Source organism: Macrosteles quadrilineatus, unplaced genomic scaffold (assembly GCF_028750875.1).
Source record: "Macrosteles quadrilineatus isolate MER2022 unplaced genomic scaffold, UCM_ALF_1.0 Scaffold_9__3_contigs__length_116548681, whole genome shotgun sequence".
NCBI classification, from domain to species: Eukaryota; Metazoa; Arthropoda; class Insecta; order Hemiptera; family Cicadellidae; genus Macrosteles; species Macrosteles quadrilineatus.
In genome coordinates this window covers 63,003,019-63,075,107 of record NW_026542602.1, presented here as the reverse complement: position 1 = coordinate 63,075,107, position 72,089 = coordinate 63,003,019, and the positions used below count along the sequence as shown (strand labels likewise).

At 34.4% G+C, this 72,089-nt stretch overlaps 1 protein-coding gene across 1 annotated transcript; it reads right to left on the bottom strand.

Annotated features, from left to right (window-relative positions):
* Positions 1-17,093: 17,093 nt before the first annotated feature.
* On the bottom strand, positions 17,094-43,418 carry LOC129004391 (uncharacterized). Its single transcript, XM_054432962.1, has 13 exons — positions 43,329-43,418; positions 41,178-41,216; positions 40,643-40,675; positions 37,783-37,821; positions 34,640-34,666; positions 31,638-31,667; positions 31,229-31,255; positions 30,250-30,336; positions 24,973-25,116; positions 23,292-23,318; positions 21,915-22,031; positions 18,138-18,293; positions 17,094-17,253 (listed from the first exon to the last, which is right to left on the bottom strand). The coding sequence occupies exons 1-13, from the start codon at positions 43,365-43,367 to the stop codon at positions 17,179-17,181; spliced, it is 840 nt and encodes a 279-aa protein (XP_054288937.1). The 5' UTR covers positions 43,368-43,418; the 3' UTR covers positions 17,094-17,178.
* Positions 43,419-72,089: the final 28,671 nt, after the last annotated feature.

Here is a 72,089-nt window from a genome sequence, read left to right as displayed (position 1 = left end):
TCAAAAATACTGTATGTTAAAAAATCTTTTTCAGGAAAAGGACAAAGAGCAATTGTTGGTGAGTCTAATCATTGCATCATTTAGTCTTAAGTTTACACATTTCTTTATAAACATGGGCTCTTTACAAACTTAAGTCTTAATTCTACACATTTCTTCATAAACAGGAACCTCTTACATCCTTAAGTCTACACATTTCTTCGTAAACATGGACTCCTTACATCCTTTAGTCTTAAGTCTACACACCTCTTCATAAACATGGACTCCTTACATCTTTTAGTCTTAAGTCTAAACACCTCTTCGTAAACATGGACTCCTTACATCCTTTAGTCTTACGTCTACACACCTCTTCATAAACATGGACTCCTTACATCTTTTAGTCTTAAGTCTACACACCTCTTCGTAAACATGGACTCCTTACATCCTTTAGTCTTACGTCTACACACCTCTTCATAAACATGGACTCCTTACATCCTTTAGTCTTAAGTCTACACACCTCTTCGTAAACATTGACTCCTTACATCCTTTAGTCTTACGTCTACACACCTCTTCATAAACATGGACTCCTTACATCCTTTAGTCTTAAGTCAACACACCTCTTCATAAACATGGACTCCTTACATCCTTTAGTCTTACGTCTACACACCTCTTCATAAACATGGACTCCTTACATCCTTTAGTCTTAAGTCTACACACCTCTTCATAAACATGGACTCCTTACAACTTTTATTCAATTTAAATATGTAAAGAGATATAGTGAGCTATACTACTGGTTACAATTTTGTTTTGTAAAGATTTAATGAAATGAGCATAATTATGTAAACATCTTTTTTCAGAAAGATCTCGGAGGCAATAGATATTGGAAAGTGAGTTAAATATTTATTTTTTATACATTACTTACATCTTTCTATTCATACATTAACCTCACTCAACCAATTTCTAATAATTAACTTTATTCGATAGTTATATGGATGTAACCTCTCACCATTGTGGTCTTTATCACCACGCAAAATTTGAATGTGACTGCTTTTTTATGTACTACTAGCCGCTATACCCGTTCCTTGCAACGGGGTCAAGATGCGGAAGAGACAAAATTTTTGGTTCCTTGAAAATAATGGCAAGCAGCTTGAGAACGCTAAATAGAACAGTTCTTATGTACCCTAGATCTGCTTTATGTAGATAGACTTATATTAATTTACTATTAGAATTAACTGGCTACACAAACATAACTGTAAAAAGTCCATCCATTGCATGTAGCAGAGCTTTTTGTTTCTGTTAAATACAAATTAGCTGTTGCCATAAATTTAAAAAATAATAGTGCAGCACCCTGTTGGTAAACCTATTAACTTCTTAATGCTATTGAACATCACAGAATGAAATTTTTTAGTTGAAACAGCTGTTAAGATTCTTTAATTCCATTAAAATATAAGTACTCATAAGGTTAACATGAGGAAACCCCAGAGCCACTGGGGCAGAGCCGATTGGACGGATAACGAAATTGATGGTGTATAAACCTATTCCATGAAATTCTACACTTACGTACCAAGTTTCGTGGCAATTGGTCCAACGGTGTCCGAGATCATAACGTTCAAACATAAAAACTTCCTTTTTAGCGAATTTCCCATATAGGGAATAGGCTATTACCGTAGGTCTCATGGTAAGACCTAGACCCGGGACCGATTTACTTTTTCGTTTTGAGGTCCCCAGAGGCCAAAACACCATCCGTTCAAATTCATATATATATATATATATATATATTTATTCAATTTATTTTATTTTATTTATTTATTATTATTATTATTTATTTATTTATTTATTTTATATATATATTTATTTATATATGTGTCCGTTAGCGCGATAACTCGAGCAAAATTGATCTGATTTTTTAGAAATTTTGTACAAACGTGTAAACCTACATTTATTCGAACGAGTTCGATCATGATCGGACCATGGGATCAGTGGTTTATTGGGGGTTCTAAGGGGTAAAAATGGGGTTTTCTCATTTTTGACCCTAAAAACTTAAAATTTCTAAATTTCTCTCTAGACCATTTTGAAGAGCTTAAAAAAACAAATAATTTAGTATATTGAGGTCTTTTTAAATGTTCATTGACTACGGAGAAAATTAAAAAAATTGTAAATTTAAAATTCCCATGTTATTCTTATGGAGAATAAATAAACTGTTCTAGTTTGCTTGTTTATGGATGTATTTTAATAAAATTTGGCAATTTGGTTTACTTCATACTAAGCTATCAATATTTCAATTGAAAAAACACACCTCAACATCTTCCCCGTAGCAGCAAACCTAACTACTCACTAAAATTAATGTTATTTAAATAGGAAATAAATCTGAAAATTTATAGGGAATATTTTAGTAAAAATCTAGCCGGGTAAATGGAAATTCGCTTAGTCTGCAGGTTTGCTGCGACGGGGGTATTAATAAATATAGATTAACATAATTTATAATGTTTTGGCGAAAAGGTGTGCAGTTCTCAGTAACTGTAAATATTGCGTAACCTCAGAACGTAGTGATGGACCTGATAAGTTAATGGAACTATTGGTTTTTTTCTTTATTTATGTTGCAATGTTTATTTTCAGATTCAAACGGAAAATGTGGCGTCAGAAGTGAGTACTGGTTAACTCTTTGGTTACTAAAACTTTAGGGGACAGTTTGTAATAGAATCAGAATAAGAATTATTTATTTGACATTGGACATTACAAAAAAATGCATTGACAATTGTCATGTATAAAGCATGGCTACGGTCAGGCTGAACATTACGAATAACATGTCTAATATGTTATTTTTTTTACGTGTCAGCTCTGTGGATTACCAACAGTATGGAATGAGATTTAACAATAAATACATTTTATAAATGAATATGATAATGTTAGTTCAATTTTAAGACCATTGCATGTTTTTTTTCTCTCTCTTGTATGCCGATGTTGTATGTTCATAGAATATATATTTGTTTTTCATTTTTCATTACTCAGTTGCGAATCATTAGTGTTAGTGGTGTTAGCATGTACTCATAAAGCACAACCAAATAGCAAGATGTAAATCTTATAGCATGTTAATAGTATTTATTGATCCACAAATTGTTATTGCATGTAATTGATTGTACAAATGGCGATTTTTGCCGTAAATAAATAAATAAAAAATAAATAAATAAGTAACAAAGAATAAATTATATGAACCAACAACAATATACTGATAACAGAAATTAAGATAAAAATCTATAAACATTAAAAATTGCAACGAATGTTGATGGACAATTAAAATATAAACAACAGTAGACAAGGCCCTGCTAACAAGTGATAGAAACAGTTATAACAAACGTTGATAAACAATTCAACAACACAAACTAGGCACTGATAATGAGTCTAAAACTGAACTTCCTTTACGGCCATGAAGTCGTCAATCGAAAAAAAGGGTTTCTTAAGAGCCAGTCATAAAATTTACTTAAGAATAAAGAATGTCTACTTAGATAAAATTGAACAGTCTGACTCAATTTATTCAATACCTTATCGACATAACAACATGACTTTTCAATGTTTACTCACCCTATTAAATGTTCTGTTTATCTGATAATTACTTCTTGTATTGTATGTAAGGACTTGATTGTTAAAAATTGAAGTTGGTATAGTAATAATAATAATCTTTATTGTCATTCAGCAACATAAAATTGCAATAGACAACGTCAGAAGTCAGGACACAAATATGACATCATGCTTAAATCTAAATATCATCTTATGAAACATTGAACATTTTGTTGCATAAACTGTACATACAGGCCTAAGATTTAAATTTAAAATTCTAAGATTGAATGCTCTTACACAAGTTTATAAAAAACTTAAGTAAATAATACTTCAAAACCAAACAATTTGTAAATATTCAGGAAATGTTTAAAAAGATTTTTGGTCATGCAGGCTGCCTCCAACAACAACAATATTAGTGGCTCTATTAGTGGCTAATAGTGTTAAGAGTTCAAAGTAATTATTTGTGTTTAAAAAATCGTCCACAGAAAAAAGTGCTTCGTTAATTAGCCATCTTGATAATGTTGATTTGAAAAGGTTTATGTTATCAATTTCTCTAAATTGAATGGGAAGTTTATTGAAAAGTTGTAATTGTAAATATTTATGGCTTTTTGTGAATTTTGAAAGTATAACTGGTGGAATGTACAGGTTGTTTGATTGTCTAGTTGAGTGGTTATGTATCGAGTGACATTTAGTACAATTTGTAATGTTTTGTTTTACATATACTAAATTATTAAAAATATAAATACTTAAAAGTGTTATTATATTATTATTTATAAAGAAAGGTTTGCAGTTAACTTTATTTGGTATATCAAACATGATATACCAAATATATATCTACCAATATATACCAAATATACCAAACATGATATACCTGCCGCCAAACACACAACCCAAAATATGTAAATAGTGTAGAGTTTTTAAATAATTTATATTTGTTGTACAGTCCTAAATATTAGTTTTAAAAGTATTACTTACTCCATCTATCCAGTGTCACTGGTCAAAGATGAAGGGAAGAAGTATGAAGTAAAGTAAGTGTGTCAATTGATACACGTTTTTTAGTTTTCGCAATAAAAACCAAAATCGTGACAACTTAGATATTTGATGTATACTGTATGTGTATGTATGTTTATCAATAAATAACGTTAGAAAACCATTAGAACTACAGCATGGTTGGTCAAGCCAGTTAGTTGTTTAAAGAATAGGCACTGTTTTCCAAATATATTACATAAAACTGACAAACTATATAGGTGACCATGATCCAGTTTAAGCTGCAATATTTAAATAATTTCAAAATTATGTTTCAGTCGGATTTCGACAAAAGGTTTGAAAGACATAAGGACAAAACCATTGCAGTTTACTTTGGGAATCGTCCTGCTACGTTGGACAATGACCGACTAAATATTGTAAGTAACATGCTTTTTTGCAATTTATAAAAATTTATTTAGAACTATATTGAATTTTACAAGTCTCTCTATATACTTTTTGGCTTAAAATAGTTGTTTAAATCTTCCAGCTAATAATTTATTACCAAGTTATTCACGTATAATTTAATAATCACAAATAAGATAAAATATGTTAAAGAGTTATTGTTGAATTTTATCACATGTTTAACATAATCGACCAATCACGATTGTATACAATAAACTATAAACAATTTAGATCGAGTACCAACTTACTTGAATAATGAACTAGGAGCTTCTAAAGCACGGCTTCATGGATGTGATAACGCAACTATTGTGTGATTCAAATGTTGACAAATCTATATTTGTAAGTAGCAAATGTATCACTTCTTCCCATTATCTAGATCTAAATAAAAACACATATACATTTTCAGGTAAGAGCTGCGAGAATGTTTGCAAAACACAACATTCGAAATGGCATTTTCTTATATGTCGACTGGGCAAAACTCAGTGACAGATATCGAGAGAAAAATAAAATAACTCGAGGTACACTTTCGTTTGATTTTGATGATAAGGTAAGCTTAGTTTATGATCTATTTTAGTAACTTGTCTGTTTTAATAACAAAATTAGAACTGCTATAAAATTTAATGAATTGAGTTTTAAGTTATGCGTATAGTGAGTGATTGCAGTCTTGGAATCAATTCAAACCACAAATACTGGTCGTCTTCGAGTCTTGGAATCAATTTAAACCACAAATACTGGTCGTCTTCGAGTCTTGGAATCAATTTAAACCACAAATAATGGTCGTCTTCGAGTCTTGGAATCAATTCAAACCACAAATACTGGGCGTGTTCCGGTCTTGGAATCAATTTAAACCACAAATTCTGGCGCGTTCCAACCTCGGACTCAATTTAAACCACAAATAAAATGTTAGATCTGGATTCTTTACGATTGAGACTTACCTTTGCGAACAACTGATATTTTTTCAGTTGATCACTAAACTGTATGTTTAACGTACTTACCCCTAATAATGATTGAAACTTATTTTACAGTTCCAGCGTATCACCATTACAAGCAAAGTAAGTAGATACTTACTATTATTGATTTTACTTATCTAATGGCTCCCTTAACTATGAAATGATTGATATTAACTAGGCCAAGTGTATTTCTTGCCAATCTGAATATTTCTTGTTAATTTACTGCCAATAATATTACGTGTTTTGCAACGGGGTCAAAATGCGGCAGACAAATTCCGTGAAATGGGTTTTACATCTAGGATTTAATTCAGAAACAGAATACAACTTTACCACCTATATTGATAAAAGTCTTTTTAGGTTAACTCAGGTCCTGAACAACTATTTAGGCTATATGGGATTAGGTAAAATTGTTGTTTATGCACCAATGAAAATATTGTATGTAGACCAATATATATTTTTTGTTTTAAACGTGCTCTTAGTTATTAGTGCGTATTTTTGTATCAGTATTCTAAGTCAATTTCATCTTACAGTGTAGTGTATAAAAGAAACATTTTTAATTACGCCTAAAAGAGATACACATAGCCTAATTAGTACGATTTTAGTAAGGCCTCTTTACCTATTCTACAATGAGCCTAAAGAACAGAATACTCTTAAGAATGTTTAATTCCTATCTTTAGTTTATGATACACATAGCCATAATCATGAATTAAATATTTTATTGACAAATCACATACAAACAGCTGGTTTAATTCTGTAACTCTTATACACTCTTACAGCTGATTATACAAAAAACATCAACCCTCTTACCAATGGTATGGAAAAAAGAGTTACCTGCAAACGCCTATTTCAAAAATATTACTTTTCGTTAAATTTTAACAACGAGATAGCAAAACACAACCATTTAATCCCAACGTATAAAAAATTATGTCATGCCCCAGTGAGGTTAAAATAGGAGTAAATAATTTTCCAACATGAAAGCATGCAAGGAAACCAAAGATTAAAGAAACGTAGGTTATAAAACACAGGTTATGAACGGCTTTAGTTGTAATAGGTTGCAAAATGTAGACTTCTGCTTGTTTCAGTCCAAAATCAATGATAGATTCAGGTCTAATCGAACCACATGGTGAATACATTTTTACAGTTGATTATAAGCTTATCACAATAGTTCCAATCCTGACTTAATTGTAATTTTACTACTGTTTCCACAAAAATGTATTTCAATAAAATTAGCATAAGCTTAAGTTCAAATTGTAAAATAAGAGGAACGGTTATAGAACGGTTACTTCCTATTTCAATGAATATTTTCTGTTATCTATATATCTAATTCCGTAAGCCCAAAATTTTACAATGAAATTGTGAGCGAACGGGAGGGCATAGAAGGCTGGGAGAGGTCTCATTTTAAATGTCTAGGCATGAAGTTTTGGGGAAAATTATTCATTTTTCTTGATTGTGCACCAAAAGGTTGTTACGTAATAAAATAATTCACATTTAAATAGCATGGTAATCTAGGTCATGTCTGCTTTGTTTACCTACTTTAAAACATGTGGTTTAACTTTATTTAAAGCATATGGTAATATGTACTGTACTGTAATATGTATAGACCTTTTCCCAATTTTAAGGGTCTGGATTAGTCAATGGAGTACGATTGGTTGTGTTAGGTATGTCTGAAAAAAGTGTAAAGTTTGAAGTAATTTCTGGAGTAGGCAAAGGGAACATATTTTTCATGCCAAAAATAAAACTAATATCTACAGATCATAATATGCTGTTTAAGTTTACAAGGATTCAATTTCCATTATAAATGAAGTGCAAGGCCAAACCTTCGAAAAAGTTGGCATTTATAATAAAAACCATTGTTTACCCATGGTCATTTTTGTTGTTTTTAGCCGAGTAAAGTGACCAGATGATGTTATACTACTGATGATGTTACATCATCAGTATTTACTACTGATGATGTTAAAGTACTACTGTAGAACCAAATAAAGACCAATGAATCGACCAAAATGGATACTATAGGTACAACAAATGTTTCCAGAGAGATTTTGTTATAGAATAGCATTTTAGAATTTGGAGGACGACATTATCTCTATGTGTTTTATCTAAGTGGATTTGTTTATATTCAAAGAAATTATATATATTTAATGAATAGTCATGAAGATTATTATTAAACATGTTCCTTAGTTGTAATATGATTTAGTTTGTATTATAAACACACTGCATGAACAGTCCTTTGCAATTTTTATTTTAATCAGAGCAGACATCAAAATGCATTGCAGGTATGTAATGCTTAACGATAATTAAAGGTAGGGTAACCCATGAGACTAATCATTTGTACAAAATAATTACTAGAACATATAGTATATAGGGGCTATTGCCCCTACAAGCCACTAGTATGAACTATTCCCCATGAAATAGTTTTACAGTATATAAATGAGGATATGTTTGAATCAGCTGCGTATGATTGTGAAATCTAATTCATTTGACAGTTCTGCTTGTTTAAATTTTGTTCACACGTTTTTCTATTGAGTGGCCATTTTGTAACAGGTGTTGTTCGACAAAAATGGAGGATAGCCTATTTATTTAAAAGAATTAATTGTAAGAAAGGGCATATAATGAATACTTGGGAAGAATTGTAGTTTATAAGTAAAAAATAAAAAATATAAATAAACTGATAAATGAGCAAATAAATTTTGACTCCAGTTGTACAGTACTTATAAAAATGTATTGGCCGATGCTTCTTGTAGCCAATATGAAATAAGTATGGAGGCCATTCAATATTCGTGTCATTCGCCTATTGCGTCCGATGATGATTGGAGTGTCCAATCGAAATCGATCACCACTCATCTTTTATGTATATTTATTTACCGTCCTGTGAGTAACATTATAAGCATAAATATATATTTTAAGTGTTATAAGACGTTTCTTTTGTTTACTTTCCGTAACTAAATGTACACAATTACCAACTTCACACACGTTGAATAGAGTGTAATACTAAACTGTTATTTGGGATTTCTAGGAGGAATATGATAAAAGACATGACACCTACAAAGGCAAGGAAATTTATATCATTTTCGATAGTCCCACGATAAAAACTAAAGAGATCTGTGTGAAAAATCGAATGAAAAATGAAGTTGTAAGTTACAATCATAAATACTTAAAATTTTCAGAAGACTGTACCATAATGTTGGACTCCTGTTTGTTGCAAGCTGTTTTTATGATTAACCTACATTGATTAGGAACCCAGTAATATTAAAATTGAATCGTTATGATCACTTTATATTAGATGTTATTTATATGATTTGTGGTCATTTAATAATAATTGTAAACTCATATCTTTTTTAATAGAAAATATTTATCTGGAAGTTTATTTCTTTAGTTAAAAATAATGGAATTCATTAAAAAATTCCATACGCACATTTCCGATTGTGTAATTACCTAAGCTTTGGGTAGTAATTTAAATTTCCTAGTGTATAGTATACAGTTTCACATTCTTATGATTATGCGACATTCTATTCATTTTATTTTGAATGTTTAAAATTATTCTGTATGACCAAATTGCCCATAAAATATTGGAACAAGCTGATGAAAAGTTGTTAATATCAGTCACTCTCATACTTACATCAAAATTTTTTTCCATGGTCACATTTTTCTACAAAACTCCAAACTCTAATTACTATAGTATTTAGAATGTATATTATTTTATAGGATTTGGTGCGCTCCTGGTATACGGACCAATACACTAAGGTCGTCTGGCTCGATGTAGATGTGGAACTCTTAGGTGAGGACTATGTAGCAGGTCTCTGTCCGAACAGAAAAACTCCATATTGCTACCCTATGATGTACCAGGAAGTATCTGGAAAGGTGGGTGTAAAAACATCTACTGGATCATCAATTATGGAGCTGTCAAATCGGTTTTGTTTTTTCTATTAAAAACTTGAACTAATTTTGTTCTAACCTCCATACAACTTTAGGCGAGCATTCCAAATATGTGTCTAAAATTCATTGATTCGATTCATTCAGTTGATTTTATCACTACCAATGTTATCATTTAGCAATATTTTGTCAAATATTACCTTTAACTACCTCCATGAATATTTTCTTTGTTGATCGGATAAAGTAGCGAAAGATTTTTAATCTTCAGCAATATTGGAAAAGAAATGATAAATTCAGCTTCAACATGGAATAATAATCTTAAAAATGGCCTCCGAACACGAAAACACCAAAATTAAAATAATATATAAACGCTGAAATGTCAAGTTCTAGGATATTTGTTCTGAAATACAGTATACCGTTTTTCTCATTTGGGGAGATTTCCATAGCCTCTGGTTTGTGACCGAATTGAAAACCCCCTACCTCTTCAACAGAAATAACCCATAACCCGGTCGATGATTATAAATGTTTTATTGTAGAATTTGATTATCCAGGAAATAATTCCGTTGAGTGGGATATGATGGAACATTTACCTTTATAAACACTCACAACTACTACCCGGATTTCCTCTTCTCCCAAGCGCCCCTAGATACAAAGTACACAATGTTCAAATATTTGTAGACCTGTTAAGACTCGTCAATCTTCCTAGTGTCCGTAATTCATGATTGCCACGATAAAACAGGTTTTATTTTTCCTGCATATCCATGGACTTATTTATTTTATTTTTTTTGTACTTAAGTAATAGGTGCAATTGAGTATTATAGAAAATAAACAATTGGACTGTAATCCGTTTAGGGGAGGATAGCGTTTAGCACGTATTACCAAGTTAGTGGTTTGACATTAACAAATTCGTTCATTAATTTTCAGGTGACGGGAGTTATGGGTGGGCGTCAGTCCTTTAACAAATTTTGGCCGTGTGAAAAAAACTAAACAAAATTACCTAAGAAGTTGGCATGAAGACCTGTCTGAACCGTACAAGCATCTAAATAAAAACACATATTCGTATATTTTACATTTCTCTTATTTACAGTTCCAGAACACACCTAAAAGTTTCGCAATAAAGCGAATTGGATTGAACAAACCTAGATGTACTCATGAATAATGGTTTATAATACATTAAGCCTTTATTTATACTTTTACATAGTCAATCCATTTGAAGCAATCACACTGTATTCTTTGCTCTAACCGTATGGTTCGTCTTTTTATAGTTATGCAAGAATCTTAATATAAATCTTATCTGATTGTATTTTGCAAATGGCATTGCCGTGGAAAATAAAAAATGAAAAATACAAAATGAAAGTGAAGATGTATTGCAAATAATTACAAAATTTACATTTTGTATAGTGGTCATCAACACATGGATAGGATTAAGAGTTTTATTGATCCACAGCAATAAAATGTCCAGTGCATATCATATTATCAATCAATTATTGATGTGGGAACGCAACATACGTGCGAATTTTGACCCAAATAAATGTATGAGTTGATCTGTGTAGCTGGTATAATTACTAATAGCAGCTAAATCAGGCTAGTCAGGGTCATAAAAATCCAATGATCAGGATCAACTGGGTCCAGTTTCGAACCATAAAAAGCTACCAGGACCTACGAGATATAATTAAAACAGGGAGGACATCCAGTCAGAACACTAAAAACAAATAACAATTTCAGAAATTAGAAATTCACTAACCAATAAAAATAGTGATCTAATAACCAACAAAAAGTTTTCTATTAGTATCTGTAAATCAACAGAGTGTACTTTAGCTGGCAAACGATTAAAAATGTTTATCCCAACAAATGTAAAACGTTTTTGGGGCTTACTTGGCCTGACTTGGAGTAAATTTAAATAAACAAAATAATTTATTATCCACAAAACATATATATATAATGTATAGAGAGAATTCAAATTAAAATAAAAACAAGAGTACAATCTAGAGACTTAGAAGAGGTAAAACATAGAAAGCTAGGCCCAGAATAGACAATATGGAAACTTTTAGCTATCATCTCTTGATGCACTCAACTGTGATCAACTTAATTCCCCCTAAAAAGTTTTTCTTTCAAATTTAACAAGTGGGTTCACTTCCGGAACTTCTGCTAAATAAGGTAGTTTCTTAACCAGCCAATCCTTCAAAGCAATTTAGAATTTCGTGCCCTTAAAATCCTCAATTTTGTTGTTGTTGAAATTAATTGACTTTGTCAACAATGCCTTTTTCAATTTCCCTCACTAGGTTAAAGTGATTCTTGCGTTTCGTGTTGTACCTGTATCTTACTGTTTTTACTCGCGTGCTTTACATAATAATAAGTTGGTAAATGTATAGTTTTAGTCCATAAAAAAAGATATCCAATCCAACAAAAATATCTTTACAATACTTTTCATACCAGATCTTGGCTAAAAGATCGATTTCTCTTTTCTTGAGAACATAAGTGTTATGTTACATTCGAGAGGTGTGTCTATTCCATGGAAGCCCCTGGTCTTACAAACATACCACACGTACATCTGCATCCCTAGTCTAATAACATGTCGGACAACAGGTGGCTGTGTGTCTAATCAATGCTTGTCAGTGTGCGTGTGAGAGTCGGGGCAACAACACAACCCTGGTTGACAATGGACAGGTGATCGAAGCGATCAGCTGATGCGATGAGTTTCACCGCGTGATTGATTGCTATTCTGCAATCAGCTGATTTAACAACAATCGTCCCTGTCTCTGTCTGTTCTTCGCCGCCCGCTAGGTCGCGTCCCCGTCGCACTTGTTCTCTTTCTCCGTACCTCATTCTCCTCTCTCTGATCTTTATACATTTTCTCTTTCTTGTATTTAAATGTATAAAAATTGTTTTTCCTACAGCCACCAGACAAAGTCGGCTTCCATGTACCGGTTATAGTACATAAAGCTGCTAATTGCTGCATATTTATACTTTGTCGTACGGTTTATACTTTGGCGCACATCAGGATTCCAACGAAACAACACAAAACAGCGTGGTTCTATTATGCACGTAATCCGTGTACGCTTGGAAATAGGTTGGCAACACTTAAAGATAATAATATTATGAGCAGCTGATTGACTATTATAACTACTATTTAACCTGTCATTTCGTGTTTATAGTTTCGGTATTTCTAAGCTTTCTGGAATTTTCTTTTAAACGTTTTTAAAACATTCCTACGATCTTAATAAACAAGAAAATGCCTCTAAAGCATTTTTTTAGGCGCTGAACCACTTCAAATTACAAAAACACACGGAACTATTTTCTCAAGTCGTGGAGCACATTTCTTGCCGAGGAAAAAATAGCGGAGTGATACGGACCGGATACTACTTTCTCTAGGGCACCTATTGTGTTGCCAGCTGAACTTAAAAACGTGTTGAATAGTGTTTGAAAGACTAATTATTTATATGCTTTTTAGTGGCTGTAGGAAAAATATAATGTGTAACTCGAGTGCAAAAGGCCTTTGCTGCACTCGAGATCATTCCGTAAACATTGCTCTCGTGTGCAGCAAAGTGCCACTTATATGTTTTTAATCGATTATCCGGCATAAATTAAATTAAACGAGAGCTAGAGCCCCGTGTTTGAAAACTCGACCGAAAGTTTGTAGCGTGCTTTGTTGTGTGTTTGTAGTGTTGTTTTATTATAAATCTTTTTGGAAAATTGTATATTGGGAAATAATAAACTTTTTTTATGTTTAAATGTATTCTGGAATATCATTCGCCTTCCCATTTATGTTAGCCTATATATAGTATACTTATAGAAAATACAAACTGAATTTCGACATATTATTATTTCCATTATGATTGTGACAGAATTATTCACTTCAAAAATCATAATTTAAATTTTAATGTTACTCAAGTTTTTATTTCATAAAGTAGATTGAGTATTGTAGTAATAAGTTTCAGCACAAAATACAGTAGGTATTATGATTGTATAAGTCACAGAGTGTTTATAAATAAGTTTGATTTGATTAACACACTGAATTTAGGTAGACGGTATAACACTGAATGAACTCTCAGACTCATTATTACGACAGTTTCTCTCAGAACTATTATTACAAAGAAAACACCACTCTGGCGCAGTACAGTTCTGATTTTAGAGGGTAGATTTAAGTGCTGGCGCAGTGAGGGCCTTCTACCTAGACCCTCTGGCGCAGTAAGGGCGCCCCGGCGGTGACAGTAGTGCACCTCGATGGCTCATTCGTAACCTCTGCTTAACGAATTGTCAGCGTCTTTTTCTTGATTTAACGACCCCCTATCCCTCCCTTTTGAAACATCACAGCTCCTTTGATGAAAATGAAAAGGAAACAACGCCTGCGCCAACAATCGTCTGCTTAGTCTGCTGTGCGCTATGATACAACAGATTTCAGATACAACAGCTGGGAATCAAGGCTCTGGTTGGGCAACGAGTAGGCTTAAATATGGCGACTTGTTGAATTTGCGTATGAATTGAATAGAAACCTAATAAATGACAGAAGAACAAAGAAAAAGAATAACAAGATTGTTCTCGTTACATTTTTTAAAGAGTATTTTTACTATCTCTAAATATAATTTTACACTTTTTTAATACTTATCTATCAATTCCTATGTTGTGATACAGCCCCTACCGGTAGAATATCCGTCTATCATGAGCAGTAGCTTATAACACTTTCTAAGGTTTAATGTTTACGTTATTTATAGCAATTCAGTGTTTGGCTAGTTATTAGTTGAGTTTGAGTTACCTATAATTTTAAACGTTGCCGTTTGTACAACTGAACAAAAAAAATAATTTGAAATGTCATAATTGCACAATAAAAATGATTGTGTAATATTGAATTTCGTTTATAAAAATGCAAATCATGACGTTAATGGCTTTTTACAGAGTTTTTAATTTTGTTTGGTTTGTCATCTGTTATTATACTGTATGCGATTAACCACATTTTTCATTACCTCCCCCCATCCTACTAGCTCAGGTAATCGAGTATCTACACAATAGTGTAAAGTATTGTAGCCTATGCTACTTGATTGTATTTTAATGAGCTTTTATGTCAAAAAAGCGTTCTGTGCTGAGTCGCGGTGTAACTGGACGTGTATGTACCACGCGTTATCTTTATCTATCTCAGCAGTTGAGCTATTTCGTACCCTTCCTCTTAGATCTCACGTCTGTCCAATCTTGAATAGTAACTTCCTACACGAATCCTAAACTATCCTAAAATTCTATTTTAACTAATTGAATTCAATAGTATAACTATTGACGTCAGTTAATCCACTTTCTATCTGGCGACTTGTAAAATATTGTTGATTGTCGTCACGTTGAACCCTGTTGCAATCAACTTTAGCCACCACCCCCCCCCCCCCCCAAATTTCAATGACGCAGTGTGCGTCACAGCCCTCCCTCTTGTGGGCACCCTGAATAAAATAATTTTAAGACGTTGCTTAGCAATAACAGAAAATACTTCATTTGCTATGCATTCTTGACTGGGACGGGTGGCGTCGTCCTGTAATCCAGCTACTAGGGGGTCACGAACTGTGGATGCGATGCTCCCTAGTGTGAATTAACGTCCGCACTAGTGAGTACTAAGACTATCCGCAGTACTATCCTGATAATTAGACAAATTCGTAAATTTACAAAGAAAAATATGGTTCGGATTCCACTATAAACTGTAGGTCCCTTAGTTGCCATTAGCTGTATGGGCTATTTATTAACAGCTGTGTCTAAGGAACATGTCGGCCTTAGTCACTAACAAGACTACAAGATCGCGCCACTCATCCTACACTCATCTCCATTAAAAACATTACTTGGCTTAAAATACCTACTTTGTATGGTCACCATTTCATTGAAAAGTATTAAAATATTAAGAAATGAACCCCTATCCTGTTTCTTTACATTTTCTAACACTTCAACAAGGATATAGGGACCGACACTCATCCTTCACTCATATTTGGGTTAAAATACGCACACCTTAAATAATTGATATTGATAATTGATTGATATTGATATTGATTCTGGTCCAACAGGTGCGTTAGATAAGATGAAGGTATGATTTGAGACTCACCGTTTAAGTCAATATTGCTCAAACACGTTACATTATATATGGCAATGAAGCGGAATTTAAAGCTCTACAAGATTGACCAAGGATAAAATCTGCATTTCCTCAATAATAATGGCTAAAATCCAAAAATAGTGAGAACATCTCTAAATTTTTAACAACAATTTTATTTTAATTTGTTATTTTACTATTAAAATTATATAACTAATTTAATATGGGTTTTCCTTGTAGATAACATAATGACAAAGAATCTAAGACTAATTGGAATTTTCTAGATAGATTGGTTTGGGAAAAATACGTTTTTAAGTGGAACCTTGCAGTGTTTTATTGATTCTCCGCCATTTTACAAGATGGCGGATTTTGCTACAGTGGGAAAAATTGGGAATTTTCACAAAACGTTACGGAATGCATGCCTAACACATTCCAGTTGGTTTTGCTTTGTTATTGATATTGCCCAGATAGAAGTTTCAATGAATGTTCTAGAACCCAGATACTTCCACCAAAGTTAGTTTCCCTTTCCGGCAGCATGACGTCACCACTCGATCGTCGTTGATCCATCAGCTGATCAGCTCCAGCTGTCAGAGAAGCTATTGTAAACTAATAAACAAACATTCAATTCCATCTCATATTCATTTGGTAATAAGATATGTCTTAATGATTTGGTTTCATGATCGTTGTGTTATATTTACAAGTTTATTGTTTATAAAATCAAACAGTAATGGAACTTTATAACTGTTATTGTGTCCCTAAAATACGTACAATGAATAACCTAACCTAAATACTAGGGTAAGTGGATAGACCTATTCTTAGTTACCATTATTTACCAAACAAACTATTTAAAACCCTTTATCACATCAATAGTAAAAGCATAATATGTTATATTAAAGTACGTAATTACTTTCCGTATATTAAAGTATGAAAAAGTTAAATTAGGCATACTTTTATTACAATTAATCCATCAAACTTATAGCCCAATCCTAACATAGCCTATTATAACTGAGACTAAGTGGTAACAAATTAGTAGAACAAACAAAAAATGCTTTCTAACAAAATAAATAACTACGAGCTCTTGGCCTTCTATAAATTGAACGTTAAATACTCAAGAATAATGTTTTACTAGTGGCATGTAGGGACCCTATGTAAGTCCCTAAAAAGCTAGAATGGTTTGTTTGTTTAATCCAAATCGCTTCATTTTGACACTTGAAAGTTGTTCTGGAACGTGAAAACGGGAACTGAAAAAAATTGAGTAGTGAAATATTTTTTTTATTTAAATGCTTGTACCGTACGTTTCAGAAATTGGTCTTCCTAAGTATTGATAGTACCTTATTGGTATTTTTTTTACTTCTTTTGACATGGCCAATTGAATATTCCTCTCATATTATTCATCGGTGTTCCATTATACACTTCTGTCACCTGAAAATCAACGGTAAAATTAGTTAATGTGAAGCCACTAAAACATGGTATAATGACTGTTAATACATTTACCAATTAAACTCTGTGCACTTAATTAAAATGCCAAAAATACTTTTACATAGAATTTTAGGCTTTCTAACAAATGACTTTAAGTTCAAAAAGATTGAATAAAAATAACTGAAATATCATGATTTTATTTGTAAAATAAGTCATACCTAGCTTAGCCTAATTCTACTCCATTTTACAATTTTATTCGATCTTTTTGAACTGACGTCGTTTGAAATTTGTAATGCTCAATACAAGTTTCTTTATATATTTCTTTATAAAATCAGCCATAGTACTTTAAATGTATAAACTTAAAATAACCGCCATTTCAAAATGTAATTAAGGTTACCTTAACATGTCAAGCTTTATAAAGATCGTTTGAAACAATCTAAAGATAAAAAATGATTATGTAAAAACATACAAAATGGCAAAATGGAATGGATAAAGAAGCAATTTTGGAGAAGGTTTTGTTCTTGATCTACTCTTTACTTTGACTCTAGGAAACACTACAAAGATTATGTCCTCACCTTTTTTGAACACCCTGTATACATTGTAATCAAGTAAAATGACGAACAATATGCATCTGACAAAATATGGCTAAACGTTCATTTTAATGTGACAACAAAAACTAACTGTTTTGAAAAATGTTACAAATACCGAGCATACATAAACATATTGTGTTCTTTAGAGACACATTTTTTATATGTTTAAACTTGATTTTGTATGGAAAATATAATCAAAATTAGTTCAAATTTGTAATCTAAAAAACCAGTATTGAGATCTCAATAAGTGATGATCCACTAGATATTTTTACAATAAAAATAATGGTTTAGACCTACCTTTCCAGGTACTTCGCGATACATCATGGGGTAGCAAAGTGGCTTTCTTCGGTTCGGGCAGATGCTTTCCACATAATTCTCGCCGAGGACATCCACATTTACTGTGAGCCAGACGACATAAACGAATCGACTTAAATCATCGCGCTTAATCGAATCCTGGTAAACAACAACATACAACCTCAATACTCTAGTCAATTCTTGGTGGGAATTTTATAGCAAAAAATTAATTTTGATCATGAGTAAACAATAATTTATGAGGTCACAAGGTGTCCCATGAGTAAGTAACAAGAATTTTAGAATATAAGTAGTGTAGTGAGGGTGCATTTGGGACTATAGGTGTCTACCCCCCGCGAAGCTACCTTGTTTATTGTTTACAATCCTTGACCCCTGACCTCCAGTAATCAGCCGATAGCGCCAATCAAACATTATAAGTGTGGCATTTAAACTAGCCAATCTAAATAAGATGATTAGTCCACTGGGTGGACACTGGTCCACTCAGCTCCATTTCAGGTCCACTCTTGGTTTTTTAGTGGGATTGCAAAAAGCAAATTTCGTGTTATAGTTGATAAGTGATATTAACATCTTAAAGGGTATAAGAGAATAACTTAAAAAACAATATAATCGGTTTTATACATTTTATTATTCAAATTTACAATCAGGTGAAACCTTCTGGTGTTCTTCTGCAGGCTTGTCATCAAGACCCAAATGATCTAAGACAACACCACACTTGATGCATGAAACTGGATACAGTTTTAATCATATCTTCAATACTCGGATATAATTTTGGCCATATAATAAACTTTTCTGTCATTATATTTTCAGTATTTTCAATAGACTTTTTGTGGTTAAAATAGTTTATATAGTCATCTTCAGCATATTCACTCATTTTACACTTGGGATTTAATACTTTATGAAGAAAGTTCAAGTATCGTAATGATAATCTTTCACTGCCCGACTGCCAACCACACTCACAACATATTACTTGTTCATAACATTTTGTCCTGTAGAATCCTGATTTTACAAGATCCTCGTTCCGCACATTAAAAGTATCAATAGAAGATTTCTGGGGTGATGGTGGAGTTATAGATGTGACTAATGAGGCATCCATTGATGCTGGCTGGTGATTGAACCTTCTGTAAAACTCTTGGTCCACATCACTGATTGATTTCTTAAATTCCGTCCACTTGTCAACATCCAGCGAAACGCTCTCTCTCCCATTTGGTGTGTATACAATAATGATAATTTTTGTTTCCAATTGGTCATTTTTGAATTGAATTTTCATATGATTTGTTATAATAAATTCTTCGTGAAATTCCATATTTACTGCTATAGACATTTCCACACAGTCGGATATCAAAGTAGACTGAAACCATACAAGCTTGAAACATGACTTTTATACCAAAAATTCTGTCTAGCCAAACAAAATCCTCAATTGGTTTTCAACTATATCACTCTGGCTGTTAGTCACTTTTGAAACTTGGATTGGACGATTAACAACGTTTGGGCTAGCATCGCTAGATTGAGCTTTGTACCACCTGTCATCTCCAGTCGTCCAAGTAGATGATGACACGAACCCACTCTGTTGACGATTCATATCTCCAGCCATGCGTTCATAATTGCGTTGATGTGGTCTGGAAAAATCCAAAGTAAGGTTGGCTCTGTTGGCATTTGAAGAGCCAAGAGATGAATTTGGCCGTTCTTGATTAGGTCCAGACATTGTACTAGATCGATGGACACACTAAGACTGAATTCATTAGGTTGGATATATGACATAAAATACAAGGCAGTCTGTAGAAGTCATGCTGGCTCAGTGGTAACGTCTTAGCTTTGTAAATAGTGAGTGTTAGGGAAACTAAAAAAATCCCATTGAGGCAGCATGACTTCTTTTTGCCACACTTTTAAAACACTAATTATGAAAATCTAGTATTTCATCTAGTTCACTGTTTTACCAACAGATAGAGCGCGAATAGCTGTTAGCACACATCGACAGACTTGATCACGCGCGCAAAAGGAGATAAAGAAGTGTAAACAACAATGGCGGACGATGTAAACAGACGCGGCGACCCGCGGGTCGGGGAATACCCGATAACGGATAACGCCGGAATGCGATATCTTTTATCTAATTGTTTTTTAATTGGGGTCAATTGGGGTTAAATGTTTGATTGGCGCTATCGGCTGATTACTGGAGGTCAGGGGTCAAGGATTGTAAACAATAAACAAGGTATGGCTTTGCGGGGGGTAGACACCTATAGTCCCAAATGCACCCTCACTACACTACTAATATACGTAATGGGTCATAATAACAAAAATATAAGAGTAGCCTACCCTAAAAAATGCCTTGTTAGTGAGATATTCAACATTTCGTTTAAGTTTATGTGTGTTAAAAATGTATATCTTTAAATCTATTCAAGATATTTTCATGGAATTTGGTAATAAATCTAGTGTGGCACCTTTAAGGGAAAATATTTTCATAAAAAATATTGATTGATAACAAATGGTGGTGATTTCAGTTTTAAAACTTAAATTACCCAAAATAGCTAATTTCGGTATACCAATTTCACTTAGTTTACTGCTACACCAAATATCTTAAAGATAATATCTCGAATAGTTTTTAAGATATGAATTTGTATTTTAAAACACGAAAAATGGTGGGTATTTTACTTTTTACTAAACACGCGTAAAAAAGGGTACTTTATCTTCTGATTTGTGGATTCAATGGGCATCTATAGTGTGACCTAATTACTCAATTTGTTTGAGTAGAAACTTGCATTTATCTCTGTTCAACCTTAGTCCGTTCATTTTTATTCTTTGAGGTACCATTTCCAACCGAGTGAGCAACTCTTCTGATTTTCCTTGAATGATTATGTCATCGTAGAAGCATTGAGTGCCTTCTGTACCTGATAAGACTTGTCCATGATTCTTTGCCAAATTCGAGGATCTACTTTAACGCCGAATATGAGTCTATTAACTCTGAACTGTCCCTTATGTGTACGAATGGTGTTTTTGGCCTCTGGGGACATCAAAATGAAAAAGTAAATCGGTCCCGGGCCTAGGTCTTGCCATTAGACCTACGGTAATAGCTACTTCCCTATAGGGAAATTTGATAATACCAGACACAAAAGCTGCCTTTTATTTTCTAAACACAAATCTTCAACTTTTGAATCTTCTCCCTACTATTCTGGTGTTAATAACTTTCCTGACCCGATTAAATCTGCAGCTTCATTCGATTCTGTTATAAGATAAATGATCTTTTCTTTGATTCTTGTACAGTATTACTGAGATATTTAATTTATTATTATTATTGTATTGACACTATCTATGTATATTGTCTACAGAACGAGTAAAGGATAATTCGATAATATTGACGACTACTACTGTACTGTAATTTTAATATATTGTCGCATTAACAAGAAATTTAAAGTGTATACTGTAATAGTAAATTGAAATTACTATCAAATGCTTAGATGAATTGGAACCTATATACAACCGGAAATGTTCTTGATGTATTCCATCATTTTTAATCAAAGAAATCAATTTGCACAGCAGTATTTCGATCTAATCTTTTACAAATAATTATTTGTTTATGTAATTATGAAATGATCACAAATAATATATATTATTTATGATGAAAGTGATCTTAACAATTTAATTTTAACATTTCTGGTCTTTTAATCAAGGTAAGCTATTCCATCTATACTGCTCGCACCAAAAAAGGATCCCAACATTTTGGTTCAGTATAACGTTAAAATTTTAATTATTTTTTGAATTGTAACTTACCATTTTTTCTTCAAACATTTCTTGTGTCAGGCAAAAACCAACCTGCTTCTCATTCCGGATGAAAATAGTATTAATCTCTCTGCCTTTATAGGTTTCATGTCTCTTTTCATATTCATCCTAGTATCCACAAAAAAATATGTAAGTAAGGTAAATATTAAAGTCTGGTTTCTAGGAGTGTGAAGCTGCTATATTTGTGCATTTAGTTATACGTTATATTGTTGGCACTACATTAACCGGAGTAGATGTTTCTACATTCAAATTTACGCAAGATATTATTACATTTTACTCTTTGACCTTTTGTCGCTTCCCCATACACCATGTATACTGTGATTGAATTTGATGGTTTTAGCTTCAGTGGATGGATTATCCTGTCACACCCGAAACTCTAATACGAGCAAAATCTGTTTGTCTGTCTGTAATACATACATATATATACATCGATATGCAGCGGAAGGTTTTTGACTACATTTTGGAATTAGAGACTTATATCCCTAAAAAAAGACATGGAAAATAATATCCATAATATAATATATTTATATAATATATAAATAATAACTTATATCGCTAAAACCTGAATTTGTGACAGCCACTACCTCAGAAAAATTCATATTTCATTACACAGCTCATTTAAAATTTAAAAAAAATTAACATTGGCCGTATGGGTTGCCAAGTAACTATGTTGGTTGAACAAAATAACAAGTAAAAAGTAAACAAAAGACTTGTAGCATGTGTTTATAACAAGTCATTCACAGTATACTATAAAGATACTAGCAAATTATAAAATACAGTACTAAGTGATAAACATCAGTTGTAACTATTGAGTAAAGATATGATACACAGAAGATTATTCGATATAGGAAAAACTAGAGTAAGTCAGTGTTGATGAGTGATGAGTGTTTCGTGTTGGTGCCGTTTGAGTGCACTGGCGTCAACAATTTGACGACTAGATTTTAAAATTGTTTATACTCCTTTTATAGTTTACATAATTTGGACAGCTGTCATTCATAATAAATTGAAACTCCACTGGAACCTTAATAATAAAAACCAAAATTAGTTGAAAAAACGTGAGTTCCCTTTATATTGCTTTTACAATCAAAATAAACTATACCGTGCCATGGCTCGGTTCCCCGGTATTGAAGAAGGTTACAGACATATAAGACTGAAGGTTATATGTTTTAAAGGATTGTATAACATTTTATATGGAGAAACGTAATGGTTTTTGGTTATGTAGGTATGATAAAATCGTTTTAACCTCTTGCAGCTCAAGACTCGAGACGATTAACTAGCAAACACTTTGTCTTGTTGTTATCATAGTTCACTAGTTGAGGAAACCCTTAGATAAGTAATATCAATAATAGTAAGTAAGTATCTACTTACTTTGGTAGTAATGGTGACTTCTAGGACCTGTAAAATAAGTTTCAATCATTAGTAAAGGTAAAGGTGTGTTATACAGACAGTTCAATGCTCAGCTCAAAAGAACAACAGCAGTTGTTCTTAAGAGTCGGCAGGAGTCAAATTTGCTTTGTTGTTAACCGCCAGATACCAGGCTAAACAGCGGTTGTCTGATCAGCAAAAACATGCGCTCACGTTGAAGCATATTAATCATGCACCGTAAGCTTTATTACCGAGCAGAAAATGTTATGTGATTCTTAAATATATTTTGCGTGCAAATTGCTTTTTGTATTTTTAGAACTTTTGATTTAGAGGTTGAAGAAAATCACAGTTTAATTCAATATATTTATGTAGTTTGACAAAATAATAACAATTAAATTAAAAAGTAGTAAGCAAATCACATCTGTGGTTTCAATGGCTTTAAAATGAGATATTTTGCAACTTTCTATCCTAATAAACAATGCTGTAATATGCTTCAACCACTCGCATTGACGTTATGGGCAGAAAATTCATGATGGCCGGCGGTCCTGCCGACTCTTAATTGTTTCTACTGTAGGGGTTTTTCTCCAAGTGATTTTAAATACATAAAATATATATAGTAAATGTTGTTAGTAATTCATGTAAAAATCAAAGTATGGCTGTCAATCATAGTTTATTGTACTAATAAAGGATGTTCAAAAGGTTGTAAGTATTGTCTAATGTACAGTTAAAAAAATATTCATCGAGAAAAAAACTCTGGAAAATATTAGCTACAAAGGTTAGTAGAGTTCTGAAATAGAAACAAATCAAAGTGTGCTGGTGAGCAAGGAACAACAAAGTAAGGAAATCGCTCTAATAAGTCGTCTATTTACTCTCACTTCCTTTAATCAAATATCTCACAGCCAATTTGATGTTATTTCCGGTAAACGTCGCTTAAAAACTTAACACCACATGTTTCATGTTAGATAATACCATGTAATACCATACAGAAACCGATCTTCAAAGGGTTCAAACCATACATATAGAACAAAACGATTTATAACGGGCCGGAGCTCGTTTGACTGTTACTTATTCAAACTCGGTCCAGAAAATATGTAACAAACCAAATTCAATTTGTCAATAAATTGAAGCACATGTTGACATTTTGGGATTTTACTTTGACAAATCGGCGAGGCGATTCAGCCAGTAAGGGGTTTGGTTTTAGCATAACTATTCACAAATGTTATAAACTCTTTATTTAAACAGATTTAAAAGACAAAATTTTCTCTTGTGTTCTTTTTGCGAAGCACGGGTTCAGCTATAGTTAAACATAATTCAGAAATTACAAGAAGTAACACGAAAACAAATTCTTGGTCTAAATTGTCTGCAAGATTGATGGTTTTAATTGAATACGAGACTGGAAAAAAAATTGTAGTTTAATGTACAAACCATGTGCTCATTCAGTAAAGGCGGATGCAGGCTAGTAAAAATTGCTTGGGTGAAAACTAATTTAAATTGCAAGGGAGTGATTTATCTTAAGCAGCTTTAAAAAAAATCTAGGTTTCATTATAGCCCTTGTCAAATAGAGCAAGTTTACGTACTTGAGTGTTTGAAAAACCATGTGCATCTCTATCAATGAATTTTGATGCAGTTCTATTTTTTTTTCATTACAGTAGACCAATTATAGTAGACCAGAAAGTAGGCTCACCTTATCTTTCAGGTCCAACCAAAGTTCATCGACAGGGTTGACAAATTCGTTATCAAAATAACGAGCAGGGAAATCGTTGTAGTGCACAATGAAGAAAAGGCCATTTTGAACGTTGTACTTTGCAAAATCCGTCGCAGCTGCAAGCTGAAAATCCATTATACATCTTTATTTAGATCCAGAGATCCTTAGCGATGGAGGGTGGAAAGCAGTGATACTTTTGCTACTTGCTGAAACGTAAGTAAGCACAACCTAAGGATGCCCTTACGACCGACACGTCTCCGAATTTTCTGAAATTTTCAGTAAACGACATTGAAATACTCATTTGTAACACTTTTTACAGGTGTGACTACCAGCCAAAATCCCGGACGCTGTAGTAAACTTTATTGAAGAGCAGTCTTCACTGCCCTCTTAAAAGTCTGGTGATAATGCTCGGTCTTAAACACTCGTAGCTTTTAGCTTTGTAGCATTGTACTAAGTATGATGTTGAAAAATGAAGTGGAGTGTTTGGGGACGGGAATGGTGTTAGTGTGTTGGAGAGTACTTATGTCAAGAAGAAACATCAAACATTTCTAGATTTTTGTTCACAAACGACAGCGTCTCCAACTCGTCCAAAGAAGGAAAGGTCAACATTTTTAAATGTATAAAGATTTCTCTAGAAGATTATTTTTTTTGAGGGAGAAGATTACTCTTAGTGCCTCCTTTTGGAGATGAACCCATAGCAGAGTCCTTTGGTTTTCACTTCCCCTGACAGATACAGCTTATGATAGATATGGGAATGCTATAACATAGTATACCGACAGAAGCACCCACCTTTGTTTCACCTTTGACTTGACTTTCACTTTCACTTTTCACTTTTTTTTGTTAGACCTTTGTTTCTGAGTTCGAAGAGCAAAAACCCCAGTGAAGACTTTACGGGGGAATTTCAGTGTGATGGTGAAATTTCATATTTTTGTCAAGGATCAAACCTTAACTTAAAGTTTTGGGATGAGGACACAGCCTAGTTTTTATTTCTAGAAGAACATAAAGGCCACAGCTGTTTGCTGACGGTGACCTATTAGACACGTGAAAGCTCAACATTTGAGTTTTCTCTGCATTTAAAACCAGCTGATTGATAAACAATTGTAGAAGACTGTTCGATTCGAGGAATGCCATTAGCTCCTGTGCCGTGAGCATCACCGATATTAAAGCAGCACTTGCACCGAGCATATATATATATATATATATATACTCGGCTAGCAAGCAGAACGTACTGGCAGAAATCACTCACTCTGACCCAGTGCCAAACCCAACAGAATGACAGCGAAATGTCTAAAAACATCTCTCGTCCCCTCTCAGTTCTCAGCCGTGTAAGATCGACAATCCGGACGACTTCCGTCCACATAATTAAGTCGATAAGTATTAAAATATAAGTAGTAATTATAAAGTTGTCAGAATTAGCAACATGATATGATATAGTTAATTAATTTTTAGTTAGGGGTTGCCGGTGAGAAACCAGTGATTTAGGATGTATTTTTACAACTTAATATGTCGGTTTCTCCTTAAGAGGAACCGGCATTCAGCTTGTTGAAACAGAGTCACAAATTCACATGGTTGAACAATTATTCTCTTCTGTCAATCCGAGTAATTTATTACTAAATTACATTAATTCAATCAATGTTTCATATTCCACAGTTAGTTCGTGATTTTTTTTAGTTCATGTCAACGCAATTCTTAAGTTTTCAGGTAGTGGTTTAGTTATAAGGTTTCCATATTATAAATTAGTTAATCACAACTCATCAAAAGCTGGCTTACGGTGTTTACGGCAATGGGCATGATCAACCTCAGGGTAAAACCTTTCCTGTAAAATAGACAATTACAACCCTTCCTAAATCCTCAATCATACAATTATTTCATTAAATATTTCCATGTCTTAACCCTCATCTATCCACCCAACCTATCCATTATTCCACAGACACACCCCACTAGTTTCAATCAGTAACAACCAGTCACAAATTCCCATCAATCGTTTCAAACTGGTAGAAATCGCTACAAATTGGTAGCAGAGCGTGGTTTTCGGTGATTTTGGTTGATTTTTGAAAGTTCGGGATCTTCGTGCTGATGTGCGGCTATTTCCTTGAAAATTTCCGGAATGCCAAAAAGTGACAAGTTACTGGTGGAGGGAATTCCTTAGGGGCTTCGGCGGTGTCGGAGTTTTCAAAATAGTGAAAAAAATTAACAAAGTGTGACACAGGACTGTTGGAAAAACATTTTGTCTCAGGTAACCATCCCCATCAACATTAGATATGTAACCAAACTGCTACCTTCCCGCCAAATAGGAAGCAAAACTCGCATGATGCTTAAGTCGCAAATTTTTGTCATCTTGTCAAAAGTAGGTAAAAAAGCCTAGGTAAAAAATATGCCTGTTACATACTGACTGCTGTCTAAGTCTTTCACTATCTTGTTTTTTTAAAGAGGGTCAGGCTTATAAGTACACCATGGGATTGTATCACAGCTGAAACAGCTTATTGTGCACCCTTATTCACAGGTCCTCATTCTCCGTAAAATCCCAGGTTCTTAGTGAACCATGAGAACCTTTTGACTATGGTTTCCTGTTCTTCCCTTTGATATACTACAGTATATAGGCAAAGGGAACTCACACGCATACCTCGTACGGCTGGGCACATTAATATCTCGTGGAAGGCTGTCTCCTCCTCCTCTCCACATTTTCTACATAAGAGACTTTCAACTTGAATTCCAATCTTGTGTAGATGTCCGCGGAATACCCAGTAGCCGCTGATGAAGCCAACCACTTTCCACAGGGACAGGGTCTTCCTATTCAGCCCAAGGGCATCTGCTGCTATCGCACCGGTAGGTGTCTGCAGTATTCTCTTTGACTGTGTACATCTGCCTTCTGTTCTTTCCCAGCTCCTTCGATGTTCTTTGCCCATTTAATGGTGAACAGCTCTCCGTGCTGTGTTGTAAGCAATACCACACATCGGCTCTGGACCCACGAGCGGGTTTTCAGCTCCTTTATTTTCCCACTTGTCAGCAACTCATTGCCAGCAATTCCTTTGTGCCCTGGAACCCAACTAAATATAACATGGTTTTTCTCACCTGATGACATTCCTTTCATGGCCTGATGACAGTCCCATACTGCCTTAGAGTTAAATTCTAAACTTTCAAGTGCCATTAGCGCTGCTTTGCTGTCTGAGTTCATGTGGCCATTCTGACCACGCTCCAAACACACTCTGGCACACTCGGACAGGGCAGCAACTTCATCCTGGAATACAGTAGCCAGTTTCCCCAGGCTTACGCATATCTGCGCATTGGGTCTGACTCCATATATTACCGCCCCAGTGCCTGTTGGCTTTTTTGAGCCCTCCATATACCAAGTGATCCTTATTTTCACGTATTTAGGTAACCATTTTGTTTACTAAGCTAAGGATGGCCCTTCTAGTTCATTCATTTCTTAAATCCATGTTGGTTGGGGAAAAGTAGTTGTTTTCATGTGTTTTAAGGAAGTCAGAGAGTCAATCCAAAACAACTTATTCGAAAATTTTGGACATTGTCGAAAGCAGGCTGATAGATATCGCGAAGTGTTTCATCTTCTTTCTTAAAAACCGGGATAACCACTGCCACTTTCTGGGTTGATGGAAATATTCCCTCAACAAAGAAGTGCTTTAATAGGTAGCACAACGGTCTAGCTACGTATTCGCCAATAATCTTCAGGAGACATTTTATAAATTCCTGCTGACGTTTTACTTTTCATTGAGTTTATAATGCTTTAAATTTAACTTTCTGTGACGGGAACAAGAGCCAATTATTGATATTTGTGTCTGTCACTTTTTATTGCATCACTTTTTACTTCTGTGACTGTGCACAAGACAACTTTGGGTTTACCATGGATGATTTTCCTATGAGTGAGGATCGGAGGGTGGTTTAAGTGGTAGTGTGACAACAGGTTGAATTTGATCTGGTCCGGCCTGGGTCCGCAGGGGCAGCCATGCGGACAATTTCGGGGGTGCGACAGTAGGACAGAGGGAAATCTCCCTCGCCGGGTCGGTTTCTTCCTACCTACACACACAGGCAAAAGAACGGGCCACCTAGTGGAATCGTTCATCGAATTGCTGCGTCATGTTTTCGAAGAGATATAACTTAACTGTGCGGCATACTTTTTCAGATCAAGACAGGAATGTCAATTATCAATGATATCAAATATTTGAGATGGGGACGCCACTATGTGCGTATTTTAACCCAAATATGAGTGAAGGATCAGTAGGATGAGTGGCGCGATCTTATAGTCTTGTTAGTGACTAATTCCGATATATTCCTTAGACATAGCTGTTAATTAATAGCCCATACAGCTAATGGCAACTAAGGGACCTACAGTTTATAGTGGAATCCGAACCACATTTTTGCTTTGGTATTAACAAATTGGTCTAATTATCAGGATAGTACAGGATAGTCATAGTACTCACTCGTGCGGAAGTTTATCCACTCCAGGGAGTATCACATCCACAGTGCATGCCTATAAATATCCACAATTCCTAGCCTAACCTAACTTCAGACCTTAACTATACTATTTACTAATTATTATTTTAATAAAGACAGGTGTGTAATAAAAACAAGTGCTGACAAATTAATACGAAGTAAATATATCCGTGAACGATTCCATGAAACCACTTGAGTCCGGGGAAGGGAGATCGGACTTAGGAAGGGAGAACGGTTAAATTCCACTCAGTCCTACTGTCGAAAATGCCGCATTACTGCCACAGGGGGCCCAGGCTGGCCCAGGTCAGATTCAGCCCTTATCATTTCGCTTTACCGGTTTAAGCTACGGTTTGCTTTTGAATTAGTGAAGGTTGGGAGTGGACTGAAGTATGACGTCACTGTAAATGGGATTTCTAGAGTAGCAATATGAATCAAGTCACCTGTTTTAATAAATTGTTTTAGTTTATTTCTCATTTGTTTCTCTACATCTAATCACCACTTGTTTTTTAAATGTGAAAATAGCTTTTCCTAATTTACATTGTCATTACGTACACAATGACTGGTAGTCTTGCCTAGGTCTCTCACATTTCCTCTAAAACTAGGCTTAGTTGTGTTTGGCCTAACATTTGACAAACTTCAAATCAAACATTGAACTTTAATGAGTTCGGACACTTAGCAAAACTAAACTAAGATCACTTTTGCGTTGACGAGGACGTTTATATTTCAAGCCACAAAGTGAAAGAGACATCTAAAATTCAAAGAATACAAATAAATCCTTACATATTGCAGAACAAGCAGATTACGTACCTGATGAGCGTACCAATCTCCTTTATCTTTAACGAAAACCGCAAGTGTGAAATCCTTGTATGTTTCATGTCTTGCTTCATAAGCGCTCTGAAACATAATTGTAAAATGATTTCATTATTGAAATTTCAACTAAATTACATTCATAGTTTTCGCAAATCTTTTTTTGGAACATTTAATTAATTTCTATATGCCCACCATTGAGTGTTCTGCAGACAATCCATGGTCAATTTCAGCTCATTCGCTGTGCAACATGAATCTGGTTACCGATGATATTGCTTAATAAATCTATATCACGAATCTTCATAGAGCAAACGATGTTTTTATCGTATCCCCATAAAAAAATAATCAGAAATCTGGTCTTCTATAGATTGTCTTACTTTTTCAATTGTTACCGCTGATACAGGCAGTCTCCCTAAAGCCTTCCGTTGTTGTGCTGATCCCGTTTCTACGAACCGCTTACTCAAACGTATGATGTTATTTTTGTGAGGAGCAGTTTTGATAAATTATCTAAAAGTTCATTTCAATACAACTGACTTAAGCTGACTTTAATTCACATAATAATACCACGCACTTTTCTTTCTCTTGATCAGGAAACATGGTTTTAAATCCAAATTAAATATTTTAAGTAGCCGCAAACGTCAACAACAATGAAACATCTGTTTTCCAAGACAGAGTAACAAAATTATTTGAAAAAATTTCAATGATACCAACCTCATTTTCCCACCTCACCTGGTTAGTTTTATATAACCATTCGAAACTATACCGTTCACTTTGGAAAGTACTGTAATTCTGTTTCCTTTGTTATTTAATAACTAGCTGAACCCGGCAGACGTTGTCTTGCCTTTGACTATTTATAATCCCGCGGGCTTTGCCCCGTTTAACTCCTTAATTTTCAAGATGATCTCGTTCGCATGGCTCAATCACATCCTGGTTGAAGTTCTCCAAAGTTTTAGTAACCAAAGAGTTGTCTAATACTCACTTTTCCACTCGCAGTCTCCTGTGACATCTGAAAATAAACATTATAACATAAATAAGAAACAAAGGAATGAGTCCATCAACTCATCAGGCCCATTGCCACGAAGGGCAACGCAATGTTAACAGTTGATGTCGACTTGTACACATTTTCGCCAAAGCACTGTAAATTACTTCAATAAAAAGCTGAAGCAATTACTTTCAAATTTTGCATGGCGATAAAGACCTTATTGGTGAGTGCCATCATCTTTATTTCTTTAAAAAGTTCTCCCAGAAATCCGCCCAACGGGGTCACAAACTGTTAACGTTATCCCTATAGATGCAGTGCTTGACACCTAAACTAAGCGTAAGATCAGCTGTTGTCTAAATTTAGTACTTTAGGTGAATAATCTACAGAATATAAATATTCAACTCACTATCGCAGTTCTTATTCCACCGGTGTATTCCTGAAAAAGATTATGTTAAATTAAGCCCATTTCATTCAATGTTTACAAAAACACTTGTATCTGTGATGGAGTAACTTGTCCAACCCACTTGTTGTGTACTTGTAACTTGTATAATGTCTTTAAATATACAGGGGGTTTTCAAATTGCCTGGCCATGTTTTGTGGACTTGTTTCTTTGGGCTAAGACAAACATAAAATGCCATATAATAAGTATAGATCTAAAATGCATATATTTCTGTCTGTCGGTCTGTTTGTGATTTGTTTAACTATTAGATATCTTGGGCATTTTTTAAGATATACATTTTTAAATTGATATAAATGTGTACTTTAAAAGGTAAAAACAATATATTTAGATTAAGATTGAAAAATTTCGTTTCAAAATATCTAAGCCATTTAAATATGGCGGCCATTTAAAATCTTTTATGTCAAATTTCATGAAAACCATAAATATTAAGAACATTGTTTTCACAATCAAAAAGATATAAAATTTAAATCCAAATCAAATGAGACCTTGTTTGTTAAAATCGGATGACAACCAACAGAGTTATCAGGTTCTTTCTACATTCGGTTACGCAATTTAAAAGGACTACCATACTGCTTAATCAGTAAACTTCAATATTCTATATTAGATTCTCTTTGCTCTTTGTTTTACTTACAACTCTTTTCCCAGCAACATGTGCTGTAATTCTATTTATTTATTTTATTGTTATATCATATTTCAAAATGTAAAAAAAAAAAACAGTATCTTGTTCTCTTACTACTATTAAAGTGTGTTAATTTTTTCTCTCTCTCATTTTCATCAATATTTCCAATATTTATCAACATTACCCTCTGGTCCTACGAATATTTCTGATTACCCTTTCTCATTTATTCTCTCTATCTCAATTATTCTCTTTTCCTATCATTCTTTAAATAATATTTTATTTCCATACTAACAGCATTCTTTTCTGAATCATTCACTGCTCTTAAGATAGTTCCAATTAAATTACGTAACCGAATGTGGAAACAAACTGATAACTCTGTTGTTTGTCATCCGATTTTATTAAACAAGATCTCATTTTATTTGAATTTAAATTCTTTATCTTTTTTATTAGAATATAATTTCTATAATATATATGGTTTTCAATAAATTTGGTATTAAAGATTTTAAATGGTCGCCATATTGAAATGGCTTAAGATATTAGTACGAAGTTTTAAATCTCTTTTTACCTACTAAACTACACATTTACACCAATTTTGAAATTTCTATCTTAAAAAATGCACACGATAGTTAAAAAAAATAACAAACGAACGGTTAGAAATCTAGGCATTTTAGACTTATACTTACTTATGAGGCATTTTAGACTTATACTTATTTATGAGGCATTTTAGACTTATACCACAGCCACCTCTAATACAAGGCCGCGACGTTCGAACTGGCAACGCCGCAATCACACCCCCTCTGCGTCCGTCTTCACACGCGCTAGACTATATCTATAAATGAGAGTATTGCTGTTTTCGTTGCTCTATAGAACGAAAGAAAGATCTATCATTTCAGCCTCTGGATTGCTTATATAATCAAATAAATAAATAGTAAAGTCTTACCTTAGCAATCCTTGTTATGGTGGTCCGATATTAATTTCAAACCCGTAGGTTCATCATCAGTCGGAAGTTTAGGTAGACCAAATTTTTGTTATAAAATCCACCCGATGGGTTTCGTAGAAATGTTGACATTTAACACAAAGACACACATTACAGTTGACATAAATAATATACGTAGTTTAGGGATAAAAACCATGGTTTTATAAAACAGTGGGATAACCTCACTTCAGTCAGGGAACACGCTGCCGGCAGAACTGTCAGAACTGCACCCAGGCACAACACATCTATCTGGCATGATTCACTAGCAAGTTCAATGCCATAACTTAACGATTAAGGGTAGTAGAACGTGAATAAGTGTGTCGGTACGCGACTCCTCCATTTACTGTAATGGTAAGACGGCCGCGCGTCAAGACACCAATGCGACGTTGCCACGTTTCGCTCGCCGCGGCCTTGTATTAGAGGTGGCTGTGCTTATACTTATTAGGCATTTTATGTTTGTCTTCGCCATAGGAACAAGTTTAAAAAATTTGTCCAAATAATTTGGAAACATCCTGTATAAAAAAAATAATATTAGCTTATTATAGAAGACTAGAAAACCTTGGAGGCTCAATGAGCCGCATAACAAGACACATCGTTGAAGAAAACTTGGTGATACAAACATATATTATGTTCGGTCGCACCGCTCCTGTCGCCCAGCTAGGACGGGGCCTAAAGACTAGAGAATGTAAGGATTAGACATTAAACTCATCTTCACAGAGCCTCTGTTTAGACTCATATTCACAGAGCCTCTGTTTAGACTCATCTTCACAGAGCCTCTGTTTAGACTCATCTTCACAGAGCCTCTGTTTAGACTCATATTCACAGAGCCTCTGTTTAGACTCATCTTCACAGAGCCTCTGTTTAGACTCATCTGCAATGCTTCCCTGTTACAGGTATCAATTTCTTCAACTCGCTACCAGATCAAGTGAAATCCTTTCCAAATTCCAAATTTAAAATTATTCTGAAGAAGTGGCTATTGGCAAACCCTTTATATAAAAATAGAAGATTTTTATGTTGCAATGAAGCATGGCCCACTTATTGTACCTTAGAATATGAATCTGGAAGGTATACTATTTATTTGCTTGCTTGTGCACCTGCATGGTTTTGCTGATTTATTTTTTAGTCTTTAGTTTTTATTGCAGCTTTATGTACTGTTTATTTTGTCTTTTTTTGACAATGCCTATTGTATTTATTGTATAACGAATGGCTAATTAAATCATTTATTCATTTATTTACAGAGCCTCTGTTTAGACTCATCTTCACAGAGCCTCTGTTTAGACTCATATTCACAGAGCCTCTGTATTTAAAGAGGCGTGTAGACTAAAGACTAGAAAATGAAAGGATTAGACTCACCAATATTATTCGTTGTATGGTGCGTGTCTGAAAAAGATTAAAAAAAATATATATTTTTTTTATTTCATGTAGCAATTTTAGAGCAATTCAAAACATATTATCTATGAATTGTTACTTAATTATAATTGTATATTAGTACAAGCTTTAATTACACATTTATTAAAACCACTGATGACAGTTGGTGCCACCTTGGCAGTAAGGCCAGACAGTGGTGTACCTTGTTTGTTCGTAAAGTAAAAATGCATAAATACACATGACTTTACAATTTTTTAAATGTTTGGATTTAACTTTTTCACTTTGCATATAAAATGAGGAAATTACAAAATATTTTTTTAATTACATATTTTATACACTTCGGTATAATCCATCCCAAGACAATACAAAGTGTCACCATATCCCCTTAATAAGTTCATGATGGTATTAGTAGTTTCAATTTGTAGTGCACAGACTTTAAAATTAACTGAATAAAATAATTACACTGGTTTAAAAGTATTTCATCGAGCAATTGACTCTTGCTACGGTCTTTTTGCTGTCTTTAAATAAAATTAAAATTTAGCTCTAATTATTTGTCTTCCAATAAGTTAAGCTAACTCATTTTTTATTTCTGTCCCTGGATTATGTCTGTCCCTTATAAGTGATTTACGGAGTATTGTTGTTCGATTGGCAATGACCTTCTAACTTTATCGGCCCCCACACGCTGCCTCTCACTAATATACTTCAACACAGTAGTCGTATGTTGGAGTCTGGAATATCATACACCACAGGCTGTTACATACACGGAGTCCACTGAAGTACCTCTCTTCACATAGCCCTACCGTGATCCGCTCCGGCTGACCGACATAACACAATATATTGACTTGATACACATACGTCTCTTCATATGATCCGCTACTCTTCTACTTAATCAACACACTTCTCTCACTGAGTCAATACTAATTTTATTTTATTTTATTTTATTTCAACGGACATTCTATTTTGTTTGATGTGGTGCTATTTGTTTCCAAACTTATCTATATCAATATAATAGTAGTGCAATGTACGATTCAAGATGGCTAATATTAAATAACAACTACAGTATAACATTTGACACTTAGACATAGGCAACAAAAACAAATAACAATAATCTAGTAATAAACAACAATAACCAATATTGATAATGGGTGTTATCAAGCTGTACTCCGACTTTACTAAACACTTCTACATACGGAGCCGAAAGAAATTGTAACAGTCATACAAACAGATATTATTTTCTCAAGGCCAATAGTTAGTTGTTTTGGCTGGCCACCGGACAACTTAATCCTTATCTATTGTTGGAAGCGCGCTCCAACCTTTATCAGCTGGACCTTGACTCATACCTGTCTGGGATTGTTTCAATACCCTATTGATTTCTCTGTCCACGTACTTGGTTAGAAGGAAGTTGACCACAGAAGAATGTACTACACTTCAATAACCCATCCTTCTTCGAGCAACGGATTTTAGGAGGCATGGTAAGCTGTGTGATGGATTATTAGTTAATTTTATAGTAAACCTAGTTTTTCAAAATTATTTCCTCTTTTAACAGAAATGAATAAATACAAATTTTATCCTTCACTTTTATTCAAATGGTCAAGAACAGCTTATCAACATTCATGAATAGTAGCTAGTAATTTTGTCATGGAAAATAATTATTGTTTGTAGGATTAAATTTCCCTTTGCAAAATATTTTAAAAATCATATCTTAAATTGATTTTATAGATTGGTTAAAGGTAAAATTGTGTAGATTTTCTTTATTGTCTGAATTTAACTGTGTTAGTTCATGTTGGAACAGTGACCCTAAAATTTGTGTTAAAACTTGTTCAGCTACCATGTGACTACTAAATTTAACTCTGTCTGATTTTTAACTTTGAAGTAAAATTGTAAAATATTATTTGTTGAGATAATATAAAGTCAACCAGATGTTTCATTGTCATTGATAATTAATTATTGAATTTTGTGTAAAGCTCAACTTTATATCAGTACTGCCTATTTGACTAAACAATTTCAATTTGGGAAAATATACCTTGGCTAGGCTTTGTCAGACAAATTTTATCATGAGTAAGTTGCCAAAAAGAGTATATTTTGATCTAAAAAAAAGAAATATTTAGTGTTGAGTAGAAATCAGATGTGCAAATCAGTGTATTTTATGTTAAATTCAAAACCGTGTTATTTTTCAACTACAGTATGTCCTGAAAGATTGTAAAATATTGTGTGAGATTTATTGTACAAATATTAATGTAGAATGTTGATTATTCTGAGATCAGTAACCATTTTGAGTTATGGAAGAAAAAGTATAAACATTGATTGATTACACTGTATTTATGTAAATTTATGTATAACATATTTTGGGACGAATTCTAGTATGTATTGGAATATTCAGGGTTTCCGGTCTTGGTTGCCACATCTGTGTCATCGCCCAACACCCTGCCCCACTAAGACTGTCTGTGGTCCAACTGCGGCTCAACTCCACCAGGGATGCTGCGACTGGTAGTTCAGACCTAACGTTAGCTACGGATCTGCCCACCAACAAAATTGTCAGCTGAGTGCTAGTTATTAAGCTTTGCTGAGAACTTTGAGAACTAACACTTGAGAAGTTAACTGAGATTATTATTTACTTAAGCAGAAGGAAGTGTTACATACTCTGGATTATCAACAGATATTTCTCTCTGAATTAATTTGATTGAATTTTGAGAGCCATTTGGAATCAATTAATGAGAGTCAATTTAGCCTATGAGAGTTGAGAGTAAATTTTGATTAAATCTTCGGCAGTGGGACTTAAATGAATTTAGCGGAATATTTTTTTATTCAGAACTTTTGAACTGACTAGGACTTTTGTGTTGTGAGTGAAGGATCAAGCTAGCGGACAACTGGGTAGATTTAAGATTATTATAAGTGTTTTGTCTAGGTGTCATCTGTCTATTTTTGTATTTATTTTATGTGTAAAAAGAGATATAACATTTCAAAGTAACTTTGTGTTCTGCTGAGTTTGGAATAATAAAAAAAATAAATAAAAAGGAAGGAAAATTGTATGCACTCTTAAACTGCATTTTGTCACGTAGGCCAAGTATTTTAATTTATTTATTTTTATATTAAATATTATCAAAGTACCCTTCACCGATAACACTTACCTGTATAAACTCGAATAAGTCAAATTGAAGCACCTCTGGCTGGAAAACAAAGAATTAATAAGATAATTATTTACTTCGATATCTTAAATAAGTGTAAAAGTTTAAGCTGGTAAAAAACTCTTTTAAATTCAGGCATAGAAAATCGTAGATTTCTAAATTAAAAAAATGAATTTCATTAGGAATTGATTATAAGCATTTCCATTGTCTGATCTAATTTAATCATATGATGAATATAATTTGTATTGAAGTTTCAAAGATTTTCCAGCATGACAAATGTTTATTTGTGTACAGCATTTTGAAATTGATATGTTAAAAACTAACCTAACCTTACTAACCAAACTTGGTGTAACATTTACAAAATTTTGTTTGATAACAGAAAAGGCATGTGGGAAATATCAAACGGAATTTTGAAAATGTTTAGGTACAGCATTTAGAAATGAAAATGTTCTAAACTAACCTACACTTACAAACCAAACTTGCTGTAACATTTTCCAAACTCCGTTTGATAACAGATAAGGCATGTGGGGAATAGAATTTTGAAAATGTTACAGCAAGTTTGGTTGGTTTGGTTGGATTAGAACAGTTTCATTTCTTAATTTATATTATTTTTTCAATTTTTATAAGAACTTAGAAGCTACATAGTGAAAAACTACAGCGCGATATCCCAAGCCAACCTAACATTTTACCCACTTTTTCGATGATAGTGCGTTTAATATACAGTATATTATCGCATGGAAAAAATAGTTACATAATCGTATACAGCATTGAATTCCGCACAATTTATATACCTTAAATGTTTGTTTTAATATGAAAACCATTACGTCTTTTTTAAGATTTTTCGTGCTTATTTGACTTTTCTGGGGGAAACGATAGTGATTTTTTAAATTTAGGACGTTATTTAGCATCATAAAAGTGTAAAAAATACTATTTTAACGTAACGTCTGTGATCGATTTATTTACCCCTTTGGTAAATTACTTAAAAGCAATAAGAACATAGGTTCAATTCATATAAACAATGTAGCTAACCATATTTACTCATTTGGACCTATCCAATGACGGGCAAATTCAGGTCAAAAAGAAAACTTGAGTCAAGAATTAGATTCACTCAGATACAGAACCGGATAGTACAATGTAATCACACATTTCAACCAGGGTTTGTATACTTGCACGGCTACTTTATTAAAAGCAAGTTACACGCAAAAGATGCAACTATCGCTTAAGCTGATAAGAGGAACTTTATTGTTATTTTTAACAAATGCGGCAGTTAACTAAACACAATGTTATGAACACTAATAGTTATAGCATTCAAACCATCAAGGAACATATCGTCCCCATTAATTCATGAAACTTCTAAAGAATAATCTTGACTAAAAATTCACATAATAGATACATCCCAAAGAGCAATTATTAAGATTAACCAAAACAGCCAAAACGGAAATCTTTATCCTGGAAATAGCAACACAACCCGTTGGTTAAATACAACGGTCTGTAGAGCAATAGTAAATAATAATATGACTTCTTGATCAGCATTGAACGTGTTATTAAATTTACGGAAAGTAAATAAAAGAAACGTCTTATAACACTTAAAACATATATTTACGCTTATATGCTCACAAGACGGTAAATATACATTCACCTATTGGGTCTGATGATGATTGGAGTGTCCAATCGAAATCGATCACCACTTACCATCTTTTTTGTATATTTGCCGTCTTGTGAGTAGCAGTATAAGCGTAAATATGTGTTTCAAGTGTTATATGACGTTTCTTTTATTTACTTTCCATAATAATATGCTTATAAAAATGTCAATTACGAACAACAAAATGTAAAGAAATAAAAATTTAGGAAATAACAATACAACAATCAGCTGTTAAATTATTAAAACATGTTCCATATGATCAGATCATGCATACCATAGATGAAGCTTTCCGTTGTCATATTAGTTTATAAAATCGGTTTAGTAGAACTGCAGATTTAGCTGTACAACATTTAACAAAAACATCTCTAATTAAAAAATTTCCCAACACTATAAATTTGGACGTTGCTTAGCATTTTACTAATGACTTTAAAATGGTGAGGAAATTGACCGAAGTGGAAAACGATAGGTATTCTGAAAAAGAACATTTTCCACAAATTACTGTAATGGATTTCTTGAAAATACTCAATAAAGAGAAACTAAACTTGGCTACAAATAGAAACTTAAGAAAACTATGTTTAATGTATTTTTTTTATAAAACATGTGTTTTTACCGTTGCACCATATTATATCTTTATTGAAATCAAACGTTCATAATTGTTTGCAATTCTATACGAATCTAGCTTTCCAACGACTCAAACAAAATTGATCTAGTATAACTGTAGATTTAGTTGTATAAAGTTTAACAAAAATATCTCTAACTCGGTATTTTTTCGCCACAATAAACTTGGAGGTTGCTTAGCTTTTTGGCAAATTCTTTATAGTGGGGAACTCGACCAAATTGGAAGGTGATATTCTGAAAGAGAATAAAACTGTCTGCAAATTACTTATATGCATTTCTTGAAAATACTCAATTAAGACAGCCTAAACATGCCAATAAGAATAACATGGGAATTCCACATGTTTCTAGAATTTTCTTCTGTGTACAACAACGCTTTAATATACTGTACAACAGGCTGGTACGAGCAAACCTGCCCATTGCCCACAGGAAAAATAAGACTTGGAATTTATTTTTTTTTAATTTATGAACAATTCAATAGTGTAATAACGCAATTACATTTACCACCCCACAAACTGCTACCCATGTTGATTAGTACAGTACACATAAATTAATAGACAAAAATGGTTGAACACAACTTAATACAGTACAGCAACAACATCTTACCTTTCCGTCCGATGGACCTCGTAGAAGTTTTGCCTGAAAATATTATTGTTTTAGAAGATGAAATGAACTTTGATGCATTCACTAAAATGCATGTTTTGGACCCTCAACGAGGAAAAGGTTTTAGTTAAAGTCTTCGATTTTTTGAACAATCATTGCAATAAATAACTTCACAATAAATTTGTTTTGGTCCATATAAGATATTATTTTATAACTAGCTGTGTGCTCGTTCTACGCACGGGAATCTTATAGTATTCAGTTGAAACCTTCTTATATTAAGAACAGCAGTTGGTGTGCATATTTTCAGAAATGCTGACAAAACTCTTATATAGCCTATAAACCTTCGCAAATACAGTATCTGACAGTTTAAAGCCAAAAAAATGCTTCGCAATTAAATGTCACCCGCATCGTGTTGGTCCATATGTGAAATCCAATGATTAAACTAAAAAATGCTTTATAGGTCTATGAGGCATAGCCCTAAGGTAGGCCTATAATTGAAAGTTACTTTCCACAATTGTTAAAAGCAACAACATCTTACCTTATTCGCTTGCACCGAATCCTCCCGTAAAAGAAACGCCTGAAAATATTATTGTTTTAGAAGTCAAATTTACTTGTTGAGTGAAAACTTGTTGTAAGAAAGGGATTAACCCTTTATCCATGGTGCTAGAAAAGATGGCAGGAGGATGTGGAGGAGAATTTGAGAAACATTAATCTGAGGCGATGGAAGGGAAAAGAAAAAATAGAAATTATTCCAAGGTCCACTTAGGTAGAAAAAATTGTAAGGTAAAGCATTTATTGGATTAGTAGGGTAGGGGGGTATTACAATGTTCGCTCTTGTTTCAAAACTATAAAAACAACCTTAGGGTGTCCCGTAACTCTCTGGACACATGTATATTGCGTTATTGCTTAGGTCTATTAAGATAAACATATTTCTTAAATCCCAAAGCTGTATCTGAAACCATTTAGGAGTAATTATTTTTTTGTAAAAACACCTAAATATACACAGAGGGAAAACTAAGCACCACAGACCAATGTTCCTATGGTAAAATTTGTTTGTCTTGACCTAAGCAATAACGCTATGTGTCCAGAGAGTTATGGGACACCCTGTATATCTTCCACTTGTACTTCTAGCTGCTATCATTTTGTTAAATTTTTTTCGAACATGTTTTTTTCAGAAGTATACAAACAACTGCTGGCTGTAGGAGTTTTAGCCTTGATAGATGATAGTTTTAGCCATATCTATATCTATAAAAGAGGAACTATGTGGTTATGTATGTGTGTGTGTGTGTGTATATACGTTATGGACTCCGAAACCGCTCGACAGATTGTAATGAAACTTTCAGGCATTATTAAGCATCTTTAAAGGGTGGTTCGAGTGAAGTTTGGTGCAGATCCACCAAAAGGGCTCTGCCCAAGAGGGTTTTAAGTGGGCCAATGTCAGACTTTTTGATCTACAATGTTTACAATTAAATATACGAGGGTTGTTTTTTTTTTCAACCTCCGATAGGCTATGAACAAAAGACAAGTTCATATAAAACATTAAATTTATTACCAAAAGTTTGGTCCATTTATGGTTACTTTTTGACATAATCACCAAAGAGATTGAGACATTTACTATATCCGTGCACCAGCTTTTTAATACCCTCTTCAAGAAAAGTGGCCGCCAGTACATTCAAAAAACAAAAAAAAATTCAAAAAACAAAAAATGTCAAAAAAATAAAAAATTAAGAAAAAATAAAAAAAGTCTTTAAAATTTCTAGAAATTCAGTAAACAAAGCAATAATGGCGAATCTGTGGTTTATTTAACCATTCTGTCAAACTGTTGAACCAAGTCATCTGAAACGACAGTAATGAGCTGGTTCAACAAGTTGGCAGAATGGTTAAATAAACCACAGATTCACCGTTATTGATTTGTTTACTGAATTTATAGACATTTTAAAGTCATTTTTTATTTTTTCTTGATTTTTTAATTTTTTTGACATTTTTTTTGTTTTTTGAATTTGTTTTTTTTTTTTTATGTACTGGCGGCCACTTTTCTTGAAGAGGGTATTAAAAAGCTGGTGCACAGATATAGCAAATGTCTCAATCTCTTTGGTGATTATGTCAAAAAGTAACCATAAATGGACCAAACTTTTGGTAATAAATTTAATGTTTTATATGAACTTGTCTTTTGTTCATAGCCTATCGGAGGTTGAAAAAAAAACAACCCTCGTAATTTAAAAGCAGATGTTTACTTTCACCAACTGTTTTGTAGGTTTGAATGATCACGACATTCTGTATTAGCATTAGTCATGATTTGAAATAGTGCCACAGTGTTTCTACAGATTGCAACACAGAAAACTATGTATTAAAAAAAAAAAAAAAAAAAAAAAACAGAAAAGTCCAAATGTATTAAACCCCAATCGCAGCACACCTGTGCACTTAACAACGTTTAAATTCTCCAATGTTAAATATTAAAACATAAAAATCTGTATCAAAGTACTGTATTATAAACAATAAAAGGGATGACTTTTTAAATTTATGACAACAGCTAATTTGCAACCAAAAGGTGAGTGAGCGTAGGTGAGCAAATACAAGGTTAAAAGAGGCCGCCAACCTCTTAAAAAAATGCATGTTGATACAAATCCTTTACGACCGTCTATACTTAAATAAATAAATAAAAATAAAGCTTGAGAATGGCCAAACTTACCAGCATGGTCGTCACAACCATATGATGGAAGGGTCCCATGATGAAGTTAGTGGAACTGGACTGAATTGCACGCGAATTTATAGCTGGTAGAGTTGAGAGCTTTCGATTGGGCAAGTTCGTTAATTGCGGATAATTATGACTATTCACGTATTGGTGAACATTACGTAAACATGCTGGCAAGTGTGCTCACAAAACATATGGTTTCATTCGCAAACGAACCAGAGATAAAACTTAAAAATTTATCTCGATCTATTTTAACATTAGTAAACCGTAAATAAATCTATTAAAGCAAAAACCGTCGCGTCTTTGCCCCCAACAATTTAAATTACAAAGTTAAATATTTTATCTGATAGAAACTAATAAGAAACATTACTGACATGATCTGAAAAATAAAATGTATATTGATTAAATCCATTATCCAATAAGAGGAGTATCCCATTTAATGTGTACAATAATTTTTATACTTACCCTGCTGCAGACTTGAGTGACGCTGGCAACAACAGCTACAGCTGGGACAGAAGCTACACTTTGCGATTGACAATAGCGACGAGATATAAAATGATTTTAAATTTCAAAATACCCTCAAAACGCTTGTAACGCACGCTGCCAAAGCGTTGCTCCTGTCGCCGGAGAGATTTTTGTTTACAAATATTAATCTGTTTAAAAAACACCTTTGTTCGCATTATAAATCTGTCATATTGGTGTTATTTCTTGTGTCACGACAAACACGATGGTATTTTGAACGAAATTTGTTGCGTCTTATTAACGATGTTAGCATAGGTTTTAAAAATTAACAGCAGCATAAAAACTATTGTGAGTAAAAATTTTAAAATGCATGGAAATGTTAACAATAAACCTACCAACAAGCCATAAACATTTCAGAAAGATTGGCTCAGTGGTTTGTTTACAATTAATTTTTAAACTTCAGTGTTAGTGTAGAGTTTCTTAAAAACCGGTACTTTTTAGGATCTTTCAACTATATAAATTTTTCTGGTAAACGGAATTTTTTTAAATTGTTACCACGTAAAATCCATTTAAATAAGCTTACATTTAATTTTTGTTTTAACAAAATCGGATAATTCATCTCAGAGATATTTAGGCTCAAACTTGAGTGCACATATTTATTTCCCCGACAGTAGTTGCAGTGGGATGAAGTAATGTCCGAGAAGAAAAACCTTCTTTGCGCATGCGCAGCGATTCCAAAAAATCCATCCACGAACTCAAGCGGACTCCGGCAGACGGACGGATCCCTGTGTGCGTTGCCTCATTTGACAACATTTGGAGCGAGTTTTAGTCCGTCTGTCTCTTTGTGCACCGGCCTTAAGTTTTTTTTCTAATTTCTAGTGTTCTAAGTTCTAGTTTTCTAAAGGCGAACAATTGCCAAATAGAAACAATAGTTGCAATACGTCTGGTGGGTAAGTACAGTTTGCCATTTTCGACTTAACTGACTCCTACAAAAGAGGAAATTTGATGAGGGTAAAAAAACCTTCTTAAGCATAAGTGGGACTTATAGTAAAAGGTATTGCGGTTTTTTTTAAGTGATCAATGAGTTTGGACAAACATATTTGACGTCCCAATTAATCTCTAGTCAACCCACAAAACTGGTTTACGATGGCAAAAATCTAATGGGACACATTAGAATTCTTGGATAAGAAGTAATGTCAAACAACAATTTCAACGCAGGTTATTGATTACTTAAGCAACTAAAAACCACATTGAATGACACTCATGAGTTCCACTAGGGGTGGAGGCAAGCTCTGCATGAAACCTCATAGACTATCTAAAACGGGTGACTCCTTCAAAATAAACTCAATTCGCTGTTTTAATAAACTACCTGAAACCTGAAACCTGAAACTACCTAAATTTCAATTAAAATAAGTTATTATGCCTAATTGTATTTTATGTAATATTTTGATGTATCAGAAATTTGATTGCATTAAGATGATTAATTTGGTAATTTATATGATTTGTCCTATTTCTTTGTATACAGATCAATGGAATAAACTGTTCTTATTCTTATTGCTGTAAAATTACGGTTCAAAAATTATTGCAACATTTGAGATTACCCCATAAAATATCATAGTTACTCTCACCAGCCATGATAATAATTGTCAAATTAATAGGAGAAAGTATGTGTCAATTGCAGCTACCGATTTCTCAAATTTGGCCATAGTGTTTGAAAGGAAACTACATTGAAATCATCAATCATTATTCAATTTCAAAATTTATAAATTTACATCATGCTTGCGCAATTTATCCACCGAGTTTCTAGTAATGTCCTCCAACGCAAATGTTTCACAAGTTAGAATACATTCTCCTTACACGGCTATCAAAATTCGATTTACCAGAATCCATATGTAAATACGAAATTTACGCAGTGAGAACTAAAATTCTACCGATTAGTTTATAAATATTTTCCCATTTACATTACCGCGTACTCCACATAATCTATAATTTGTATGCGGCAAATTCATCAGCGGATGGGTAATTTATTCGATGGTCTGGACGGACTCCAGCGTGGACTGGTGACGGGTGTCGGGTCCGTGATCTAGTTGGGGTAATGAGAGGCCACCCAGGGTGTCCAGTGACATCTGTAGGTAGAGTCAGGCAGAGGCTACACACCTACGTACACGGCAGCTGTGGCAGTAGTGCACCTCGATTGCTCATTAGTGGGCCTAGAGCACCACCTTGTGCTATTCCGCGTTTGCATAATGTTTGTTGGGTACTTGAGTCGTTCTTTGCTTTGAAGTTTAGAGTTTTCATGCTAGTGGAGGATTTATTTGTAAGGCATTTTGAGATGAATTGGAATAGATTATACGATTTAAATATCACGTTTCGTATTTTAAAGGGTTGGTAAGTGAAGTATGGATGGATCAGATAACAGATTTGTTTAAGATCAGCCATGACCGTATTCAAGATCAATGGACGGAGTCAGCTAGGTCCAGATTCAAAACATCAAAAAGCTCCCTTTAGTATTGTGTGGGCGGGCTTCTAATTAATAGGCGAGCACTATACCATTTCAGCCACACAAAAGTCATATAAATGATAAGTGAACAATGTCAATCAGTTAAGAATGTCATAACATAACAATGTTCTCTCATATATTTTATGAGGGATATGACTACAGTAAATTGGACAAAAGGAACATGATGAATGTCAGTGAATGACAGTGTCATGCCACAGAGTTTTAATGAATCAAAGATTGAACCATCGCCCAGAATCTAAACCCCTAAAGCCGAATCCTCTCTATATCATGCCACTTATCCTTAGGCCTTGTCGCTTGTATTGCAACTATGACTATGAAGAGTTGACATCCCATTACGATGTCAATGCCAATCTTAGAATGTAAATCAATGTATTTGAAATGCGCAATTAAAAGAGTCGGCTGATATTAATTAGTGATTTCGGAATATGGATAGACCTTATTGGAAACTATAGAATGTCTTTGTTTCGTTAGACATCATAGTACGAAAAAAAGAGAAAATTTAATTTTAATAGTATAGTGCCATCTGTGAACTACGTTCTACTTGAATGATAATTCGCTACAGCTGGTACATGACTCATGAGTCATACATGACTTTAGCAACACGGGAGTGCTCATGAACATGTGTATTTCAAATGGAGTTCATGGGCATTCATTTATTTTTAAGGGTATACATGGGATGTCTAATTCAGTATCTAAAAATCAATGGATATAACAATGAAAATAGACCTACAGGATCAGAAAAATGAAAAACTAAAACCTTCTACAATTTTGAAGGACCAATAAGGTTACATGGGTTATCTTGAGCATTCGTAAATACCGGATGGGACAAGATACACAAGCACCTGACCCAGATTACGGGACGCGTGCTGAGCCCATTCTCCGCCCATTTTCCACCAATTTGAGCAGTCACCTGAGGGTCGGGTGTTGGCACCCCTCAGGGCAGATGTTTGGCAAACAAACTATTAGTGTTACAATCCGACAAGATCTGCCCTAATGGATCTGACCCACCTGGAGCGGTTACTTTGTAGATTTGTGGTGAAAGGGTGACAGGATGGGCTTAGCTCTGGGCATCCTCGATGGGATGAGGGCTATATTTGGATGGTGTGGTACTTTTGGGGTTCAACTGTGGACATTGTAATGGGATTCAATCATGAGATTTAACGAGAGTTTTTCATTAAACTTGACCGCTGCTGTCTGAGTCAGATGTACTCACGACTACATTCACAGCTTCGACATATATTATACAATCTCAATATTGTGAAAAGTATCTTGAAAAATAATTACCAGCTGCCGTTAGTCATTATTAATGATTTATCAACTTTAAATAATTATTATAGTATATCGATTTTTTATGACTCCTAACAACGGTTCGATGGTAATCGGGTGATAAATACAAGGTTAGGAACAATGAAACAATGTGAAAATGTGACAAAATTTGCAATACAGGAAAAAAAGACAAATTCAACCATGCTGTATTTGATATGAGGCGTTCTGAAAAAAGGGCTGTATAAAAGTTTTTTTATTATTTTATCATTTACTCTGATTATTTTTAAATTAATCACTAAGGTTTTAAATAAATTTTATCCTGAAAGAAACTCACAGGCTCCAACCAACTGTAACGCGGCTCCATGCCAACAGGAAAACAAAAGCAAACCAACAACCTCCATCTAACGAACTCCTCTTCGGCCTCTTCAAAGACAACCCCAAAACGCTTCACCAAAACTTATAATGTTCGTGACAATATGGCAGCCGTCGTAATCAGCGTTGTCGCCAGACGTCAGCACCGCGTGCTCTTTTTTAAACACTGTGCTCCGCGGGGCGGTCACGGCGCCGACGCAGTTTCTAGCTTCAGTTTAGTTCCCCATTCGACCGCAAGGAGCGCCGCACGTGTCGTCTTGCTAATTGTAGCCGTCTCCAGCCCGCGTCGTGACTCCTCCACTCATATCAATTACAATTACAATTGCAATTACCCGTAATTCACTGCCTCTGTCAAGGTCTGCATCAAATTACCAGGTAAATAGTCTACTGTAGCTCGACTACTGTGGCTACAAACTATTACTCGCTCGTGGGTAATGTCGTTTTCAAATTTCACTGGTAATTGAGGACGGGATTGTGTGTGTTCTGCCGCCCCAGGCGCACTGGAACTTGTGGACAGATGTAAAGAGGATGGAATAATTGTATCGTCGTAGCTGACCACGTATCGTAATGAAAGTTTGGAGATTTTCGTAATTAGAAAAATAATAAAAACCAAATGTTATCAATCATAGTAATTTTACAGCCGTACATCTTGTAAATCTGTTTTAATTGCCCCTGTCGTTTCATATTGTAGTTAAGTAGGCTACCAGTAAAAGATAATTCGATTTGTGGATAAGTGTGGTCATAGGATACTACGGGATTTCAGGATTAGCAAAAATGTAAAAAAATGTCTAACTAAAGAAATTAAAATTGATTTCATATAACTATACGCCATTCTAATTGGTTGATTCTAAAACAAGTACTAAACGTAAAATTGACGTATTATGAAATAGTATGATTAAACATTTAAATTAACCTGAAGATCCTGATACCACAAATAAAATTGAATACATTATTGTTATATTAGTCTACGATATTTTGTGGTTATTGACCTATGTCAGTTAGGTATTAAGTAAGTACCTAATGATACTTTTATAATCCATAAAATGGTACTGTACCTGTCTCCTGACATTCCTTCTACCTGGCCTGGGCCAGTCACCAGGTACATTGAAGGTTCATGGGACAGGATCCATCATACAAACTATAATAAGGAGACGATGTTAGGTAAGAACGAGTAGTAGAACTGACTAGGGTCCTCTTGTCCCTTGGCTACTTCAAGATCGTCCCGTCATCATCAGTATATGTTCTAAAGGTCACACGACAACAAAACACGTCAAAAACTAAATGAACCGTTTGAAAATTACTGTTGCAGGCATTCTAAATAAATGGCCAGTGAATCAGCTTCTACGAGATAAAACGATCTTGTAGCATTCATCCAATAGCATTCAAACTAACCCCATATTTCTCGACATTTTCCTTAGAACCGGACTGATTATCTCAGTGTCAATAGTGTTCCGATTAACCTTATCCTTGCACTGTGACCTAGCTCGTATCTAAGGATGTAAAGAGATTGGCTACCATTACTGGTAGAGATGGGACGGAATCTCGTGGTTTGTCCTTCAAACTGTTTATACCGCCTCAATTAGCGTCTTATTAGACCTAGGTTTGCATTTTATAAGCTCAAGGCCAATTACTGTTGTAGGTCTTGATGTTTTGTTGTGGTTGGAGACTACACAAGGTGGTTGTCGGAACGCGGATGTGGAAAATTGTTACACAAGTAAGTTAGTTTTGTAAATATTGCAACGAAAACAAATTTCAACAGCTGTGGGGCTAAAATACTAGTTACTTTTTATTCCTTGGTAAAAGTCAGATGAGGTCGAGGAAATCAGCTGTAGATCTATTACACTTAATAACTGTGTAAAAGGTCGAAGGTATTGAGGGAAGTAATCGATTTAAATTCATTGTTGCATTGTTTAACGATCACGTGTACTTCGAACGACAACAGCTGTTTAATGCTGCAAATTGAACACTTCATCAGATCGGAAAGTCAGCTGATATTTACAAATTCCTCATTGTGGAGTTCGTCAGAAGTTTTAAATTTCACACGAAATACCGTGAATTACTTTGACGAAATTACTCAAATACGAATATACAGTTTTGTGACATAAAACGCATATTTTGAACATATTTTCAGGCCGTTCTCCTCCTTTTTACGTTATTAAAATCCTGCTATCTACCAACAATAACGGGAAGAAAATTTTACTTAAATCAAAAATGCAATGTAAAGAACTTATAGACAGGAAATGATCTCTATGAATCACCTGGTTTGGAAGCATTAACAGCTGTAACGAATTTCAGTAGCTCGATTTATTTAAGCCCACACACACTCACTGGGCTTTAGGGCGTATATAACAAGCTCTTCTTTTAACAAACTGTGATACGCATAATGTTGGACCCATCGCGAAGTGTGATGAATAAGCTACTGATTTGTTATTGAAAACAAATTGTTATTTGGTATCGATATAATTTATTATAGCCACTATTGTATTTACTGTGACGATATGTTTGAAATAAATGTATATACCAGGTGTTTGTTACAAGATCCAAGTTCAATTATTAAGTTTGTGATACTTAAGGGCAAACAAAAATTTATTTTTTATTAAACTGCTCTACAGTACTACTCATGATGTTAATAACTTAGATATACATTTAAGATTTAAATGAAAATTACTTAAAAATATTTTAACATTGAGAAAAACGATGTATATTTTTATACTACTTAACCAGCATGAAATAATATCTGACTTTTAATATACAATTATGAAAATTAGGGTGAAATTGCATCATGAAATTACACACCTCTTAAACGTTTTAATCAAAAACGTAAGTACAAAATACATAGCCAAAAGGTATACTTAAATAACAGGAAAAGTACATATTTGGAGTTAACCTAATTGTATACAGGGTGTCCCCTAAATAAACAGCCGAACTCCGGTAAGTGGTTTTGTGGGTCTTATTTAAACAAAAATCAAGAATAAAATTTATTGCTACTCAAAATCTTATGCTAAATTTCATAAAAATATCTTTAATAATTTAAAGATATACATTTTGAATACTAAAAACAAATCAGCAAATATCCACGATGCATAGAAAAATGTAATTCTTTATTCCTGTTTTGTTTTGACTCATAAAACCAGTATTCGGAGTTAAACATTTTACTGTGGACATACTGTGGTATATATAGAATTAAATGTTAATGATTTTCGGATTCTTTGCACTACTATTCATGTCGTAAGAAATTAACTAACAACATAATTTGTATGGTTAGAGTAACTATATTTTACTATTGGGAAAATGAAGTACAGTATATTGTTATTAGATCTACCCTGCATAATGCCTATTTTATAACTAAATTTTATGCAAATGTTAGAGAGGGTACAAAAACACGTTGAAATGGTTTAACCTATTAATTTTGCGTATAATCCAAGCCATTAACACTTACACAACAAATGTTTGTCCAAAAAATCAGCAATCACAAAAACAGCAAACAGCTGTTACATCCTGAAGACCACACACGATAAATTCACCCAAAAAGAAAGCGAGGCTACTTCAAAATTATGGTTGAGCTCATCTCCGTAAATTCGGGTCTTCCCTTAAAGAGCACTGGTCCAGTTTCGGCCGGCGAGGTACAAGACCCATATTTTATGTTCTTGAAACTGTAACTCGAACACTACATTGTACGGGGGTTGACCCTGCCAAAAACGGAGGATAAATATACAGGTTGGGTGCGCTCGTAAACCCATTATATTATTGCCTCGGCTTCCACAGATGCCCAGGTCGTTAGTTGCCTAAACCACTGTAAATCATGTTAAAGACTTGGGACACTTCTGTGCGGGTATTCGATTTTTGCTGTAACGTCAACTGGGTAAATCTTTCTAAAGACACAAAAAACAACAAGTTAGAAAATAGTTTTAATGGGCAAACTTTATTGGTCGTCAATTTTTAAAGTAATATTAGTGTTTGTTAGAAGTCATAATATTTTGGGTTGTAAAAGTTTCACCCTTAATCAAAGTTTTGTGAACACAGATTTGGTAATGAAGGACACAAGTTTAAAATATCTAAACCAAAGCAGGGTATTTTTAGTTTTAGTTAGTTTTTTGCCACTTTTTTGCACAGCTGTTTAAAAAGACATGCTCGAGTTGATATAAAGTGTTACTTTATGACAGGTTGTAGGGTTATTTTTTTTCTTAGGTTTTCAACTTATAGAAGATCTATTTCTCTTTTCAAATCCAAAATTCATAGCTGGCTTGTAGCAAATCCTTTCTATTCAGTCAAGGACTTTTTGAAACATAAAATTACAATGGAATCATTCACACTGTAAGTTAGGAATTCTCAATCTTTGTTAGCTATAGATATAACATACTTGTTGATATTGATATTGATATTCTGTATAATGTAATTTGACAATGCCTATTCCTGTATACAACCTGGTCAACGGCAATAAACTTTCTTATTCTTATTCTTATTTGTATATCATAAAATATTTAACGTCGGGTCTTCATTTTTACTTACATAAATGATTGTTTAAATTTCCTCAAAAAATAAAAAATCAACATTTTAAAGCATTTTAGATTTTTGTAGATACCAACCAATATCCTCAATGCTGCTGATGCTAGGGATGTGATAAATTATAGATTTATTATTTGTATATACGGTTTACTTGTGATTAGACGCATGATTTTTGTTACTAGTAAACTACGAAACAATATAACTTAACTATTTACGGTTTATAACTGTATTTATCAAAATATTTATTTACTTTATAAATATATATATAAATATTTATTTTTTGTATTTATTTACCAAAATATCATTTAATTTATTATTTTAGTATCTTCTGAGTTGCCACCATTTTCAAGGTGCAATGGGTTTTTGCATTAAAATATGATAAGAGTTAATCCATCTATGACTCTAAAACATTTGGAACCACTTTTAAATAATAACTAACCTATTTTATCTACATGGAAAATATTAATTTATTTAATAGCAGGCATAACAGCCAACTTTTAAACTACACCCCTAAATATTATAAAGTCAATTCATCATGCTTTTAAATATTCATTATGTATGGTTTAATGAACTACTATTTTGGTCCTTGTATGGTATATTTTATCTCCACCCCTTAACCACTATATAAGTGATCAAACGATATCCGAGCAAATTTCCCATGAGTACAAAAATTAATTTAAAATTCAACATAAGTGGTAATAATACTCTTGATAAACCAAAGGAGCAACATATTTCCGTATTCTTATTTCCTATACATATACATTCTATAAATAGTCCAAACTACCTACAATAAATACACACACGCGTGAACCATTTTGTAATGAGTCCACGCCGCGATCGTGTTCATCTCGACACGAAACGAGATGTTCCTGCAATGAACTCTTTGATTATACAATCAGAATCGCGTGATATAGCGCGGTTTTGATTGAGACGTGGGTCAGCAACAGCATCCTAGCGTGCGTTGTTTAATATGAACAAGATATCGCTATAAACTGACGTCCAGCCTAATGCTGTGCGTGAGCACCGGACATGCAACGCTGGAACGCTGGAACGATGGAACGCTGGAGCGCTGGAACTGGATGTGTATCTGCTTGCGGTGGAAACTGGCGGAACATTGTTGCTTGCGGTCGGAGAAGACGTTGGAAAGGTTGGCAATTTGGAGATCATATAGTCTGTGTGTTGTAACTTGTCTCCGTGTACATGGAGTGTCCAATGGTTTACCAGCCGGTAGATGTAGGTTGAGAAGACAGATGCCATCATACATACTATAGTCTGATGTGTATAAGTAGTGCAGATTGTTTCTATGTTAAAGGTTGTCGTTTGTTTTTTTTTTTATGAGGGAAATGCAAAAGAATTCATGAAGTGGAAATGTATGCATAATCTAGATAAGTCACTTATAGCAGCTACCTTGGCCAGACTCAGGTAGAAGGTCGGGAAATAGGTCCCATCATATTATAGTCTAATGTATATGTGTAGTGTGCATTAATTGCGCCAAGCCCTTAAAAAGTCCAAAAACTGTTCCTTGGTTGCGCCAAGCCCAAGCCAGGTAGGGGTGAGTTGCCGGCAGAAGGAACAACCTGGTTACGTGTCATCCTAACCTAATCTAATCTAATCTAACCTAATATAATATAACCTAACATAACCTAACCTACTTAATTATACAGTGAAAGAGGGCCGCCACTTGGCTTAGTTAAGGAACGTATCGGGTGGCTCCTTGGAGTAGTTGGTGCAATTCAGGAATACCCGACTACCTGACTCAGGTCAGTTGGCGCAATTAATGCCCGCCCTGTAGTGCGGGTATTTTGTTCTAAGTAAAAAAAGGTCACGTTGTTTCTGTAAGGGAAACGTAAAAGAATTGATAAAGAGTAAACTCGTGCATTCAGATAAGTAACTTATGTTTAGTACTACAGCATCTTGTGGTGCAAACAGGACATTTTTGCTTGTGGTTTGGTCGAGGAAAAGGTTGAGAGAATATAATTAGCAATTTACCTCCAGATCTTGCTAGTTTAGTAGTAGCTGACGTATTTGCAAGTTAAATTAAGTAAACAGTTGTTGAGATATATTGTACGTGAGATAAATATCAAACAAACATAATTGTAAGTTCAAATAAAAGTTATCCTATCACTGCGATGGGTTTGTTATATCTGCTAGTGATTTTGTAGGGGAATAAGTAGGAATAAATTGGTTAGCAATTCACCTTGAGATCCTGCCAGTATGATGCTTATTGATTAAGGGTGATCGTGGAAGCCTTATTTCTTTCGTTGAACGACGACTACTTGTACAATGTACATCCCTTAGATGCTTAGATTCCTCAGTAAATGGTGAAATCATCGATAAAACATGAAGTGTTCTATGCAGGGGGTTATGCGGATTTTATACTGATTTATGCTAACTACAGGCACAAAATGGCGACTGTAAACTCGACGTGTGGATTCTTGAGGCATTAATGATTGGACAGATTAGACTAGGGCTGCAAACACAGAGTCATGTAAAAGAGATAAATAAAAAAAGAATAAAAAATTATAAAAGATATAAAAGAGATAAATTTAATAAGATGAATTGTAGCTTGATTTTTAGTGGGGACTGAAAGAATTGTCTTTCTGGAATGCGTTTTTGAGTACAAAATAGGCTCTGTAAATTAACGACGACCCTAGCCGTTTTTTGTTTGATTGTTTTTTTATATACACCATTGGACTATTTAAGTTTTTTTTAAATGGGACTTTTTTAACCCTAGCCTTTTTATTACCTAAGGTTAGCCGTTTATTTAGTAGCATCATTAATTGAGGGCCCAATGAAAATTTACAACTGTGTACACCATCGCTTGGACTTGAACCAGCGACCTTCAGATTTGACGGTGAGCCCTGTAGCAACTGGGCTCTCGAGAAAATTACTTTACCTATGTTTGACACTAATATATTTTTGATTAAACATGTATTTCTGATTTATTTTGTAATCACTCGTAAGTTTTGCATAAACTGTCGGTTGTAAATATACTGCTCATTTATGACAGATTTTTAGTATTGAAACATCCTCTGAAAATGCGAGTGAAGTAAAACCCAGCGTTCAAAACAATATATATACATATATATTTACATAGAATCTAGGAAATGTATAATGCAACCTTACCTAACCTAACCTTTACTCTAAATAAGACGTAACCTCGTATTTGAATCTATAAAATAATTAAAATTATAGCATTTGTGAGGACATTTTTACCCCGAAGGGAGGTTGTTTACCCCTGGCACACCCATAAAATTTAAAGGGATTCGTACAACTTCCCCTAAAATCGATTAATGTCCTCAAATGAACCATGTCACTCGTGTTGAAACTAAAAGAGGGAATCCTTTAAAATACACAGGGTTTTCTGTGATGTCAGCCACTGCATTGCGAAACTATTTTATTTCTAGAGTTTGTGTCTTTATAATTCGAATAACATGTAAATAAAGACGTCGAGAATGTCTAATACAAACATCCGGCCGAGCTATCCGATACACCCACACACTTAGTGAGACAGCCTATGATTACGGTTGTATAACTGAGTGTGAGAACTGCCCCAAGGGCGCCGTACTTTCGCAGCAACAGTCATCTAGATTCCTACCGTAACCTGGTTACATGTGCACTAGTGTATGGGGGCCGAGCTTTGCTAGGACGTGTTTGTTGCATAAACAGGTATATGGATTCGTTTCGTACCCTGGTTACATGTACTAGTATCTGGGGACCGAGCTTGGCTAAGAAGGCATGTTTGCTGCGAAAATAAACAGTCATCTTCCTACTGTAACCTGGTTACATGTGCACTAGTGTCTGGGGACCAGGCTTTGCTGAGGAGGAGAAAACATGTTTAGAGGGTCCACAGTCATCTAGGCGTAGATTCCTACCCTATGTGCACTAGTGTCTGGGGACCAAGGTTTGTAGAGGAGGAGAAAACATTTTAGACGATCAACAGTCAGACTTAGACTCCTACTGTAACCTGGTTACATGTGCACCAGTGTCTGGGGACCGAGCTTTGTAAGGGCGTGTTTGTTGCATAAACAATCATATCGATTCGTACCGTACCCTGGTTACATGGCCACTAGTGTCTGGGGACCGAGCTTTGCAAGGACGTGTTTGTTGCATAAACAATCATATGGATTCGTTCCGTAACCTGGTTACATGTCCACTAGTGTCTGGGGACCGAGCTTTGCTAGGACGTGTATGTTGCATAACCAATCATATGGATTCGTACCGTACCCTGGTTACATGTCCACTAGTGTCTGGGGACCGAGCTTAGCTAAGAAGGCATGTTCATTGCGAAAATAAACAGTCATCCTCCTACTGTAACCTGGTTACATGTGCTCTAGTGTCTGGGGACCAGGCTTTGCTGAGGAGGAGAAAACATGTTTAGAGGGTCCACAGTCATCTAGGCGTAGATTCCTACCCTATGTGCACTAGTGTCTGGGGACCAGGCTTTGCTGAGGAGGAGAAAACATGTTTAGAGGGTCCACAGTCATCTAGGCGTAGATTCCTACCCTATGTGCACTAGTGTCTGGGGACCAAGGTTTGTTGAGGAGGAGAAAACATTTTAAATGATCAACAGTCATTTAGACTTAGACTCCTACTGTAACCTGGTTCCATGGGCACCAGTGTCTGGGGACCGAGCTTTGCTAGGACGTGTTTGTTGCATAAACAATCATATGGATTCGTACCGTACCCTGGTTACATGTCCACTAGTGTCTGGGGACCGAGCTTTGCTAGGACGTGTTTGTTGCATAAACAGTCATATGGTTCCTACCGTATCATGTTTACATACACTGGTGTCTGGGGACCGAGCTTTGCTGAGGAGAGGAAAAATTGTTTGAAGCAGCAACAGTCTATAGGGAAATTTAATTTTCTGGGGACTTGAACGCGTGGTAGAACTGATACTGCGTCTCTGAACTGTGTTATTGGTCTGTTGTCACCATGTCTCTAATACTGTATGTATCAAACATTACCTAAGACGATAATCCAGACAGTTCTATGTTATAACCTCACTTATTACTTTACGATGACAGATATCCGGGAACGCGTTGTTTGCCGATTGTTTGAAACTCATCTGATCGTTCTACATATTCGAGAACAAAGCAGCACATCGTGCAATCAGGTCAATTTAGCTTTGAACCTCTAGACATCTATATCCCGCTTGATGTTCACAACTATAAGAACAGACACTAACAGCAGACGGATGGACAATGAATTTCACTTAGCGTCTCAACTATTCTCTTTACAGCTGGTTCAAAGGATCCGAACCCTCGGGTCAGGTGAGCAGACATAAATCACTACTAAGATTTACAATACAAAATGTAGATCATGAAGTGCCCGAGCGACTTAGGTAGAAGGCGGCTACACTTGTAGAGATGCAGCTGCGCCAATGGCTACAATTATTGTAGATTACTCCAACTGAAGAATGCCATGAAACTAGACATTGAGCTTATGGGAAACTTCTGACGAGAATGGGTGATGTCGGGTAAACGGTTTGGTCTTTCAACAAACGGATGATTGTTGAACGATGGCATTCTTAGGAGGAATTAAAGTAGATGATTTCGTGTAGTTCCGGTAATTTAATTTGTGCGTAAGAACTTTGGATTCCTTTTCATTTTCCTTCATATTTTTATGGTAAAATTGCGATCGATTGAAAATAAGCGTTAAACTACAGGTCTTAATATATACAGGTCTTAATATATTAATCGATAATATGTGAATGAAATCTGGTTTATCACATTTGTTTAAAACTTGGAAAAACTGACATACGCAATAAATACTTAAAATGACAAAAAAAAAAAAAAAAAACTAAACAGCTCTATATGCATTGTGGATAATAATAGTACTGTACAACATTAATGTAGGTATATACAGTGTGTAAATTAAGTCTGGCACACATTTTTTATCTTTTTTTCTGTAGTAGATAGAAGAAATCAATTTGCGGGACTGACTAATAAAAAATGTTAGGCACTTTTTACAAATTTTGAAAATAAAAATTCCCTTAAGGGCAAGGGGGGGTAGGGGGTAACTAAAAATTTTCAAATGACAACCCCCATCTTGTGACCCCTCATTTTAAAGGTCATTGGAAGACAAATCCAAACATGTGTTTGAAAAAAAAATTTTGCACCCTATCCAAGATGGTGGTTTAAAATGTACTTAGGGGTGAACGGGTAAATTAGATATGGCACACATTTCTTATCTTTTTTACTCTTTGTAGATTAGAAGGAATTAATTTGCGGGACTGAGTAAGAACAAATGTTTGGCACTTTTTGGCATAATTTTGAAAAAAATTCCCCTTAAGGGTAAGGTGGGTGTGGGGGGTAACTAAAAATTTTCAAATGACAACCCCCATCTTGTGACCCCTCATTTTAAAGGTATTTGGAAGACAAATTTAACGATGTGTCTGAAAAATTTTTAATTTGTTTCGGACTTAATTCACCCGTTCAACCCTTAGTACATTTTAAGCCGCCATATTAGACAGGATGCAAAAAAAAAATTTTCAGACACATCGTTAAATTTGTTGTAGATTAGAAGGAATTAATTTGCGGGACTGAGTAAGAACAAATGTTTGGCACTTTTTGGCATAATTTTGAAAAAAATTCCCCTTAAGGGTAAGGTGGGTGTGGGGGGTAACTAAAAATTTTCAAATGACAACCCCCATCTTGTGACCCCTCATTTTAAAGGTATTTGGAAGACAAATTTAACGATGTGTCTGAAAAATTTTTAATTTGTTTCGGACTTAATTCACCCGTTCAACCCTTAGTACATTTTAAGCCGCCATATTAGACAGGATGCAAAAAAAAATTTTTCAGACACATCGTTAAATTTGTCTTTCAAATACCTTTAAAATGAGGGGTCACAAGATGGGGGTTGTCATTTGAAATCTTTTAGTTACCCCCCACCCCCACCTTACCCTTAAGGGGATTTTTTTTCAAAATTATGAAAAAGTGCCAAACATTTGTTCTTACTCAGTCCCGCAAATTAATTCCTTCTATCTACAAAGAGTAAAAAAGATAAGAAATGTGTGCCATACCTAATTTACCCGTTCAACCCTAAGTACATTTTAAACCACCATCTTTGATAGGGTGCAAAAAAAAAAAATTTCAGACACATATTTGGATTTGTCTTCCAATGACCTTTAAAATGAGGGGTCACAAGATGGGGGTTGTCATTTGAAAATCTTTAGTTACCCCCTACCCCCCCTTGCCCTTAAGGGAATTTTTATTTTCAAAATTTGTAAAAAGTGCCCAACATTTGTTATTAATCAGTCCCGCAAATTGATTTCTTCTATCTACCAAAAAAAAAGATAAAAAATGTGTGCCAGACTTAATTTACACACTGTATTTCTATTGCTGTGGAAAGAGACGGATTTACATGATATTTAGTTTTGATTTTTTTTACATTATTGTTTAGAACATCATTATTAAAATAACAATATGACGTTAAACGGTTTTTACAGGACGTTTTGATAATTCTAGCGTAAATAACTACAACAGTTTTGAGTACAGTCAAGATACAAGTACAGTAAAACCAACCTCAGAAGGGACTTGTGCCAGGTGATGGTGGTTGAGAAAATCTTGGTTATGGAGGAGAATAACACCGTTTTACGAACTTTGACACTGTCTGCGAGTTATCTGGCACTAACCCTCTAAGCACCTGGACGATCTAATGTTTAATTTTAAGAATAAGAGTGTTTTACTCGATATATGAGGTGCCTTCTTAAGCTTATTTGACTTACCCATCTCAAGAAGTTTCCGTTTTCAAGTTTCTCCTCGGGCTCTCATCCCGTCAGTCGCGGAGTCTGATTTTATTAAAACGATTTGAATACAAATGACGTCTGACCCCCTAATCTTGAGTTACAGGTCAATATCTGATTAAACGGAACTATATTTCTGGCCGCTTTTATAGTTTGGATAAATAACGATGTCGTTTCGGGGGTTTAGCCTAGGGTCCCAGTTTACGAGACGGCCAGTGTCCTGCCGCTCGAGCCTGCTTTATGATGACCGGCGCTCTACCGGGTATAATATTGTTTTAGGCCGGCCCAATAAAACGGCGAGTTTATCTGTTTGCATATCATTTGACAAGGTTATGAATGGGGCTTAAGTTGAAGGGTCGGGGCAATCAAGTTACAGATGTGGGATAACTTGGGGTTTCCAAATTTGAAGAAGATGAGATTCTACTTTTTGGTTGGGGCTTTTAAGAGGTGAAATGGTTATTGAAGATGTATTAAGGCTATTCATGTAAAGTGATCTGACCTTACATGAAATTTTCATGCTGCTCAAACAACCATTGTTTTATATTTTATCATATGGAAAACTATACACCTCAGACCATAAAACAAAAAGTGTCCTGGTTTTCGATAGAAACATTACAAAATTCCATCTGCCTTAACAGTACGATTTTTAAAGATTGAAAGCAATCCTTGTGATAATGAAAATACTAATTTTTTAACAAATTGTAACAAAATTAGAAAAAAAATTCCACACAACCGTAAAACAAGGTTTTGAGAAGTTAGTAACAGGTATAGAGTAGTCATTAGTTATAGTATTTATGTTTACACTAAAAACTAGAACATACCTACTAGTAGCTTAGTGGCATAAAAAAAAGGTACAACATTACATAAAATAATCTCATGTCTATGCAACAATGGTTGGGCTCGTTAAAGGCTAGCCTAACCTGAACTAACCTAACCTAACTTAAACTAACCTAACCTAACCTAACCTTACCTAAACTAACCTAACCTAGCCTAATCCAACCTAGCCTAACCTATCCTAACCAAGCCTAACCTAACCTAAACTAATCTAACATAACCTAACCTAGCCTAATCCAACCTAGCCTAACCTAACCTAAAGTAATCTAATCTAACCAAACACAACCTAACCTTAACCTAACCTAACCTAGCCTACATCGAACACCCTCAGTTTCTGTATCAAGATCTCCTACTACTTACTCCATACAGATTTCACCAGAGAGATCAATATGACGGCGACAGGTCGACATATCAAGATGGTCCATTTACAGATCGGAGGTTAATGTCGTGTCTATCCCATAGCCTTGCCCTTGGTTCTAGTTCGCAAGCCAGTTCCCATTCCCAGCAGCAGATGTTGTAAGTTGTAACAATGCAAGTGGTTCACTCTCGGTGTTTCACTAGTGTTACGATTACAAGGTCAAGTGTTTTTTTATCGTTAGGTTTCTTAGATTTGTGTTTAAGATTGTTCGAATGTCGATTGATTTTTCTCAAATAAAGATATTAAGTTTGTAAAAGAGGTGAGTTTTTCATCGGAGAGGCTTTTTGTCGAGCTTTTAAAATATGTAAGATGTTTTATAAGACACGTAACACAATGTATTGAAATCTCTAAAATGGTTTTTATATAAATAGAAATATGACAACATTTAATGGAGATTTCAAGCACATAATTAAAAGTATCATCGATTGAAACTATGTAAGCATAATATTTGGACCAGTTATTCCCCTGTCAATGAAGAATTGATTTCAAACCAGTTTAAAGTTATATAAATTCAAACTCATTAATTCATAATAACTAATTTATGTATGACAAATTTAATTTAATGTATACTCTTTATAAAATAGGTAAAAATATTAGTACTTTAAGATTATTACTTAAAAATAAAAATTACTTACTAACAATGGTAGTCCCAACTGAATTTATACGTTTAAATTATATTTTACCCAGAGATGTAAATAGGTAGAAAACTAATAAACAAGTATAATGTATACGCACTCCTCTTAGTGAAAGAAATTAACGTAAAATGTTAATATTTTCCCCATTTGTAACTAAACTGTAGCTAAGAGAAATTTGTAACAAAATAAATAAATAAAAAACAACTATAAAAGGTGACCAAACTTTCAAGGTAGCCAGGACTTATATCAAACACGTCAACCTTTGTTCTGACGATTAGAAAAAATCGGAGTTTCCAAATTACCATAAATCAACAAACTGTCCCGACGCCCTTCAGCACAATCTTTACTGGCGCCCAAATTTGAATATTCCCGCGATAAAACTACCCTAACTGCTTGTAACCTTGTTAGGCCGGACCTATTTATACCTATCAGAAGACACTGGAGATGGAATGTAGAAGTAGAGTCTTTGACGACACCGCCGAGGCTTAGCGACACTGGACGATCTACTTCGGAATAGGACCATGATTAACTGAGTGTTTGGGGACAAGATTGGTTAACCCGTGGTTATTTATGTGACTTATAGGCCCGTTAATCATGGACCGTTTAGGATCCGGTTGAACTTGGTTAATCTGTGAATTCGGGATTGAGGGATTATGAATGTTTTGATCGTGTGAGAATGTAGTCTTGTATTGTTTTGTTATTTAGAGTTGTATCGTTTGGTATATTGTGATTTCACTGCTTGAATTGCTGTTTGAAGTCTTCTAGGGTTTCCTAGATAATATTCTGTTTATCATATATTATAAGACGATTTTCAGTCTAAGGAATATTGCAGTAAGCGAGTATAAGGGGGAGCGAGCTGGCGTAGTGGTTAGAGCGCGGGACTTCAGTCCCTGAGGTCCCGGGTTCGATCCCCGACAGGTCACCAAAGGATTTTATCTAAGCGATAATGCCGCAACCCCTAGGTCTAGCCAGGAGTAATGTGAAAAGCAATCCCAGGCTCGTGCCTAGCGTCCTATGACATCTAAAAAAGAGTATTGAAGTGCATAATTTTGACCTTAACATTTTCCCTCAGCCTTTCGATTACCACATCTAATCGCATATTGGCAATCTTTGACGAAACTTGAAATCTAAATCGTCCGCTTAGAAAAAACGCCGCGGAAGCAATCCAGACAAAACTCGTATCAAATACGCCGTTTGAGCAATGAGCATAATTTGACTGTGGGCGGGGCCGTCTGATTCTCCGTCTAATCTGTCGTTTAGGTAAACAGCAATCATAATCAGCTGATTGCTCCCTCTAATCAGATATCGTCCTGATTACACGGCCTGGAATTTACATAATCAATGATCCCTTGAAATAATTACCAGAGCTCGTGCTCAGCCAAATCAACGGTTGCGGAAATTCTATTAACGGTTAATCATTTTGTACCGGTTTTCTATTGGCCCCGGGGTTGGAAGATGGACTCGTAGGCTTTCTAAACACCGGTATGGTTAATTTGATATTGGGTTATGTATAATTGATTTCGGTGGGATGGGTAAATCGGGGGAGGGAATCGGATGAATAAATTGTGGCAGGTGAAATGAAGAGGTTTGGTGGGAAATTGATCGGCGAATCCGGATGGGGGGGGATCGGGGTGTGTTGTTTGGAATACATGCTGGGGAAAGGAATTAATTTTTAGATACAAATTAATGTTTGATACAATTATTGTTGAAACGAAAATTAGTGTAAGTAAATTAGTGCAATGTCTAATCAATGACAGAACAAAGTTTGGAACAGATTGAGAACAATAATACTAATTACAATATCAAATACATGTAAAATTTGCTATAAAAATACTATTGCAAGAATGGATTTTAGATGTGTTGTTATAGTTTAAATAGTCTGATCATGTGTATTTAGCATTGCAATCAATGTTTTCCATGTATTTAGCCAGTACGACCGGATAGTAATCAAAATAACATAATAAGCCGGAAAACAAGTAAGCAAGTATAAATGTTACTATGCTAAACTATTTAAAGCATTAACGGACACTTATAATGATGTGTGAAAAACAAAGTTTTCAAGTAGTTTCAGGATCCCAAAAATCTGATTTTTACCTCAAGTAAGGCACTATCTAAAACATAAGAAAATCACACCACACGAACGCAGCAAAGCTAAAAACCCACATAAGAGAATCCACATAGAGATTTGCATAGTAGTAAAAATAGGAAGAAAAAACCCGAAAGAAATAATAAGTACCACTAATAGCATTGATAGGTGGTTAACAAAATTGACACAATTGCACATGATAGTGGCTGAAATGAGAATTCACAATCTATACAGGGTGTCCCGTAACTCTCTGGACACTTGTATATAGCGTTATTCCTTAGGTCAAGACAAACACATTTCACCATAAGAACATGGGTCTGTGGTGTCTAGTTTACCGACTGTCGGTATTTATGTGTTTTTTACAAAAAAAAACTAATAACTCCTAAACGGTTTGAGATACAGCTTTGATATTTTGCAAAAATGTTAATCTTATTAAGACCTATTATCGTTAGAAATTATACTAAAAAATCATTAACCGTTTCAAAAAGGCGGCCATTTAAAATATTTGATGCCAAATTTCACGAAAACCGTTAACTTTACAAAAAAATTGCAAGAGACAAAAATGTTTGTAAATTTTATGTAGTTTTAAATGATACCTGATTTGTTAAGATTGGATAAATAATAACGGAGAAACGTGTTGTTTTCTAAATGTATGACCACTTTTCTCCATTTAAACAATGCTAATACTCCTTTTACGTTGTTTAGCATTGTTTAAATGGAGAAAAGTGGTCATGCGTTTAGAAAAGAAGACATTTCTCTGTTATTATTTATCCAATCTTAACAAATCAGGTATCATTGAAAACTACATAAAATTTACTAACTTTTTTGTCTCTTGCAATTTTTTTGTAAAGTTAACGGTTTTTGTGAAATTTGGCATCAAATATTTTAAATGGCCGCCATTTTGAAACGGTTAATGAATTTTTAGTGTAATTTCTAACGATAATAGGTCTTAATAAGATTAACATTTTTGCAAAATATCAAAGCTGTATCTCAAACCGTTTAGGAGTTATTAGTTGTTTTGTAAAAAACACATAAATACCGACAGTCGGTAAACTAGACACCACAGACCCATGTTCCTGTAGTGAAATGTGTTTGTCTTGACCTAAGGAATAACGCTATATACAAGTGTCCAGAGAGTTACGGGACACCCTGTATATTAATTACGTAAGGCGATTCTTTGCATCAAAATTGTGGGCGACTGGGATGTAGCAGAACGACGGGAGAGGGCTCAAATTAAAGGTCTCTATCCCGTGACGGCGGGAAAAATATTGGAATTTAAAAATGTTAAAAGAAATTTAGATATCACGTAAAATGTTCTCCATAAGAATAGCACTGGAAGCCATAAACAGCTATTTTTTTTTAACATTAATATAGTTGATCGCGCTATATTTCCAAGCCAGGGTGGTTTACTTCTTAGCCAGTTAACTCTACAATGCACTGTACATTAAAACCAGGGGTAAAATTATCTATAATTGAGACTTTTTGAAAACCAAAAACGAAACCAAAGATTTTCGTGTCATCTGTCAATATTGGCTTCGACAACTGGGAAATGGAACCCTAAAACCATAAAATATTACAAAATGTAGCTAATAAAACTGTTTATTTGGTATAGTACTTATTTACTTTCCTTAAGTTACATCACGATCGGATGGTCGTTTAGTAACACATAAAGGACAAACATTGGATTTCATACATATAGATAACAACAACCAAAGCAAACAGAGCGACTTTTTATACAAAGATATGGTGTACAGGCATATCCATTTTGACAAATAAATAGTTCGATTCTTAGTTCGTTTAAATATTAAAATAAGTTATTTTGAGCTTTTTAGGGAATTATGCCTTAGTCACTAACAAGACTACAAGATCGCGCCACTCATTATACACTCATCCTTCACTCATATTTGGGTTAAAATACGCACATAGTGGCGTCCCCATCTTAAATAATTGATAATTGATATGACCCTACATGTCCCTAGTAACCCTTTAAATCGCAAATACTCAACACATAAAATTAGCGAAAAATGAAACCTCACTAATATTAACAACGGCATTCAATAGTGTGCTTATCAAGTCACCTTGATTCACCCCATCTTTTGATTCCCGATTCCCGACTCCCGTTTGATTCCCTCAGGATGAGGTAACCATTAACAGTCACTGGAGACATTCACACAATTAATCTCGCTAATCCTCGTACAATACGAGAGTGAGCGCAGCGACCACAGAAGGATTATCAGCTGTTTGTCGTACTTGATTTATCTGTGAATTTGCATCTGAGATAGAGTTGTCGTTATAAGGGGTGGCTGTGACAAAGGTGTGTACAGGGGTGACTTCTGGTGGACACGTTTGTCATTGCGATTTGAAATAGTATTTATTTGAGAAAACTATGGACTATACGTCAAATGAAATAGACAGGGTTTATTTGTTTGGCTACAATCGAAATCAAAGAAATAGTTTTTTGAATAGACTCCTTAAATAACATCTTACTTAATGTACTCATGGTTCAATGTGCTACAAATGAAGATAAATAAAACCCTCTAGTCAGGAAAGTAAGAAAGAAAAGGAAATGAGACAGAGCAATCACATAATATAGCTTCAAATTTAATTGATTGATACCAAATTACTAAGGAGTAAAATTGAATTTGATGAAATTTGACTCTTGCAGTAATTCTAGTTTAATGTACCTCAAATTAAGATATAATACCTGGGGACCGAGCTTTGCTAGGGGAAAATCATTAGTTTACTCTGAAAGCAGTCTTAGTATTGCAGATACATTAATCCATTCCCAAACTCCACACTGGTCGCCTTTACTATTTCCTTCACCACTCCCTTTTTCGAAAGAAACATCTTTTTCGCAGACTCATAACTTTTAAGAACTGATGATAGTATTATAATCCCGAAATGTATACATGGGCGTTGTACTAAAAGCAGGAATTGCTTGAACCTAAATAAATGTTTTACCGTGTTTCACAACTAGTTCAAAAATAAATACGGAAGATAGATAAATAAAATCCGTCCTCTTAAGTTCCACATTGTCAGAATCGTGAGCTCTTCAGCATGATGCCACATAACGCTAACTAGTGTTCATGGTCGTCATAGCAACTGTTCGTTACCCACAATCAGCTGCGGTGGTCGCAGTTTCGCAGTTTTTGCAGCTCATTTGTCCAGATTTACGAGTAAAGTAACAGATGCAGATAGTTAACAAGCAGTAAGTGCTCTCTGCTCTGCTTGGATTAATTTATAGAGCTGGGTTCGTTACACGGCATCTCCGAGGTGGTCGGCTCTCTGGGATGAGGAATTGGTAAGCCTGGTGCTTGGATGGGTGTCAGAAACAGAATTGGAACTTTTTATTGCTATAAATTCAGCAAATAGACATAAATATAGACCGTCAGCGGTGCTGCTGTTAGCATAAGTTCTGGCGTCCACCGCTGGGAGCGCCATGTAGTGTGGCGCACGAGATACGTAACTACACGGCGCTCGCAGCTGTGGACGCCAGAACTTATTCCAACCGCATCACAGCTGATGGCCTATATTTATTCTACAGAATAGACTTCTCATGTGATATAAAAATTTGAAGCCTAGAAAATAGATGAAGTTCAGGACCACCTCACCAGAGTTTACTAGTGTAATGGGTTAAATATTTATTAAAACCAATGCAGTATAAAACAGCTGACAAACAGCAAACAGCAATAAAAAATAACAAACAGCTGATTGATTTATCACTTAACACAGAATATTGTCATTAGTTAGTAGACCATCTCAACAGATTGCACCACGTTTTTTTGGCTTTAAATTTTTACATTACATGGGAAGTCTATTCTTTGTATAGTCAATGCATAATCAGACCTATTAAAATAAAGATACAAACCTCAAGAGGTTTTGGGTTGGTTTTCGTTCTCTGACTAAGGTGGAATAAAATTTAAAACGTGTAGAAAGGTGTAATGTGTCAAAAAAGTGTAAAGGACACGTCGCTGTTTTCAAGTGATTTGATTACGAATCTGTTGGTCACTAAAATGTCATTTGTCTGGTACATGCATTATTTTTTACTTTAATTTTCATTCACTTATTTGTATAGAGATTTTGTTGTCTTGAGCGCTAGACTAAAGCCCGGGATCGTTTTTCACTTTACTTCAGCGTGAACCTATGGGTTGCACTATTAGCACTTGAATGAAATCAATTGGTGATATTTCGGGATTTGAACCAGAGCCCTCAGAAATTGAAATCCTGCGCTCTACCAATAGACCAGCTCACTCAAATGGTCTAGCGTTAATTTAACAAGAATCATATTACAACTAATTACCATAAAGAGATACAAATTAACCACTACTATACATAGAATTTTATGTATTTCAAAAAACAATACTACTCTCGTTCTGTAGAACATTGTGTAAAATCAATTTAATAAGAAATGCAAATAGTGTTCAATATAATTAGTTCATGGGGGCTTTTTCTTTCTCTTTTCTTAGTATAACTATTTTAATATTATTGGGCCAAGAATACTTATTTAATTATATTTAACTTTATTACGACGCCATTTTCCAATAAAATAACATCACTTTTTGCAAGATATATTTTAACACCGTGTTACAGTAAGTTTTATTTTTAGACAAATCACATGTGGAAAAGGAGTACCTCTGCAATCGGCATATCTGAAATTTATCATGTAAAGTACATACACATCAAAAAGAAATACATAAAGTAGAAACTATAACATCGACCCCTTTTCACTGCAAAACCTGCTAGAACCATTAACAGAACCATTCCCGAGCTGTGTTTTATTTTAGTCGTTCCCTAAAGAATTCTCAAACTCATGTTGAGCACATATTGTGGCCAAAATACAAATAAGATCTGCTGCCGATACGAACACAGGCGGTTTGGACTCATTGACCATCAAATGCTGGATTCGGACTTTTACGGCTGTATTTTATAGCGGGACTAGTTTCTAAGTCTGCTGTTCACCGGTTATGGGACCTCCTAGGAGTCACTATCGGCATGTGGACTAAACAATGGGGAGCATATTTTGTGAGGCTGCAGAAGTTTTGTAGGGTTGATCAGGGCATGACACATATGGTAAAAGTGGATGTAATAGCAATTAAATTAAACATAAATAGCCCAGTCAATATAGATTTTTTGTCGGAAGTAATTCTGGGGAAGCTTTTTTATGTTTATGTTATTTATTGACGAAACTATGAATATTTAGGCTAACATGGTAAACACACTTTTTGTAGAAAATCTTATCGCAAAAAAGATTAACAATAGATTGCATCGCTATCTTTACCCATTTAAAAGTTATAGCTAATTTTCTAAGATACTGTTAATGTATCTTAAAAGGAGGCGTGAAAGGAAAGCACAAGGAGGAGGAGTGGGGACTTTTGGGAAAATGCTCATCTCAACATGGTCTAACAGCATAGAAAAATCCAGCTTTCCTAGAATTACTTCCTACATCTACCTTATTTATGTCTTCTTTTACTGAGCTAAAAGCCTTGTATGTTTAAATTCTTGATCAGCATTGTACAGTGTTTTTAAGTTTGGAGAAAGTAAATAAAATTACATCTAATAACATTCTTGAAACATATTTTTACACTACTGTTAACTCACATGACGGTAGATACATACAAAAGATGGTAATTTTCGATTTCGACTAGGCACTCCAATCATCATCAGACCCAATAGTGAATACCTTTTGCTTGTTGGGCGCACAGTTTCATCTGTATCTTTGAGTGGACTCTTAAAGTTGTATTATTCTGTCATCATTCAGCAATTTCTGTAAAAATTACTGCCACAGCTTACAATCTATGATATTTAATGGTTAAAGCTGCACAAATTGCAATAACTTTTAAACCAAAATATTCAGAGCATGGAAGATTGAAGTTTGCTTAAAGTCAGAGATTTTTAGTGAAAATGTGATTTCCGTTATTTTATGAATAAAGAAAAAATCACAATTAAAAAAGTTTAAATAAACCTAAGAGATACCACGCATTTATATATAACAAATATTAATTAATTTGACCACAGGTGTAGTCAGTAGCTCTGTAAATATCCACACACCTTTTCAGACACTTTTTGGGGGGACCGAACTGAGACCACTCTTAGCTCAAACTCGAAAATTTGTTCAAAAACTTTCTCCAAGTACTATGCACAATGAAGAAAGTAAAAAAGCATGCACGGTTGCAAAATACACCATTACACACTCAGTGACTCATTGAGTCAGCTGCTACAGTTTCCAAGGCCGTTCACTGCTGGAGTTTATCTAAACTCACGGTTGCGATCAGTTCGTAGGAGTACTGTGGGAGTCGGATCATTTTATGTATCTGCCTTCACATTACACGTTTAACAAGGGTTTCTTCAAGCATTAGCACTAAACTGTGCCTTTCCAACTCAACCTTGTATACTCGTTGTCAAGCCTATGAATATGCATAGGTTAATCCGATACGTCTATGGGAGTTGATCAGGATTGTAATTGCTTAATTGGTGTGCAGTTTGTGAACAGTTTGGGTTGTAAATTGCATTGGTATAGGTTTTTGGTTACAATGTGGGTAGAGATGTGATTTTTATAGCATAGAGTATAGTATATCTGCAGAAATATTAGGTTTGTAATAAAAAATCGGAGGATAATTTAATTGAAAATGAAAAGCCACACCCGGCAAATGTGTAAAAAATGTATTCTGTGACTTAATACATGTGTAAACCATAATAATGTGCAACAATTGAAAAAAAATAAATAAAAATAAATAAAAAAATACCAACCGATTGGGGCAAACTATGGATTTAGTTCTTATAATTTTAACATTATCCTTATGGATAAATAAAAAAAAAAATAAAATAGAAGAAAATAGACTTTTTGACATGCATTAAAGTATAAATAGCATTGCTCAATTAGTGCAGTAGGCCTACTTAGGTTTGGTCCGATAATAAACACCATAACCTATGCCTTTTATTTAGTTTTAAAAGCCTAAAATGATAAAAATAAATTTTCCATGTTAATGAAAATGCAATAAACAAACAGCCCAAATTAATTTATACTGTCAATTAGAGAGACAACTTACTCGGTAAGAAATTGAAGACTTATGAATTTCTTTTAGTAGTTTCCTAAGAAAATCTATTTTTTTTTAGATGGAAAACACTGATTTTCTGAGCACATTCTCCTTTAAAACGTCCTTTTTATGGTTGGGTCCGAATTGGTCGGGTCTCAAACATAGAAATGCTGGTTTTCATATTTGATCCAAATATGATTAAGAGTTGATTAAATCGTTTCAATTTTAACAACATTCCCTAAACAGAATAAAATGCATTATGTCGCTGACGTATATTTTACTTTGAAGACATATTAGCTATTTCCCTTTACGGTCATTAGTAAAAGTAGGAAAAACTATTTGCTACCTTATATTGCTGTACCTAAGTTATAAAAAAATATCCATAATCATCCTCACATGTGACCAACTAAGAACTTAACACAGGACCAATGAAATACGCATTTCAGACCCATTTATAACAAGCAATCTATAAAATTGGAAATCAATTATTTTCCCAGGGTTATCCAATCAAAACATCCATTTTACTGGGTTTACTTACCAAATCTCGACCATAAACTAGGAAATCACTCAAAAATTTGTCATATCACCGCAGCAAGCATCACTTGGACGAAGAGCAATTACGTCTAACTGGGGTATAAAACAACACTAAACCCACCGCGGCGGCTCCAAGAGTAATATATTACAGTAAACAGCCATCCAGCATCAGTAGTAAGACGCATGCGGTACCTGCCCCGAGAAATCGCCCATAAAATTCCAAACGGTTTTACGGCAGTTCGGATTAAATTTAAAACGAATAATGAAATCAACGGTGTGGCATGTACCGTAGACAGGGTAGGGAATTTTTTTCGAGTTTTGTATGTTGTAGGACGTGTAA

Excerpts from the sequence above, each read along its gene's own strand:
- LOC129004391 (XM_054432962.1), bottom strand. The coding sequence starts at position 43,367 with ATGGGACCCTTCCATCATATGGTTGTGACGACCATGCTG. Across the intron at positions 34,667-37,782 it reads ACTTATTCGAGTTTATACAG|ACACGCACCATACAACGAAT; the intron begins GTAAGTGTTATC and ends AATCTTTTTCAG. Across the intron at positions 31,256-31,637 it reads GTGGAATAAGAACTGCGATA|ATGTCACAGGAGACTGCGAG; the intron begins GTGAGTTGAATA and ends GTTTATTTTCAG.